General features: G+C 41.5%; 5 protein-coding genes across 9 annotated transcripts in view; 3 read left to right on the top strand and 2 right to left on the bottom strand.

Moving 5' to 3' along the window:
* The window catches only part of prox3 (prospero homeobox 3), a 12,230-nt gene extending 2,732 nt beyond the window's left edge, over positions 1–9,498 (top strand). Inside the window, exons 1-7 of one of the 3 annotated variants that reach the window (XM_020610181.1) lie at positions 1–154; positions 2,745–4,591; positions 4,690–4,803; positions 5,895–6,007; positions 6,902–7,007; positions 7,552–7,746; positions 9,167–9,498. The exon at positions 1–154 is cut by the window's left edge and continues 285 nt beyond it. In XM_020610181.1, coding sequence (XP_020465837.1) covers position 154; positions 2,745–4,591; positions 4,690–4,803; positions 5,895–6,007; positions 6,902–7,007; positions 7,552–7,725 — 2,355 coding nt within the window. In that variant the 5' untranslated portion in view covers positions 1–153 and the 3' untranslated portion in view covers positions 7,726–7,746; positions 9,167–9,498. Of the gene's footprint in view, positions 155–2,744; positions 4,592–4,689; positions 4,804–5,894; positions 6,008–6,901; positions 7,008–7,551 lie in introns of all 3 variants that reach the window. The other 2 variants (XM_020610183.1, XM_020610182.1) reach the window with 2 other exon arrangements.
* Positions 9,499–10,938: 1,440 nt separating this feature from the next.
* Positions 10,939–16,218, top strand: tmem179ba (transmembrane protein 179Ba). Its single transcript, XM_020610145.1, has 5 exons — positions 10,939–11,046; positions 12,080–12,276; positions 13,158–13,295; positions 13,997–14,075; positions 14,990–16,218. The coding sequence occupies exons 1-5, from the start codon at positions 10,954–10,956 to the stop codon at positions 15,176–15,178; spliced, it is 696 nt and encodes a 231-aa protein (XP_020465801.1). The 5' UTR covers positions 10,939–10,953; the 3' UTR covers positions 15,179–16,218.
* A 4,753-nt stretch (positions 16,219–20,971) lies between these two features.
* On the bottom strand, positions 20,972–24,759 carry brms1 (BRMS1 transcriptional repressor and anoikis regulator). 3 transcript variants are annotated; one of them, XM_020610126.1, is made up of 10 exons: positions 24,607–24,759; positions 23,038–23,262; positions 22,860–22,950; positions 22,606–22,733; positions 22,263–22,342; positions 22,055–22,151; positions 21,891–21,980; positions 21,633–21,697; positions 21,341–21,374; positions 20,972–21,248 (listed from the first exon to the last, which is right to left on the bottom strand). In XM_020610126.1, exons 2-10 carry the CDS (start codon positions 23,258–23,260, stop codon positions 21,241–21,243), a joined length of 816 nt encoding a protein of 271 aa, XP_020465782.1. In that variant the 5' UTR covers positions 23,261–23,262; positions 24,607–24,759; the 3' UTR covers positions 20,972–21,240. The 3 variants fall into 3 exon arrangements, with proteins under 3 accessions (XP_020465782.1, XP_020465780.1, XP_020465781.1); XM_020610124.1 differs by having other exon boundaries at positions 21,335–21,374; positions 24,607–24,757; XM_020610125.1 differs by lacking the exon at positions 24,607–24,759 and adding an exon at positions 24,499–24,582 and having other exon boundaries at positions 21,335–21,374.
* Positions 24,760–27,277: 2,518 nt separating this feature from the next.
* ppp1r14bb (protein phosphatase 1, regulatory (inhibitor) subunit 14Bb) lies at positions 27,278–44,183 on the bottom strand. Its single transcript, XM_020610171.1, has 4 exons — positions 43,530–44,183; positions 28,868–28,951; positions 28,732–28,764; positions 27,278–28,619 (listed from the first exon to the last, which is right to left on the bottom strand). The coding sequence occupies exons 1-4, from the start codon at positions 43,728–43,730 to the stop codon at positions 28,551–28,553; spliced, it is 387 nt and encodes a 128-aa protein (XP_020465827.1). The 5' UTR covers positions 43,731–44,183; the 3' UTR covers positions 27,278–28,550.
* Positions 44,184–50,530: 6,347 nt separating this feature from the next.
* The window catches only part of plcb3 (phospholipase C, beta 3 (phosphatidylinositol-specific)), a 43,777-nt gene continuing 23,488 nt past the window's right edge, over positions 50,531–70,819 (top strand). The window contains exons 1-2 of the mRNA XM_020610142.1: positions 50,531–51,268; positions 63,140–63,226. Of these exons, the coding sequence (XP_020465798.1) occupies positions 51,170–51,268; positions 63,140–63,226 (186 nt within the window). The 5' untranslated portion in view covers positions 50,531–51,169. The remainder of the gene's footprint in view (positions 51,269–63,139; positions 63,227–70,819) is intronic.

The following is a 70,819-nucleotide window of genomic DNA, read 5'->3' as shown; positions in this document are numbered from 1 at the left end:
ACGGGGAAACAGCCCGAAGCTGCTGACTGGGTCCCGTTTGCCCGCGCCGATGCCAGTTGAAGACAGTCTACCGAGGCAGAGCACACGGGGACGGCCACTGAAGTGAAAAGCTGCGTGGAACGAACACAGCTGGAGCTTTTGTCGGTGACTGAGAGTGAGTTCATTTTTTCAACTTCGAACACAAGATAATGTTTGAAATATCCCACGTTTAATAATCTGCGAGGGTCAGTGTCTGCTCTACTTGTCTGTTTATTTTTTCTTTCTTACTGCGACATTAGCCCATCGCTGGTGCCAATTAGTCACAGGACGCACCACGGGCGCGCGCTCACACATAAACTGACAGCTCGTGCGTAGGAACGACCAAAGCGGATTCATCTCGCGTGGCAGAACCGGGCAGATGTTGGCACGCGGAGGCTTCGAACATCAGCTTCAAACATTGTACAAATTATTCAAAGTCACGTAGTTACACCAGCGGCAATAGATAGATAGATAGATAGATAGATAGATAGATAGATAGATAGATAGATAGATTAATCCATTATATATACCTGTTGGCTGACAATATTTCTTCTTCTCTGGCCTATATTAGCGCATGCTGTCAACACAAAACCAGATTAGAATGTCCAAATATATTTTACTGACATAGCCTACCTTATTTAATACCAGTGAGTTGTGTGTGCTTTATTCGGTCAGTGTGTGTTCCCTCCTGTCAGTTTCCCCAGTGACAGCCACAGCATCTGATCTAGTGGTTAATAGCTTTAATTTTCATTGCTCAGTGTTGATACTTTGTACAGCTTACCTCTGGCTTTAAAAAGCAAATCTGTCCATGATATAAGCACATTGGCCAGCTTGCCATCTGGGCTGTATTATAGTAGAGAGGAGAGGGCATTTGAATAATTGATATTTATCTATTTATAGGAGGATTATTCTTTTCATGCAGCACCAGGGGACCTATGCACTGATCTATCTATCTATCTATCTATCTATCTATCTATCTATCTAATAATGTTTTATGGCATCCAGTGACAATCAAGTATCTTAAATGGCCTAAAATAATCTCTGTGTGTGTTCACAGTTTTGTACTTTTATCTACTGTACCTCTCTCAATCTGTCCTTACATCTGTCTATTTATCATCCATCTATCTTTCTGTTTGGTGAGCGGTAGTGTATCCATCTGAAGTGGATTAGGGGTGTTATCAAGGCTAAGTAGGACTACTGTTAACACACACAGTCTCACATATGCACACACACAAAGGCTCATACATACATGCTGTGCTCACTCTCTTTCATTCCCCAAGGACCATTGACTATTGTTAGCCCTCTCTCAAGCAACTTTTGCTTCTGTGTGAATGTGTATATGTGTGTGTGTGTGTGTGTATCCTTGTGTGTTTGATGGTAAACACTCTGATCAAACAGTGCTTAACAAGCTGCCTGAACTGATAACAGAGAGAGGAGAGGAAGAGAGGATGGGAAAGGAAGGAAAAGGGGGAAAGGGGTGTTGGGAGGGAGAGGAGGTTACAGACTGGGAAAAAATGTACGCTCTTGATTAAATAGTGAAAATACTGTTATTTGTAACCCAGTGTTCTCTAGTCTTCATTTTACAAGCATTTATTTTATGGAAGCCAAGTATAAGTGCCATTGAAAAGTTTAGACATTCCCTTTTATTCAATGGGTATTTTCTGCATTGTAGAGAAGACATCAAAACTATTACAAAATACACCTCTAGGCAATGTAAGGGCTATTTGACGAAGAAGGAGAATGATTGAGTTCTGCATCAGATGACCTGGCCTCCACAGTGACCCAACCTAAACCCAACTGAGATGCATGAGTTGGACTGCAGAGTGAAGGAAAAGCAGGGAACAAGTGCTCGGCATATATGGGAAACTCTTTCAAGACTGTTGCAAAACCGCTCTGGGTGACGTCCTCATGAAGCCAAGAGGGTGCAAACAAAAACGGACCTCCATTTTGTTGCTGCTGTTGCTTTCTTAGACAGCACACTGTTGAGAGAATCTGGAAATATAACATGAAGTGACAAAGATCATTAGCCAGATGTTAGACTACTATACCACAGCCTGACCCCCAGTCTGTTGGCCTGCATTGACAGCCTCTCGCTATTTCCTTCTATGACATGTTTGAAGACAATGGAGAAGTATATCAACATTTAAACTTACTCTAACATATGCCTAAACTCTTATGCTTATATTTTTGAGCTATTATTATTATTAAGGTGGGAGTAGCTGTGTTTTGCTGTCTAGGTAAAAACGCATGTGCCAGTCACATTCTGATGTCACTTTAATTTGTCAGCATCGTTTTGTCACAAATTTTTTCTCATAGTAACTTTTTAAAAAAACAGATTTTAAGATATCCATCATTGAGATTTTTGCCTTTTCTCTAATACAGGGGATGTAAATGAAAAGACATTGTCAATGACATTGCACAAAAAAAAAATAAATGCAGCATCACTGATTCCTTTTTTGTTGGATAATCCAGAGAATATCATATGTTTTCATAAGAACAGCAAATGACAGCAGAATGAAAGCTTTCTGCATGATTAGATGGACCTTGAGGTACAAACAGGTATACATCTCTTTTTGTAATTTGGGTGAATTTACCCTTGATGTGTACTTACATGTAGGAAGGAACCTTGAACAGAGGTGTACCAATAAAAATGTATTGTTACATGCAATCGGAAACACAAACTTCAGCAACAGTGGTCACTGTTCTCTCTCTCTCTTCCTTTCTAGTGATGGATTCACCCACAGATCTTTTCGATGACTCCTCTCCCCAGATACATGCCTTTGTTCCTCCTCTAAGTTCTACAGAGCTACCTGGAGTTCATTCTCAGCCCAGTGCAGGCCGCCCACTTCCTGCCTTTAGACCTCCTGGCTTCTCTCTAATCCACCACCTCCTCCAGCCAGGTGGAGCCCCCAGGAGGATTGGAGGACAACTCGACACAATCCTGGGCACACACAGGCACTTGGAAGACAGACATTTGGAAGAAGATGCAGGAGAGAGGGGTGGACAGGTGGAGCAAGGGATGGAAAGAGGAAAGGAGGGAGTCATGGAGGGAGAGGACAGTGTGCTGGGGGTTAAACAGAGACACAGTGACACCACCCTTGCAGCAGAATGGAGTCAGGATGTCTTGAAAATGAAGAGGATGAAGCTGGAGAGCCGACAGAGAGATAGAGAGGCCGATGGGAGAGGCAGAAGGTGCGAGGGAGGGAAGGAGGGTAGAAAACGTGAGAGGGAGGAGTTGAAAGAACAGCTGGAGGAGGCAAGAGAGAGACTGCAGGCCCTGCAGGAGAAGGTATGGAGGGCTTTTGGGGAAAAGCACATGGCAGAGGAGAAGGAAAAAAGTAGGTGCAGGAATAAAGACAGAGGAGCAGCAGATGGAGGAGAAGATGTGGGAATCACAGAAGAGGAGGACCTCACAGAAGAAATGTATGACGAAGAGGATAATGGAGATATGGAAAAGGAATCTTTTCCCCTTCTTTCTGCTTCCGCTTTTGATAACTTCCACAAGCGGAAGCAAAAAGAGAGAGAAGTGAGGATGGAGAGAGGAAGAGGAGGAGGAATGCACTTAGAGGGCATGATGGAGGGAGCAGACTTGTGGTTGGATTGTGGGGACCTGGTAAGAGGCAATTGGGATGGAGGGACAGAAGATGAGGGTGAAGAGGAAGGGCAAAAGTTTGCTCAGGCGCTGAAGCTTGAGCTGGGCAGTGCTGTGGCCCGAGTCATTGACCGAGTTCTCCACCTTTACACCGAAACAACAGATTTCACTCCTTCCTCTCCTCCTGCCGCTATTTCTTTTCTCCCATCTGATCTAGGAAGCGAGGGACGGAGGGAGAGAGGATTATGGATGGGACTGCTAACAAGAGGAAAAGGGGAGGAAAAGATGAGAGATAAGGAGGAAAAGATAGCAGTGCAGGATGGGGAAAGAGAGAAGCAGCTCCAAAAGAGCAACGGGAGCACTGGGCCTCCTGGACAGCCGCATCACACTGAACTATCAGATCTGACGCTGCCATTGGCTGTTCAAAGATCACCTGACACACGAAAGGTCCACCCACTCCTTGGCCCACCTCTTTCTACTCAGCTCACTCCCACTCACCCAAACCTCTCCCTGCATCACCCGTCTCTAACTCGCCCTCCCCCTCTTTCTCACCCTCTCTTACCTCCATCTTCACAACCCAAGGACTCCTCTGCCTCTTTCCAGCTGTCTTCATCCTCCTCCTCGTCTTCCTCGTCTTCCTTCCCTGCACCTCCTCCTCCTCCCCCTCCTCCCCCTCTCCCTCTCCCCCTGCTGCACTACTCTATGCAGCAGCTCTTCTCCCGTTCACTTCACCACCCCCAGCTCCCCCACCTCCCCCCGTCCCGCAAGGACTATTTGAATGCCGACCCTTTCCTGGACTTCTCCTCTCACCCCTCAACTCACCCCTCCTTCCCCTCACTCCCCTTGCTTGGTCACCTGGACCCTTCCCTTGCTCGCCATGTCCATGGAGGCAGAGAGAGGGAGAGAGGGATGCGGGGAGATGGAGGGATGAGAGGAGGGGGAGGGATGGATGGAGGAGAGTTGTACCTGACAGCTGGGGGAATATCCTTTTGTCAGCATGGTGGAAGGAGAGAGGGGGTGAGGTGTTTGTGTTTATGTACCTGTGTTAAAACGGCGTCTATCTCCTTAACTGGCCTCATGTATACACCCAGGAGGGCTTATCTCCCTGTCATCTGAAGAAAGCCAAGCTCATGTTCTTCTACACCCGTTATCCCAGCTCCAACACACTGAAGACCTACTTCCCTGATGTCAAGGTGTGTGTACCCTATCGCCATGCTGGATCAAGGCTTTGTCTGCAATCGAGCAGCATTTAATTCACAGCCAAGTTTTGTTCTTACTATTACAAAAAGCTAGTCATGCACAGTCAGACAGTGTTTTCTGAACAGTATATAATAAAAGATAACAGTAACTGCCAGACTGGAATGTTGTAAGTACATTTTTAAAAAGTTGCCAGAGACTCGCTAAATATCCTTCTAAACCAGTGTGAAGATATAATAGGAGAAAAAAGCAAAACATTGGTGCACAATATTTATTTTTGTGTCCACAACCAAAGAATGAATGAAGAAATGTTCCAACTCTGCAAGCTCATCCCCAGTTAATCACTTTTCAGTGTCTTTAATTAGGAAAGTCAGTAAACACTTATCCTGATGGAGTTGGGGAAGCTGCCAAATAAATAAAGTGGAGTAACAGCTACAGCATTTCTCTCTAAAATATTATGATTAATTTAACATAACATTTAAATATTCAAGGAAAGCAGTAAGTACCTTAGAATTATAATTTAGGTACAGTACTCACATAAGTTGACAGTTATTTTCTCTCACTGCAAGTGATAATCAGAGAAGTTGTGCTTTTGTTTGTCAGTGGTCATATGTGATCTACTGGTTATTTATACAATCCAGTCATCTGTGCATTTCTGATTGAGAAAACCTCAACAGTGGCCCATGTGGGAATTAAACCCACGATCTTGGCGTTATTAGTACCGCACTGTAACCAGTTGAGCTAACTGGCCACAGTTGATGGCAGATGTTTGTGGAATCATTTTGATGACTGGTTAACGATACAGATAGCCACCAATGTGGGAAATTGCTTGTTTCTAAAGACGTGTGAGCAAATGGACCATAATGTGTTTTGTGTAATATTTTATTCATGGCAGTGTACGCACCAAAATCATAGTGGCCCCATTGGGGATCAAATCTGTAATTTTGTGGTGCTATTAGCACCACACTCTAATCAGCTGAGCTAACTGGTCATGTTTTTCATGATGTCATCAGTAATAGGCACCCCTGTCTTCCTGTCCTCACCGGCTTACCTCTTCCCCTGGTTTTTTCCTCTGTGCACTGTCTAGTTTAACCGCTGTGTGACCTCCCAGATGATTAAATGGTTCAGTAACTTCAGGGAGTTCTTCTATATCCAGATGGAGCGCTTCGCACGACAGGCTGTCCGTGAGGCTCTCACCCGGTTGGTTTGGCTCATGTTATACTCATGTGATGCAAAACATCCAGTGTTTGACTGTGTTAATGAGGGCTAGCATGTTGGCACAGAAATTCTACATTAGTTGACATTCATGCTGATTTATGTATCTGACGTCAAGCATATAGAGCCCTGCATATTGTGTAATTTGCAGAATTGCAAAATGACAAATTTTTGTGGTATCATGCTCTAAACTTTGCTGTTTTATGCAACAGTGTGCAGCCTCATGGGTTCCTCCTGCACACTCATGCAGTTCTGCTGTAATCAAATAAGCAACTTGCAGCTCAACAGTTCATATTCTCCATTTTATCTGATGTAGTTTACAAATGGCCTAAAATTTGGAATAGTTGAGAATAATGTCACAAAATGATGAAAGATATTTTTTATATAAATTACATATTTCCCTGCAATTAGACCTGTTACTCATTTAAAATTTTTATTGTAATGTTTTGATTTTTCAAAATAATTCAATTTTTTAAACTTATTTTTCATCCTAAATAAAAAATATTTATTACTTAATTTTTAATTTAATACTACTATTATTGCGGATACTGCAATATTTATTACTTAATTTATTATTTAATACTACTATTATTGCGGATACTGCATTAGCTGTAAAACATGAATATGTATGTAAATGCCATTAATAATTCAACTCAAAGGTTCAGAAATAGTCTCAATGCATGAAACTGTGCAATCTCAAGACTGTTGACGTAACTATTCCTAAAGTTTTTAGTGGACATCTTGCAGGGCTCAAATAAATTCACCTAGATTGTCAACAAATATATATCACTTAATAAAAAAATACCACAAACAAATACTGTAAATGTGGCCTGTTGCAATAGTTGAATTGACGTTGATGTGTTTGTCTGTGTAACACAGTGATGGTGCATCTCGCCTGGGCAGAGAGAATCAGCTGAGAGTGGGACGTGACACAGAGCTTTATCGCATACTGAACATGCACTACAATAAAAGTAACATATACCAGGTAAGGAGTGTGTGTCAGTGTGCACCGTGTCTGTTTGGCACTCTAGCTATAGCTTTCAGTTTGCACATTGTATAGCTGTATGGAGGCTGTGGGTGCTTCAGTCCTTATAGAGCTATCAGTGCAGTGAAAGCATGATGTTTGGTACCTTGGCTTCAAGCTTTCTTTAACTGCAGCGTGCTCATCAGCACCTTTTAGTAAACACAATCGTACCCAAGGTTAGTGGTAGCTCTAGTGAACTGTGGTTGAACACGTCATGAGTTTTCAAGCTGTTTGTGCAGTGGCTCTTACAGAAGTATAGTGGCCCATATGGGATCATAACTTGGCATTATTAGCACCTCACTAAGCAAATGAGTTGATTGGCCACACACCCAATGGTAAATCATTATTTACTTGTTGGCAAAAAGTGTCTCGCTAATCAGCCTGACAAGTTTGTCTAAAGAGAAAATATGTGAAGCCCATTTCCAAGTGTAACCATCATTTTAAAGAGTGAATCCGGTAGGTCTACAAGTATTTTATCCTTTGACATTGGGATTTCTGTCTGCAGGTCCCAGAGAGATTCATTGAGGTGTCTGAGGTGGCTCTGAGGGAGTTTTACTCAGCCATTTGGACCGGAAGAGACAACGACCCCTGCTGGAAGAAAGGAATTTACAAAATTGTCTGTAAGCTTGACAGCCCTGTACCAGACGCCTTCAGACTGCCTGGCTGCCCTGTTGGCTGATGATTGAACCGCTTTCATCTGGTACATGTGCACAAATGCATGCACAAACACACACTTGCTGAAAGAAGGAAAATTAATAAAAGCATTCGCAAAATATTTCAAAACATGAGAAATGACATGAAGAATTCCATTCAGTATACATTTTAGTTCATTCATAATTCATTCACTTAAAAAAAAGATTATTTAAGGGTTTACTTACTTATTTACTTGACATGGTGTGCAGGAACGGACACATACACACATGAACGGACTGACACACTCAGTGCTGTGATAAGAGTCTTGTGACTCCACTTATCAAAGAATGTGACATACCATTGTATTACTAATGGAGAGGAGATCCCTCTGCAGACATTCGTCACTTAATCAGCTGACCTGTGAAATCACAGTGCTGCTACACACGTTAGATAAATCTTTAGCCACACAGCTGGAATGGACTGATTTAACAACGCTGCTGTGTGTGGTGCTACTGCTACTCCACGATTTCAGGTGTGTTGTTTAAATTAGAGAGCATCATGCGCTGGCCACACAACACTCCTTCACATGGAAATATAATATATAGACAATTCTAGGCCTCTATTCTGTAATCAAATGCGCTGCTGACAATGGCTTACTGAGCATGGGTACTAAATAAAAACACTTTTCAAGTACTTTGAGACAAAGAGTGTCACATTAGGTGATTGACCCTGTTTCTTCCATCATCACTTTCACTTTGAGCAGAGAGCAGTGTTCAGACTGAAAATTCTATGTTCATGTTAAGAAAAAGTAGAAATATTGCTGTGTAATCATTAACAACCTTGTATAAACAATCCCAACTAAATTGTCAGGGCTGCTCTCCGTCAGGGGTGTTCACAATTTTATTGGAGCCTTGTCAAAACATCAAGTGTGACTTTTGTTTTCTAGAATTGACCTCTTATTCTTGCCTTGTGTGTGGCTCCTCTGGAGATTCAGAACAGCCACTGGCATTCAGCATGCCCCACAGCGTCTACCTTTTACATATGTACATTTTTCCATGGCTGTGAGGAGGCTTTCTTTTTCTCCGACAACATGAGGCTGTCATGTTTGTATTCAAAATGGGTTTTGTATCCATTTTAGAAATTGGACATGAAAATCTTTGTAATTAATGTTGCATAATATAATGGTTAATTTGCTTAATTATAAGATTTTTTTAAGTTAACATTACCCGTGTTTCATAGAACTGTCAGATCAGTGAATTTCTTTTGCTTGTGTATTCATCTCTCTGTTTAATTGCTATAAAGATTTTGTACATGATGACACAATGTAATCAAACTGTAATTAAAATTCTGTCAAGAGGGACAATATATTGAATTTAAAATGGTAAAATTAATGTTTTGTTTTTCCTTGATGTCCTATTGTTGAAATGCTTACTTAGTATGTTTTTGTAAACCTTTACATTAACTATATCAGCATTTGTTTCCCAAAGGTATTGAGGAGACTTTCACTCTGTCTACTGTATGTCATGACTCTTTTATCCAGAAGAAACATGAAAACGTTGGTTCACTGCTGCAGATAAAGGTGTCCTCTGACTTCATCACAACTCCATGAGACTGAGCCCACATTTAAAGTATTTGTGACGTGTTTTCAAGTGCATTTTCCCTATATTTACATTTTGTATTGTAATCTCTTGTGTTTCTTTTATTGCTGTTAATGGTATCTCTTTTAAGACTGTACATATTGTATTCTTTACTGTAGATCTGTGCCTCATTCATACTTTGGTGAATTTTGATGTTTAAACCTATCAGTGAATTAAAGTGATACTAGGCTTGTGTTGTGGTGTCTGGATTCACACATACTGTACATACAGTACATAAATACACAAGCTCTCTGGCCTCCGGCTCCTAATGCCATCATACATTAAGCCTTTAATCTAACAACACTACCAGAGAAGCACACACACACACACATTCTCACTGACACTAATACTTGGATGATAGCATGGTAAGAGGCTCGGCCTGGGACTAAACCTAATCACCTGAGACAGCATGTGCACCCACACAGGGACTCTCTGGTATGCTAACAATGTATCCAAAACACGCGAGCTCCTGTTTTGTGGCTAACAGGCTAAAGAATGCGTCTTGTCACAGTAGAGATACATGTTTAGTGTATGCTCGCCATATTAGCTGCATTCCAGTTACACAAAAGTCCATTTCACACCCATGCATTTGATTAGCCTCTATACGTAGAACTGGAACTGCAGCTAATTTGAAGGCATTTTGAAACAAATATGGCCTAAATGTGAATTAACATTAATTCATGATCTGTTAAGTATGAACTAATTACTGAAAGCCACAATGACCTTAATATTTGTTAATGGTGAGTGATGTTAATTCATTATATATCTTGCAAAGAAAAATAATAAAATCATAATGAGTCACCTAGTTAAATATTCCCTAAGTAGCCTATATGTTTTGTAACCTTATTATAAAATTTCCCCAGAAATGACATCATCAGACTTAAATACTGATGAAAATATTGTAATGGCTATGTACAATATATAGTCATATGATATAAATTGCAAGGGGATAAAGGATCCTGTGAATGAAGTGCAGATTACAGTTATCAAACACACACACACATACACACACACACACAGCAAACCCCTCTATAGCTCAACTACTAGTCTACTTTAGTGCTGCTGCATAGGGGGCAACACGCACATACACGTTGTAGCCTATACTTTGAATGCTGTCATATGAATATTTGATAACTTATGAAGATAAAAAAATCTACACAGTCTAGTTCTGATGTGGAGATGCAGTGTTACATTGGAAGATTTTCATAACTATAAGCGGGAAGGAAGCTGACACACACCGCTTGTTTCGGGGCAGTTTGACTGACTGAGAACTGAATGAAGCTGGCAAAAATAACCAAACCATCACCGGAAATGAGATATTGTTCGCTTAAAAATGTAAACGTGCCACTGGACTGACTGCATCAAGGATAGATAGAAAATATGGCAAGGTGTAAGGGCGTTTTGTTTTCTATAATAAAAACATTTAGAAGATTTTGTACTGATTTATTCTGTTGCACACTGACTGACCTTGTTTTTGCTTCGGATGTTTCGTTATTTTGACCTTACAACAAATCACTCAATGTTGTGTGCAGTTCGTCTAGGATTTTATTGTGAAGCGCTTTACCGGAAGCGTCTTATCTCACTGTGTGTGTTTGTCCGCCGATCTCCTTCCAGACAGGGAGTGGAGCGCTTGGACGATGGCGGTACCGGGGCTGCTGCTGCACTTGGGTCTGTACATCAGCAGCTTCGTCTGTGGGATTGTTGCCGCCGCGTCTGTCACCATCGTCCAGGTGACTTTTTCACTGAACTAAATCACTTGCCAAAATCATATGCGTCTGTTGTTCCCATCTTCTTCCGGGTAGACTCTATTTAAGTGATGTCGATGCTAAAAGTTTTTCAAATGCACCTAAGGCGAAAATAAAACGACAAATAACCCTGGACGTTTGACTGTCCCACTTTTTGGAGGCTATACAACTGGATTTTCTTCTGTATTAGTTCGTTTGATAAAGTGAACGCTGTAGCGGCAACAACGTACCAAAACTAAGTTTTAAAGTTTCTTTGCACTTTCCTACATCCAAAACTGTTTGTATATAGCAGCATTTTTTTTTATTTTACCAGAAACTGTCAAAAACCAGAGCGTGGGGGCCATAAAGAGACGCTCTTTCACTTTTCACTGTTTTATCATAGTAGGGGAACTACGTTTTCCCTCTCGGTCGCACTGATAGCGACACGGTTGGCTGCTGTCACCGGACGCTCATCCCACTTTATTCAGTTAGCTGCGCTCATTTTACGGTACTAGGTAAAGACGCTGATAAGTAACAGCTATTTAACATGGCTTTCTTTTTACTAACTAAAATATGTGAGCGTGTCAAAATGCGCCAGTAGCAGAGTCGTATCCAGGTTCGGGCACTTTCCCCATCATGTGACCAGACGGTCCTCGTGCTCAGTTGTAGTCCCCGCCCCCTTGGGGGAGTCAGGTGGTACATTGGTGTGGACACATTTTAGTACAGTACAGTCGCTTTGAGGACATTTTGGCCTGTCGTCACCTTTCAGAAGCACTGTGAAGGGTTTAGACGTGGTTTTAGGGTTCAGGTTAGAATTAGGTTAAGGTTAGGATCATGATATGGGGCTACATGCATTATGTCAATGAGTGTTTTCACAACCAGACGTGTGTGTGTGTGCGTTTGTTCTTAGTAGGTTGTTAATAGTTTTGTGAAAATAATAATGTGACAAAAAAGTTATTGAAACAATATAATAATATTAAGACAAAACTAAATAAAAATAAGTTGGAATTCCAAATGTCTCTGCCCTCGTTTCTTTCAGGGTCACTTTGGAAGTCTGTGTATGCTGTATGGACACGTCAGCTACAATGCAACAGGAGGCCTTATTGGTGTCCAGTCGTCCAGCTCCCCGTCTATGTGTTATTTTGTGTCGGCCATATCAATCATTGTGGCAGTGGTGTGTTTCTCACAGACTGTGTCCTGGGTGTATGCTATGTGCTCTGACGGGGATGTCAAAAGGTGATGAACTGTTTTGACTTGATTTGTTTTTTATGGGAAATTGTTTCAGACATTATCTGTGTTCTTCAGTCTTCATTCTCCTTTCTCTGTCCTTGAAGTCCTGATTTCATTGCTCATTGTTTTAAATGGCTGTAAACTGAGTTTGGTGCATCACTAAAGCTGCAGCAACCACAGTTTACCCAGGGCTCTTCTCACTTTATATCTTTGCAAATTGCTTTGCAGCTTGTAGAATATTTTAAAGCTGGTACCAGTATCCTCCTCCTTCATCTTAGTCAGCATAGACATGCATGAATGCATCTGTGAAAAGGTTTTAGAAGCAAACATGTCAAACTTTTCACATGGCTCATGGTGCTTTTATTTATTTATACATTGAACAGTTGAATTACTTGAAATTATATTGTCCTGATAAAAATATCATAATCAGACAAAAGCAACGGTAAGATTGCTTGATTGGTAATAATATTGCATATTAAAACTGCTACGTTGCCCATCTTTACCGTAGACCAGTACTTTTGTTATTATGACAGTGAAACAACAACTAAACCCAGACTAGTACACTTCTTTTAGGCAAGTTAGCAGGATGTTTAATAAGGATTTTACTGCAGGTTTTACAGGCTGAATGACATCTCTGAAGCTAGTTCAACAGTCCAGGCTGCATAGCTGGTGAGAATAATAAAAACATGGAGTAGAAATGGAAAAAAGGATCAAAAAGAGGACATGGGTCATCCCACGATAACATAGTGGCATGTTACATACGGTAGTTTGATAGAGTTTCCTTGTTTGGTCAGAGGTTGAGATAACACTTTCTTCTTCCCCTTCACTTTTCCATCACTTCAAAATGTTCCCAGCTCTTCTCACGCTCTTTCTGTTTTTTTTTACAGGGAGCGTGTGTGGATGAACCTGATCACGGTTGTGTGCGGCATCTTCCTGTTCTTCCTGCTCGTCACGGGGTGCATTTTGAGGGTCGGACGCAACTCACTCTGCAGCTCGCTCAAACAAACTGTTCCCAACATTACCAGGTGACACACAAATCCCAAATGAAGCTAAACACGACATTTGAAGCCCAGTGAGCTTTTGCGTCTCTCTTACACAAAACTGTTTGTGTCCTCATGTCTCTTTCATGGCCTAGTTTGTCACTATTAAAACCACTCACTGGAGCGTTTCAGTCAGTAAAAGCTCCACTTTCCTTTCCCTTCACATATGAAAGCAGATACAGTACATGTTAGTCATTTTTGTGCCTGTAAACAAGTTACACAGGTCTCGTGGCTGTTGTAGAGTTGTTTCAAGAGCTCCCTTTGTTCAGCTGAAAGCACTGAAACACCCACAATGCTACAGATTTTTTTTATATGGCAACCTACACGTGCTCTGAAAAGAGAAGGAAATATCATTAAACTGCCCAACATTCCTTAGCTGGTAACCTCTTGTTGGAAGGACCTTTGAGTTATTTATGTTTATTGTGGCTTGTCATGGTTCCTCCTCTGAGCAGCTCCTTTGATAGTAAACTCAGTGGCTCTTGAACACCATTAAGTTTGAAACCAATCCATGGAAACCTGTGAATCTAAGTGGACATTTTCACTATTTTCTGATTATTTTGAAAGGACTTTGGCAGCTAAAATATTTCATATAAGATACATATTTAATGGGACAAGAAAACAGACTGAAACTTAATAATCTGTTTTCTTTCAGCTTTCTAACTTGCAATTTATTTTTGTCTCTCAAGCTGTGAGGATGCCCAGACTAGAAAATGGGTCGGTACGCTTAATGGAGAATCATTTTACAGCAGTCTACACAGAGCAGAGGTCAGTGTTTCCTTCACTACTTTTTTTTTTTTATGTCTGGAATAACACGGGTACAATAACCAGCTCTCTGCTTAAGTCGACAGAGGCACAAATTCAGTTCACATACCAGTAAAAACATTGGGTCTACTGTGATTACAAACATGGGAAAAATACAATATTTTGGATCAAGCTCAAGCAGAAAACTTCAAATATTCCTTTTATTCACAAATTTATCCTAGAGCAACTCAGTGCACAACACATTCACCAGCAAGTTTTAATAGACCATTATTACAGCTACAGTGTGCTACGCCACTGGGAACATTTTCCACACATTCACCGGAGTAAGAGGTCCAAAACAAAAGTGAATGGAGCTTTTCTTTTTTTTTATGAGGCTGATGTGAACGAATGTACAGTGTGGATTCTTTAATCAGTAGTGTTTTAGACAGTTTCTTTATATAGTGGCAGTTACTATAAATCATGTAGTCAGGAAAGACCACATATAAGAGCATATACTGTATGTAGTGTGGGTCTGTCACTAACTTCTCATATAAGCCCCCTTTCAGACATGCGCCCCCAGCCAGGAGTTTGCTGGCTACTTCACATCTAGGCATCATGTCTGAACAAAGCCCCGAGTCATGCAGCCAGCAAAGTGTTACTGGCCTGGTCAAATAGTTGGCTAGGGTCGAACTGGCTACATGTCTGAAGTGAAGTGGTCACGGTCACAGTGACAGCAGTTCTCCGTTTCACTGCTTTGTTCTTGCTAACACAGCTCCCCCTTTTTATTCACTATATATAGCTCACTTGTACAAAGCTTTGCCAGGAATTCGCACACAGCACTGCTACATGTAACCTGCAAATTCCCAGGTATCGTGTCTGAAAGGGGCTATAGATTCACAGATGTGTGATGTGTTGTCTCCTCCCTGACTCCCCCTCAGACGGCAGTGTGGGTCAACTTCTTCTTCTGGCTCATCATCGGGGTTCTGGTGATCGTTCAGAACTGTCGGAGTTCAGGGTCAAACATGATCACAGGAGGTGACAGAGGGCACGATGGGCCTTTCGGTGGTTCAGGGGCAACTCCTGAAGAGACGGAGCCATTTTTCAACCGTCCTTCAGGGCCACAGTGAGGATGCATATTACAGAAGCGCATATGTTAGCACAAAATGATAAGGTGGGCGTACATGTAGAAAAAGGATAAACGCATTTAGAGTGCACTGCCTTCAATCTCAAGCATTTTTGTCAATACCAACATGTTCGAGATACCATATGGAACTTAAAAAAGCAATTTGTGATTAATTGGCAGAAGCGTTATTGCTCGACAAGGATGGGATTCAAGACCACGTGTCCCTCGTCAGGTGCACATATGTTGTTAAAACAATCAACCGTGTCTGTCTGAAGCAGACTCACCACACACAACGAGATTAAATTGTTGATATTTGTGTTTGCCCAGTTCCCATATTTAACACATCTCAAATGTGTAACTACTGGCTCACACAGAGATGTGAATGTGTGCTTCTTTGTTTACACAGCTGAGAAATGGGAGACTGTTCATTGCAGGAATTTAAATTTCACTAGTATGATCAGACTTTGTACTTTTGATGCAGCTAGAAGATGTGTGTTATGTTAAACATATTAATTTTGCAAATTAACCACACTGGGTCTCGGTATCTCAAGGTCACGTTTTTTAATCCATCTGAAGTCTTTACTGAGTACATGGTCCTCCATGCCACCAGTTTTATTGTTTGTTGTCTTCATTCTTTGCTAGGCCTATTTCTCTTCTTTTCATTTTGTCTTCAAATTGTTGTTTTTGGATTGTTCATTGTCAGAGTGTGAACTAAACCACTGTTTGAAAGAGCACTCATTAGACACAATAGGAATAACATTATGCCATATTATGTTTCAGTGTTGCTGTTTGATGTGATGCTGCTTGACACATGATGTGCTACTTTTTTTAAACAATAAACCAGAGCGTTTAATCACAATGACCTTTTTTAAAATCTGTCGTCCTGTTTAAAGCTTCTATTTAACAGGCGGTTACTTAAGAGAATGACCACATGACAGTGGATATGTTGAGCTGTGTCGCCCTCTGCTGGTTGACAATAGGTAAAGACTCAGCTCCAACAGACCCACAACACAAATGCGAACCTGAGGAGAACAACAACAATTTGGCACATGTTGTATGTAAACCTACCTGTCCTGTTTGAAGGAAAACAAAAAGTGACTGATTAAAAAGTACTAATAAATTCTGCTAACTATCATATCTGTGGTGAAAACCTAGCAAATGTGCACAAGACTTGTGATTGCCGTACATAGAGATGGTTACTGTGTGAGTTGTTACCTGACAGATTAATCTTGACAGAATGATCTTACTGCTACCAGAACCACTGAATCTCTCTCTCCCTTAATGTGTAATCTTACTGGATTACCTGACCTTACTTGAGCCCTGAAGTAGAAGAAGATAATGTTCACTGACAAGAGAAAGAGGAAAGGAGACCAATGGGGAAAGAGACTGTAAAGAAACACAGGCATTTCTTCCTGTAAACTGTTCCAAGTATTCACCATTTCCACCTAAAGTCAAGGTCAAACCTGGAATGGAAGCGTGTGATTTAATTTTGTTGAGATATGCACAGGAAATTGTTAAAGGATGAGCAAGTAGGAAGAGTGCCGTGGAGAACAGCGAGGACCTTCTGAAACTTGAGTCCTGAAGAAGACCACAAAGCTCCTGATATATTTGACTCTGGAGTCAATGGTAAGGCTTTGTCACATCCTATCTGATTATCAATAATTAAAATAATAAGCTGTATGTGTATAAATACATATAACTGAGGAGTAAAGTGGTGAAAAAGCGTCAGACTTGTGGAAAGATGGGGATGAAAGGCAAACAAGAGCAGCAGACAGTGCAGACTGAGTAAAGCCATTATAAGCCCTTTTAAGCTACTTCACTCTACACAGATCAAATGTTCTGTTTTAAACCTTTTGGCCTGTGCTGGAGTTGTAGCTGTGAGCTATTGAGTCAATTTATCTGCTTTTTTGGCAGTGAGCCTCTAGTTTACTGCCAAAACTGCAGAGAACAGAGCAGAGTCCTTAAATCTCAATAATGAATCACACAGTCTGTCAACTGGAAATATATTTAAAATCAACGTTTTCAGGCATCTGTCTGCTTAAATGTCTACAAGCCAATCATTGTATCCCTTCCAGAACCTTCATGTCTGACCTACACTCGTCTCTGTCTGCCCAGAACATGTCACATGATCAGTGTGAGTTGGAGGCAGTGAGCGTGGAGTCCCTCCTGAGCGACGCCAAGAGGATGCAGAAGCAGTGTCGTGAATGCAGCCAGCAGCTCTCATTGGCTGCCATGCAGCTGAGGGTGGAGTCGGCCACCCTGAGGGAGCAGTGTGAGGTCACCCAGCTCGACATGGCCTGGATCCACCGGCAACTGGACGAGCTCATGAACACCAAATCTGCCTTTGAAGCCAGGGAGAGGCAGGCACGAAAACTCAGCAAGCAGCTATGAGGAAATGGTGAGGAGGCAAAATGGCAGCAGCAGTGGTCAACAGACAGCTCCCACAAGGAAGATGGAGAAGAAGGAGATAGTCTCTAGAAACTCTGAAAGGAGAAGTGGAAATGGGTGAGGGAGGATAACAAAGAGACCAAAAAAAAAAAAAAACAGGAAGGAAGAAGGGCAGATGTGTGAAGTGATAGGCAAGATTGTGAAGAAAGGAGCAAAAAACTAGATGCAATTAGAACCCAGCACCAACTAAAACTAATGTTAACTCGACAAGTTGGTGTCAACTTCCCACAATTAGGTCTGAAAAATACTTGTGATAGAAAAAGTACCTTGATATTTTGTTTCTCTGTAACAGAAAGTAATTCCATCCATCCATCCATCTTCCTCCCCTTATCCGGGACCGGGTCGCGGGGGCAGCAGTGATGCCCAGACTTCTCTCTCTCCAGACACTTCCTCCAGCTCCTCCGGGGGAATGCTGAGGCGTTCCCAGGCCAGACGAGAGACATAGTCCCTCCAGCGTGTCCTGGGTCTTCCCCGGGGCCTCTTCCCGGTGGGACATGCCCGGAACACCTCCCTAGGAAGGCGCCCAGGAGGCATCCGAAACAGATGCCCGAGCCACCTCAGCTGGCTCCTCTCGATGTGGAGGAGCAGCGGTTCTACTCTGAGCTCCTCCCGGGTCACCGAGCTCCTCACCCTATCTCTAAGGGTGCGCCCGGCCGCCCTGCGGAGAAAGCTCATTTCGGCCACCTGTATCCAGGATCTCCGGGAGAAAGTAATTCAAAGGCCTAATACTGAACAGACCTGTGTGTGTCAGGGAGTTCAGAGAAGACAGACAAACAGCAAGAAAAACAAGGATGTGACAAAGACAAAAACAGCACTTTATAAAAATACACAGTTCTTTCTCATTCTTCTTGGTTTCTGCTGGTGCAGTGTGAATAGGCACATGCATTTAATCTCTCCTCTGTTTCTCCTTTTGTGTATTTAATAAACAATTTCCATACACACTCTTGTCTCTTTTGCTATTCTCAAGCATCTGTCCACCTTCTCGTTTAGCTGGATTTCGTCACATATTTTTTATGTCATGAAAAATCACTATGTTTTTCATTATTCATATAAGTTTAGTCTGTAAAAGTTCCAAAGCAACAATTATAGCCTAGGCTATATGAAGGAATTTGATCTTGGGCTTGGCACACCCAAAATAAATAAAAAAGCATGTATTTTCCTACATTCAAGGTTTCCTCCTGTGGAAACAGTGAGCTAAATTAGACAAATAAGGAGTCTGCATCATGGGAAGTACATAATATTTTAAAAATAACTTCTTAAAACAAACAAGTACAGCACAGAGACCTCGCGTGTTTTTTAATGTATAGGCGCGACACTTCAGTCCAGTAGGTGGCAGTAATACATCATTCTGGTTTGCTGACTGCTAATAAAGAAAACGGAAGAAGAAGAAAACTGAAACGATGTACATGAAAAAACAGAATACATTCCATGTAACTAACAAAACAACGTAAAGTTTAACTATCAGATATTAGGAAGTTTTAGAAGAGACAAGGTAAGAACCTTTTTTAATTCCTTGGGCTCTATTGTTGTGTCACACTCCGGCCCAGTCGGTGGCGGTAATGTTCCTTAAGTTAGCTTGCAAACCCCCAACAAACATAGGAAGAAGAAGAAGAGACGAGGCAGGAAAGCGGTGGGGGCTGCTTTTCAATTGTCATTCATTCTTTTTCAGCAGCAAACGTAGCTATAACAAACAATCTACACTTCAGCTGAGGAAGCTTCAGTTTTATGCGCTCTGTCCTTATTTGACTTGTTTATCTTATTTAAAGAGCTATGAAAATTGGGCTATCAGCGAAAACATACTGTACTATCTTGCCCCAAGGCGGCGCGGTGGAGCCTGGGTAACCCTGCCGTACAGTCCCCCAGACCCTCGTTGGGGTAAGCGGTACAGATAATGGATAGATGGATCTTGTTCTGTTGGCCCTCTTTGAGCTTGGCCATGTAGCCGAAGTTTGAGGGGAACTAACGTTATGCCTTTTTACGTCTGTAGTGTTAGGACTCTGGAGTAGATTCTGGGGCTCATGAAGTTATGTCCCCATTGATATACACTGACAGGCCACTTTATTAGGTACACCTGTTCAAACGTGTGCAATTCAATGCAGCACTTCCGCCTTAACATTTGTGTTTATAAAGCTTAAAATGTTTCCGTTTTGGGGGGGACTGTCATACATGTGATGTGTGTTTATTATTGAGGTCATAGTTAAAGGTGTTGTAGTTTTGGGTGTTCCTAATATTCTGGCCCTCTCATGCATGTAGCTGGGGAGAACAAAAATATCTCCCACTAATATTTTCCCACAGCAGAGAAACCACACAGACGCGACGTCCGTGCCAAAACTACACACGCTCTGCAAACAGAGCACAAGTGTGAGTTCTGCTGGAAATGCTTCACTGAAGAAGAGAAACCACATCACTGTGAAAGACGGGGGGGAGGTGCTTCATCTGGTAGGAGATGCTGCAGGGCAGACACACCCCGGCACAGACTTATTTGAAAAAACCTGCTGCTGATCACTTGTGCCTGAAGAACTTTAGCCGGTAAGGAGATGTAAAGAGACGCAGGTGTTCTGCTCAAAGCACAGTTTAGGAACTGTACACCCACAGCTATTAGATCAGATGTGCCAAAATTGACTGTTTGCCAGAAAATGATTGCTGGATGTAGTATGTCTATATGCTAGAAAGGCTGTACTTACCACAGGTGGTCATACATTTGCCTGTGACAGAGGTCGATTTGTGTCTGCTGCCGTATATTACTCAAAAATAAACTACTTTGATTTAAGTGTGCCATTATCCAGCCAGTTTGAGAAAGTAAACATTCAGCCATGTTCAAAGTACATTTATTCATAAAAAGGTTACATATTCCAGATACCCTTTTATATTTGGAAACTAGACTCAAGCATGACTGATGTGGGCTATACATTTAAAATAAAGAAAATGATCCACTTTGCAATAATTTGACTGCGTATTTTTCTGTTGTAGACTATAAACCATATAGTGATTTCTACTAGTTTAACTACCTCTAAGGATCCAGTAAACCCAGAAAGTCACAGTATTCTCTTTGCCAAACAGTGATTCAAGCTAATACCTTTATAGTGAAAGTGTTTTTTTGTTTTTTACGTCAGGTTACCTTTATTTCCCTTTTGTGGGTTATATTTTAAAGGCCGTTAACCATCCAGTGCCTTTGTACCAGTTAAAATTTCTATAAAGGGCCAGTACAATCAGCCAAATGCCAAAATTTCCTTGCCAAAAATTGATCACTCATATTTTATTGATTAGATTCCATTCAGGCAGCTCTTCTACAGTTAGTTTCATGCACACACAATTCACAAGAAAGGACAAGGCACACGGACAAAGCTTGTGTCACAAAAGATTAAAATTTTAATCACCATTATAAATCATTCTATAAATACATGGTTGTCATATCATTAAGAATTTATTTAAATAGCAATAGATAACAAACAAGAAAGGGTGGTTGTCGCTGGGGTCAAAGGTGCCGAGAAAACAACACAACAGTCTGCTGGGCTTCAGCTGGGACAAAACCACAACTGTTAGTGGAAGTAGCTGGGAATGTGTGTGTGTGTGCGTGTTAAGCTTGTTTTTCTGCCGCTTGGTCTGCTCCTCCTATTTTCACCGCTCTGAAATACAAAATGAGAACAGGTTAGAGACAAAATCTTCTCAACATGGTATGTTTACATGCGTTTGCTAGTAGAGGTAAACTTACTTTCACCTTTCTTTTTGAGAGGCGACAGTACTGCTTTCGCCTGGAAACACACAAACTCAGTTACCAAAACATCTCTAACCATGAAAAATTTTAAATGGTTAAAAACTGAAATACTGTAATGATATTAAAAGCTCTTGGTGGAGATAATAACCCAGTAAAGTCTTCGAAGGTGTACTGTAGCATTCAGGAATGAACTCTTTTATTCAGTTAATGTAAACACACTGAAATATCATTTTAGTGTGTGCAACAGTTGAGAAATTTGGAGGTTTAAATGTAAATGTAGCTACTTATTTATTACCTTCTTGATAGCAGTCCAGTCTTCAAGGATGTCAATGTCTCTCAACATGTAGACGATAAAAGGTCCTGCAAGGCAGAAGGGGATTTTTAGTAATAACCTCGTGAAGCAGAATAAACAAAACAGAGAAACTACATATACAGAACAACAGCTGGGAAAGGAAAGTGCCGTGATGCGAGTGACACTAATAAAATGTGCAGAAAGGTAAAAGGATGGTGAGGTGGGCAGATGTTAAATGAAAAACAAAAGGTTAATGTTCACCTGAAACAAGAGCAACTTTCTTTTTTCTCTCCGACTGACCCAGGAGGTTTTTCTTTTTACACTTCTTGCTCTTCATCTCATCGCTCCACTCTGGGATCAGAAAATATAAATGATATGAGGTTTTGCTGCTGTTTGTGGGTTTATCTCTTCTGACAATGGCTTACCTGAGGTCAGATCTATATTCTGTCTGTCTTCCTCCAGTGTCCTTATCTTTTCAAGCAGCTCTGTCTTCATGGCGTCAAACAGCAGTGTCTGCTCACTCTGTAACATACACGACGTGCAGTTGTATCATTTTATTCGTGTCCCTCCCTATGTAGTATAAAGTTACTGTGTGTGCGTGTGTGTGTGTGTGTGTGTGTGTGTGCGCAATACCTCCAGGTGCTGCCTTGCTCCTTGTCTTTCACACTCATACTTGTGTTTGATCACCTGCAGACACAGCTCTCTGTACACTCCTGGAGATAAATACAAAGACAGGTGCCACTGTGGGTTTTTCGGGTTCTCAGTTACTTTCAGACACAGAGAGAAACCACTAGATATAAAAAATATTTGTACTCTACCCTACAATTTCACATTTTTAACTCAAAATTTGAACATCCACGGCTCCTGTAAAACCAAAACTCATTGTTTTTACACCCTGGTTTATGTAGAGAGTAAAGAAATTATGTTAAGTAATGAGCTAAAGAGGTGCTGGCAGGTGGGTTTTGTTTTTACATACCAGCCACTTGTGTTCGTATCTGCATGTTGTCTTGTAGTGCAGCCAGTGGTTCCCTGTATTCTCCGGCCTTCCCTGTCAACACTTCATCCAACTTCACTTTCACTTGGTTCAACCGCTCCCGAAACAGCCTGCAATCACATGGAAAAGTTTTTGTCTGCTTCTTTTTTCTTCCATCGCTCATATAGAACTGAGATTATTTCAAATCACACTAGAAGGAAAGAGTAGAGTGCGCCCATTGCCACAGTTCAACTTACTTCTCTTTCAGCTCCTGAAATTGTTTTTCCAGATCCAGCATCTCATCTAGACACTCTCCTCTCCTCCGCTCACAGTCTTCATCATCCATCTCTTCACAGAGGGCACAGACAGTGAACACTCTCCCTTCTTGCATATGTCAAAACAATCAGTCAGTTCAGTGTAGTGCTTGGCATTTACCTGAACTCTCCTCTTCTTCCTCCTCTTCTTCTTCCTCTTCACTCTCTTCTAAATCACTGTCCCTTTCCTCCATGCTCTCCTCCAAGGTCTCCTCTGCTCTTCCACCTCCCCTTCCTTCATGCTCTCTCGGCTCCTCCATCTCTCCATTGGCTTCAGGGAGCTGTGACTCTCCTTCTGCCTCCATCTCCTCCTCGGGCTCCCTCACAGGGGGTTGGGTGGGCATCGCTGGAAACAGAGACAAAAGAAGTGTCTGGGTAGGGTAAAAGTAAAGTAAAGTAAATATTGATATGGTTATGTAAAAATACTTTAATAAGATGATCTATTTTGCCAAATTCAGTGCACAGCTGCAAAGGTATTTCAGACAGCATCCTTAACTATTTCAGAACTAGACACAGACTTTATTATATGGTTTCTTAGGGGGCAGCGACCCTTACATTTAAAACTGTTTTGACACTTTACTATTTCTGGCCCTACTTCTGCTGCACTTAATGTGTCCTAATAAAATGGATTTACACTAATGGAATTATCTATATTGACACAGTTTTATTGGGGCTAACATTTCTCAGTATTGTCCTGGGTGATGCTGATGGATGTAGTTAAACTGAAGCAGGAGCCATATCGTTACTTGAGATGCTGGGCTGTAATAATGTTAAACCTTAAAAGGGGCTCAGAAGGCAGACACATGATAAAACACACCACTGTTTGTAAAGCAGAGGCCTGTCCGTCATTTAATGGCAAATTCTTGTTTTCCCCAAGAGATACAATACAATTACAGTAGCAAAGGGAAGACCGCGGGACTCCGAGCTACCGTATGCTTTCCGTATTTGTGCCAAGCCAGCTAGAGAAACGCCTGTACGCGACCGGAAATTATCAGATTTTGCTTGACGGAAAGTAAAACCTGATAAGATAAAGAGGACACATTCATATTGCAAACGAACATGCTAAGGAAAATAATTATAAATGTGATATAAATACTTCGTTCCCACCAAAATGTGGCTTCATGCATTATAAGGGCTTTTATTTTGTTTCTTAAACCGGATGTCTTGTTTCCACACGTCTCTACCTTGACCACTGTAGGCTCCGTGATGTCATAGTCTAAAATGGTCACTGTTACGGACTCGATGGCGGTTATTAGTATATAATAAAAAGCCAAGCAGGGTCTAAAGCCCGTTCAACTGTCAGGGCATGCACTTACAATACCCAATAAATGAATTAAAGAGTCCTCGCATTTAAATTTCAATTTAGCGGCAAATAAACCATTGTGAAGTCAAGTGCAACAGTAGCTAACAATTGAAACCACACACAGTAAGGGAATGACTTTACATCATACAGTTTTATTGTTAAAATGGTCTCTAAACCTATTTGGGCTTTAACAGTAAACAATATCATCTGCGTTTAAGGGGCACTAAACATGCTGAAGCACTACCAGAGATGCCTTCATATACACTAGACTCTTCCTACCGCATACAGAGTAATTTCGTTATCCGTCCCTGCAGGAAAGCGATGCTGTTTGTAAACAAAGAGCCTTCTCTTCACAGTGCTAGGGAGTAAACAGAAGAGCTTGCTCACCTTCTCCCTCTGTTAGGCAACAGAAATTAAAACTATGCTTTAATATATTTCCATTTGAAAAAGTACTTCCTCGTCTGTTCAGTCTTCAGTTCGACACTTTGCCGGACTCTACAACCCGTAAGCCCAGCCAATCAGCGCCGAGTCCTAGTGTTGGGCTGACCAAATAACAATGTTACCTGCCACATAAACACTACAGATGAAAGTATTATATTATAGTATTCTCTAGCAGTTAATATTTATTGTTTTACTATAGCCCCAGCCTACATATGTGATAGCACCTTTTATGCTATATACAATAACACTTTAAATTCAGTAATTTGCACTTATAGAAAGTTTACCTGATTTAGCAATTTACCACCCCTGTGATGTACAAAAATGTTCTTCAGTTATAATGTAGGCATAAAGTATCACAGTGTATATGGTCTCAAAAAGTCTATATTAATGTGTGAACCATTTAATGAAAATTTGAATTTGTAAAAGACACAGTGATTCAAAGTGTTATAATGCAGTAGTTTCCCTGATAATACCCCATACAGGAGAATAAGCAAATATTTGCAAACTCTGTGCTAATGCAGCCACCATAGTGGTGATTAGCATCATTCCTCCCTAACCGAACGGCTGTTCTGACATTAACCAAACGTGTGCTTAGAACAGAAATTAAAGTGCACTACAGTAGTTGTGATACTGAAGTTAACCACAAGATGGCACCAAAGTAACGTATAGGGAGCAGTGTAAATTATAATGGTGGGATTCATATCATTTTGACAATAGGCCTTTTTCATGGCAGACATTTTGGCACGTCATAGCAGAGAAAGCGCAAGTGGAATTAATAACATTAATTTATAATGTAGTGTTTGTCACTGATATGGCCTACAGGGCCATGTTATTGCCATTAACTGCACCTGTGTTTTGGCGTGAAGACAGTACCCTATAAAAAGGTCAGTAAATAAGGTCCGATTTCAAATGAATAAACTGAACACAAATAAGTATCACATTTAAAAGGGATGCATTGCTGGATAAATATAATCCCCTATAAAACCCTTCTGTAGCAGAGAACTGACAAAAAAAAGTCAAACATTATGTCCATTTTACATGTTTTTATTAAAGTTGCATAAAAGTGTAACAAAATTGGGCAGAAACAAGACCTGTTGTTGATATTGCTACATTTGTTTGTTGGTTTGATCTAATCATTGTCAAAAAAAAGACATTATTCATCCAGTCCACATGGTTTAGCTCTTGTATTTAGCCTCAATGATAATATTCAGTATATATATATTTTTTGCAATTTTCCCCAACAGTAAAAAAAAACTGACTTCTCAGTAACAGTCTAAGAAGGTATAATCCAAACCTGGATTTAGAAATGAAAATCCACTCAAATTTAGGTACTAATCGAGTTTGCCTGTTATAATCCAAACAACCAAATTGTCTTGAAAAAAATGCCGACCGTGTTTGATTTGGAAACACCGCTATAGGAAGGCAAAAGCAATCGTACCAAAATGTATCTGAATGGATTTCTGTTAAAAAAACACGTTAATCCAAGGCCTGGCAGCAAGAAATGTCATGATCACAATAAAAACAGACTAGTATTCAAATGGCAAGTGTAAAGTGGTTTTTTTTTTTTTCTAAACAAAATCGCTGTATCAAGGCTGAAGTATTAAACACTCATTTCTACAAACAAAACAAATCAAACTCCTTTTTGTTTTTAAAAAGAAAAGAACAGGAGCAACAGAAGATGCGAGTTTCTCCACATGCTGCAGTTCTTTTCAGTAACACACCTTTATAGCAGTATGTGTTACCTTTTTAAGAATGAATCTCTCCCGTTTATTTGGTTTGTGTCACATAAATAATACCTAAGGCAACATCTGTTTTTCAAAAAAAATGAAGAAAGGCTAGAAGGGGAGGTTTGACAGAAGTATGAAACTGGATGGAAGGAGGAGACAGGGGATGCCAGGGAGACATGACAGAGCGGCAAGAAGAAAATGGACCAGAGAGTGTGTGTGTGTGTTGGCTCTGAGAGAGAAAGAGACAGACAGTGGAGGTCTGCTGTCACTGCAGGTGTCCACAATTGGATTACCAGAATCACAGCAAATGTTAGTGCCTCTCCTATTGGCCAATGGGCTTCAGTCTCTGATCTGATTGGCTAAGGATCAGAAACAGATGGCTTATTCTCAGAGATGATTGGCAGCTGCACTGGGGTAAACACTCTTGCAACACTGCACCCTTGGTGTGTGTGTGTGTGTGTGTGTGTGCGAGCACATCTGTGTGAAAGGCAGCTGTGTTTGCTAACGTGTTTCCTTTCCTCTGCCCCAAGGTTGGCCTGTGCGCATGAGTGAGAGAAATGAAAAACAAAAAGAAGAAGGGTGAATGCATCTAAACAGCTTCAATGTGAAATAGTGGCCTCCCTCCCTCCATCCAGTCGAGACATCTCATTGGTGGCTCTGCTGATGTGACAGGCAGAGGACAGTACCCTCTCCACAACCCAACAGAGCTCCACAGACGTGTTCAGTTTCCATGTAGGTGTGACCCAAAACAACGTGGTGGACTAAGTATTTTTGTAAAAAGAAAAGGGGGTGGGGGAGAGACAATGGTAAAGAGACAGAGAGAGTAGGGATAATTAAACAAGGCAGCTTTAGTTTTCTGCTGGGGGAGGGTGTGTGTGGGTGTGTGTGTGTGTGTGTGTGTGTGTGTGTGTGTGTGTGTGAAAATGCATCCACAAAAGAATAAAATAAAATAAAACCCACAAGCAAACAGGAACCAGTCCTACACTAAAAATCTAATTTTCCATACAGAACAGCAGAATATACAGGCCATAAAACACTCCTATTATGAATGTTGCTGTACATTACGTAGCAATGCACATACACAGCATTTAGCAATACGCAGACATACATATGTATGTGCAGACCGGACAGCGGTGGCTCTAAACAGCCTCACTTATGACTGCCCTACATATCCGAGGAAAGAAAAACAACTCTGAACTCTAGTCAAGCACACCCGATATAGAAGAACCTACTCTACGTCAAAAGAAAATTTAGTCTGAAATTTGCTGGACCGCCCGACCACCACAGCCAGCCACTGACCTGTTTTTAGGCTCAACCACTATTCTAAGGGTCAACATTGCTGTACTAAAGATATACCAAACAATAGTTTGTGGTCAGAGATTCAGATTTTCTCCCCAGAACTGACAGACACACAGAAAAGCTTTTAGATGCACCACTGTAGCAAATGCCTCTGATTAAGGTTGAAAATCAGCAAAAACTGTAGCCCCTCAAAAGGTAATTAACAAAAAACTACAGTGAAGTGAATACCCCAATGCCCTCAAACTGTACCAGAGAGTAGCATAAGAATGATGGTTGGTAGCTGGATCATTTAAAAATTAAACCCTTTACAAATAACCAAACATGGAAGATCCTGCTTCAAACCCTCCTCCTTCACCCTTCCGCTCTTTTCTTGGCCGTTACCAACTCGTTCTCTTGTTCCTCTTCCCACTCTTGGCAGCTCCGCTCCCAGAAATGATGGGATTCATCTCATCTCAGCTCCCCTCCTCTTCCTCCTCAGACAGATGGAGGGGGATGCAGGGGAGGGTGGGAGGAAGAAGAGCCGGATAAGGAAGAGTAAAGCCAAACAAAAGGTGAAATAAGGGCAAGAGCAGACAAAAGAGGGAATGAGAATGCCTGGATTAAGACCGGCGAATTGCTTTTTATGAATTCTTTACTTTTTCTTCTTAGCTGACAGTTTTTAAGAATGAAGTCCAACAATCAACAAGATCCAGGCAACAAGAGAAGTGGAAGAGGTGGGACAAAACAAACATTGGGCCTAACAACGAGATGAAACAAGGTCCAGTTAGTGTATTTCATGGCGGTCTTTGATGGAGGAAAATTGGTGTTAAAATAAAAAGATGGGGAGTGGTACAAGAGTCGAGGGGAGGAGGAAGAAGGACTCCATCATTTCTTCTGAGGTGTGGCGAGCTTCTGCATCCCTCGGATCTTGTCGAGCAGCTCTGAGATGAAGTCCTGTGAGGAGACAGAAGAGACAAACATGGGAGAAAAAAAAATCCACAACGCCTAGATCTGGGTGTAAAGGATGGAACAAAGGGAGGGGGGGGAAGAAAGAGCCATTCCTTACCTCAGTAGGTTTAAAACAGTCAACCAGTAAGTCCTGGAAAAGAAATAAAAGCTGAAAGAAATCATACTTTATTTCTGCATGTGTATGTGTTCTCGCAGGCCCTAACACAAGTATGTACAGTAAATGTGTGCCCTACCTTGACCCTAGCTGCCCGTTCAACGTCACTGGGCATATCCAGCAGTTCATCCACATCAATCTCAAGCTCTGGGATGGCTTCTTCCTGTAGCACATACATCAAGAGAAGAAGAAGGTAAAGCTCACCGAGAGACACAAATGAAAATACACTCACAATCTGAAGAAAGCTCAGTGGTTTCATAAGTAGCAAAAGGTTCAGTGTACGTGTGTACACTTTCATAAGTAGCAAAAGGTTCAGTGTACACACACACACAGTAATGAACCTCTTTTCATAGGCACATGGAAGGAAATCCTCATCCTTTCTATTCTCGGCGCCTGTATTTATGTTACGTGGTTGTCTACAAATAGACCAGCACAGGCATTGCTGTCTCTTTGTATGACGTGATGCACTGACTGATGTATGTCCTCTTCTCAACACCAGAGGGCGGTGCTATTCCATCGCCTCACATTGTAATGGTGACAGAGAAAAGAGGAGCGAGAGAGGGAAACAGGCATGTAAGCAGTTATTTCTCTGAACATGGTGTCTTAATCAAGAACATATTGAAAACAACACAGCCAGCACATTATCTGATGTGATACCTCAGCTATTTTATTTTTTGCTCAAAATAAACCCTCACTTCAATTCTGATGCTGCAACACATTCCAAAAAAAGTTGGATGGCTGCATTTCAGAGCCAGTAATGAGTTAAAACAATGATAGGATAGGGATAGATAGGAAGGGATTTGGATATGTCACCCTCTAGGGTGCATAACATACTTAAAAGATTCAAGGTATCTGGAGGGATTTCAGTGCGTAAAGGGCCAGGGCGGGGGGAGTGATGCAGTCGTGTACAATACGGCCACGTTGTGACAAGTCAGCATGAGCGGCTTCATTCACATTTCCAGCCCAGGAGCTTCAGTTGTGGTTTGGTTAGCCATGCTGCTAACGTAGCCTGCTCTACCTTAGCACCAATTCTACCACAAGGGCGTTGGCATTGATACATAAAAGACACCGTTTAACACCCAGTATTAATGAGAATGCATGGCATGTTGTTATAGTGCGCTAACTGTGCCCAAATTCGACAGTGAATAGCAGTGAATGCTCATGCCAACATTGTAAACAAGAGTCTTCTTCCTGCACAGTAATTGATCACCTATTTCTGATAAGCTGACCCCTAACATAGTTTAAGCAGCTACTCGCCTTCAGGAAGTGACGTCACTGTGAGGTTGTCTTTGTGTCTTTATCTGATCAATTCTTAATTCTGATTGATCTGTCGCTGCACAGAAAGTGGTCTAATACTCTCTTTCTCCGTTTCTCCATCTGTCTCACTCACATACTAGCTGAGTGTGTGCTTTCAAAGCGGTGCACCCCTGGCAACAATAACACACACACATTAGTACAAACACTCATTTCCCCCTCTTGTGCAGCTCAGTCGCTACCCTATATTCATGTCATTCTCTAGGAATCTCTCTCTCGCTCTCATCCTCCCCCTTGGTTAGAGTCGCCCACACCAGCTGTCTCTGCACCTGCCCAACTGCCCCCTACCCCATCTCACAAACACAGAGAGACACACACAAGTCATGTAGTGTGCACAATTTGTGTGTCACATTGACAAAACCAAATGGTAGTTCTTTTTGTTTTTGAGACTCCTCAACATCACACACATCCCATGTGTTACACACACCAGTGGCTTACAGAATTGCAAAATGGGCATTAATAACTGTGTAGTTTGTGTGTGTGTGTAAAGAGCAGGATATAAGGACTTAATCTGGAGGAGGGCAGCCTGTGTGTGTGAGACAGACTGGAGGTGACAGACAGACTCACTGTCAGCAGAATAACACACTCACACATGCACCCTGTCATACGGACACACTGTATCAGCAACACAGAAAAAAGCATGAATAAGACTGACACAACAAAAAAGACATAAGCTGTTATTCTAACAGAATTTCTAGGTTAAAGCTCCAACAGACGGGCACAAAGTTATACAGTCAAACACAAATGCTTAGACTGCAGACATATTGAAGCTGTGTGTGATTTACACACAGGAACACACACACACACACAGAGAGGCTGGGAAATCTGACACAGAGTGATCTCCACAACATGTGCTCTCCATGTGCTACTATGAGTGAGAAGAAAGGCAGGAAAGAAAGGACAAGAAGGCAAAGTAAATAACTAGATATAAACATAAAGCTTGAAGAAATAGATCCATCCTTAGTCTATACAGTCTTTAACATTGTACTTTGGGAACTGTTGTGCTTCTGGAATATGCCGTACAAGATAAATGTAACCTACTGCTCATTGTACTGAAAAGTCTAAGTGGTACTTGTTGAGTACAGCCTCCTTGAAAATGATTTGAGAGCCATGTTAAATCTGCAAACGGGGGGAAGGGAGCGCCAAGAGGAAGGAAGGTAAGAGGTTAAGGAGTGTGTTGAGAAGAGGGAGCAGCTGGGAGAGAGGGGATGAGAAGAGGGATGTTGAAAAAGGCCGTAAGACAGGTTTCAGAGAGGAGACACAAAGAAAGCTGGGAATCACTAGGGAAGATTTCCAAAACAATCCCACAGACTGCCTTACTGAAGTAGTCTCAAGTCTGGAGGGGGTTTTACTGTTGGCTGCAGATGTGGTCCGGACTAGAAGATGGCTACAAGCTACTGGCACAGACTGAAGGCTTGTAAACAAAACAGTGTGGAGCGGTTAGCAGAAATCTGGGGGTGACGGGTTTGCTTAACTGGAAATCTTTCTGGTAGCCATCCAAAACACGTCTGCATCTCTGTTTAGGTGTTCGATATGTAATATTATAACTGACTTAGTGCAATTTACTAAAGTGCTGAACTTCCATACGTGTCAGTTTCATCTCATTCAGTACTCCACCCGTGGTTTTGTTGATGTTACATGTAATTAAGAACCATTTTCAAGTGATCATAGTCATATCTGTGTTAGTAAACCAAGAGTTAACGGAGCCAATAAGAAGCACTGTCATACTGGTTAGGTTCAGTGGAGCCACAACTAACTCATAGAAAGTTGAGCTTGCTTTAGGTTACAGGCCCCATGCAAGTGGCTGTGAAGGCCACAGCATTTGTTATATTTGTCCACCTAGTTGTTCTGGTTTTCCCAGTATTTTGTCAAACATCCATGGGTTACAAGTGCCATTTCTTTGTTAAACTGGAATTACAGCATATTAAACTACTTAGTCTGAGCAACCAGCGTCTCCTGAGAAACAAACCAATCCTGTAAATTGGCAAATAGCCGATTTTATTGTGGTCTTCAAATTTAATTACACTCTTCCTGATAAGCATGCGAATATGATTTGCACACTGACGTGCTATGAGAGTGCAAAAAACACTCAGGCACGCTGTCTGTCTGGAGGCAGACTACAGATCAGAGCAGAATGAGATGTGACAGTATGTGTGTGTGTGTGTGTGTGTGTTTGGGTCAGAGCACTGTTCCTCTAACAAGGGGCTGCGTAGTGGCTGAAGGCTTGGACAGATAACATGCCAGATACCGTTCCCTCCCTGGAAAAACTTAAGCTACGCACACACACACGTAGGTCGGTGCCCTCTATCATGGCTACTGTAAATATCTCTGGAAAGGGAACTGATGAGAAAGAGCAATGAATCGTAAGCGTAACATGATTTGAATGAGCAGCAAGAATTTTCCCTCACTCCCCCAAATGCGATTCTGTTCTTACAAATCCACGCCTGCGCACTCTCAAAGTCTGATTTGCAAACCAAAGAGCACTCACATCTTGTTTTGTGCACTTCCAAAACTTTTTCCGCCGGCAGGCTTTCACACAGGCCCCAGTGGAGAAACCTGACAGCCCAGACTCAGGCCGGGATCACGCTCTCCAATCTGATTCTGTTCTTACAAATATATGTGTCTGCGCCCTCTTTAATGCTGAGCTGAAAACTGAAGTAGTGTGTGGTTTTCTGTTTTGGCAGGCATTTACTTCCATACCAATTCCTTATCAGTGTGAAAAGCTTCATGTGTACTGTAAGTAGGTCATAGAGGCAGGCGTTACACAGCCTGAATCCCAGTGATAACATACTATACAACTGACTCCTGTGATAGGATCTAAGTAAACACTGTGTGTGAATGTGTGTAACCATGTGAGTGTAAGGAAGACGACCCTAGAGAGGCCGTGTAAAAGAAAGTAGTTCTGTAAAGAATCACAAAGAGCCTTACATTTATCAAATGCTTGGTGATGGATAATGAATAGCCAGTTTTTCCTTCTTAATGCCTCGGTAACAAACGTAGATAAAAAAAAAAAAAATTAGTCCAACTTCAGGCTGGCACATTACCTGTCCTGCTATAAAGGCTAAAGCAATGTTGTGGCTGGGTAGAGCGTGGGGAGGAAAGAGGGAAACGATGGCTATAGCAGACAGGATGGAGAAAGGAGGAAGAAGCAGGAAAAGCAGGCCACGTGGCACCGAACAATGTCGCCATTCACTTCAGTTTCCTTTGGTGTGTTGTTTTGACTCATCTGGCAAAGTGAGACGTTATGCATGAGAAGGCAACCACACTCCTTCTTCTCTACCTCCTCATCCTCATGTATACCTTCATTCCTGTATTCTTCAAGTCAAACCTAGTGGTGGAAAGAGGCTGAAACACACTTCTACAAAGATTTACATAATTATATTTGACTATGGATGCAGAGAACGGGGTTTTAAAGGTAACGACAGCTCATAAATGCTCCCTCATGAGATGAGAAGTGCGCCTTCAAAATCCCACGTCATGTACATGTGCAGGCCTGTGTATCAAACAAACACTGATCGATTGAGCAAGGAAGGATGTGCAAGAGAACTGGAGTTGAGCCAACAGCAGACATGGGACTAACACGTAGAAACTAAATTTAGACAAAAGTCTTTCCAGACCTCAAAATGTCCTTCCCATAACATTATGAACTGGTAAATTCCATTGATTTAAACAGAAGTTAGGATTATGTTTATTTGGCTTGTTTAGAAATGGAAGCAGGCTTCTTCCTGGTCAAAATAACAGAGAAAAAGTACAACAACTTTTTAAGCTGAAAGCTGAAAAGTCATCTGGCAGCAATTCATGACACCCTTGTGACTGTTCTGGTAATTTGAGCTACTGTCATCTAATTAACACAGACAAACAGAAAACACTGGGCTTGAACCTGCTTCCTGTCTCTTTGTCTCTTTACCTTTGATGTCCTTCCTCCCCGGTTGGCATTATTACTCTGTGCTGCTCTCTTATAAAACACCCTGCATTGCACTTATGAGAGAACGAGAGACAGAGAGAATATGAGGGACAGCGAGTCACAGAGCATGTTGGGATTTGGCATGCACTGTGTCAACACTGCTGCTTTCCATCTCCCTTATATCTCCCTCTGTCTCACACACACATATGCAGGAGTGCTGCTTATCAGGAATCTGCAGGTCTAACACTAACAAGCACTGTATCATCATCAGCTTCCCTCGTCAGGTCTTGCTCTCCACCACCAGTCTTGTGTACCAAAAACAGGTCTCTAAAATGTGGGACACCAAAAGATGCAGCTTTACAAAGGTCTCTTATCGTTGGCGTAAGGGGTTAAAACCCAGAGGACCCAGCTACTTCCTGTCTTGACACATGACCTCAGGAGATAAGGGGGGAAGGGAGTTTTAATGATATGTGTGGGAAGTGCCTGGCTCAGTAGAGTCAGATGAAACACTTTAAGCATTTATATAGTGGCATTAGCAATACTAGTGTGTGTGTGTGTGTGTGTTGATCTTCATCTGTATTTGCACAGCCTATCAGTTGGATGTACTTCCTCCCTCCCAGTATAAATATGACTTCCTGTTTTGAATCATATGAAAAACAGAGAGAGAAAGAACTAAAGGCAAACACTACTGACCCGAAGTAGCCCCTTTACAGCTTGTTTCCTGTCAGGTTGGGGGCCAGAGAGTGGAATTTATATTATATATTCCTTTCACTCTCACACTCTTGCACTGCAGTTGGTAGTAATGACTACATTTTCTTGTTTCTTCCCACTGATGAAGGAAAATGTCATAAACAGTACATAACATCAACTTGTTAATGCATCTGCATGCCCCTATTAGAAGTAGGAACATTCATTCATTTTCTACCGCTTAGTCCCTGAACAGGGTCACAGGGGGGGGCCGGAGCCAATCTCGGCCGGCAATCGGGCGAAGGCGGGGTACACCCTGGACAGGTCGCCAATCCATCGCAGGGCTAACCCATAGACGAACTATCACACACACGCACTCCTATGGGCAATTTAGAGACACCAATCAACCTAAGCTGCATGTCTTTGGACTGCGGCTGGAGTACCCGGAGAGAACCCACGCAAGCACGGGGAGAACATGCAAACTCCACACAGAAAGGTCCCAGGTGGGGCCCGAACCTGGAACCTTCTCGCTGTGAGGCTACGGCGCTAACCACTGTTCCACTGTGCTGCCCAAGTAGGAACATGTATTTCCTAAATGGTTTTGTTCCATTATAGAAAAAGAAAAAAAAAATTTAACCATCTCAAAACATGCACTCATTTAGTGCATCCTAACTGAGCCTCCATCTGTTTCGACTCTGCAGCCCTGTCAGCCTTGTTGCTATCTCACTGAAGATACAAGGCAAACAGCTCTGTCATGTAAAGCAAAAGAAAGTAGAGCCTCTAGAGTCTGCTGGTAGTGATGTGGGCATGCTACTGGGTCCCTGTGCTGTGTGGGTTGTTTCAGACTTATTGCAGGAGAAAGCCAAACCAAACGAGCTCCAAGTGCATGGAACATATCTTCATATGATGCCAGGAAACATTTTTCACTATAATTAGGACACAGGCACAGTAGTTTTGGTATTACATTACATTTATGCTATAATTAGGCAACAACAGCATATACTGTATGAGTAGAGCTGAAAAGATTTATAGTAATATAAAGTAAAGTGACAGCTTAATAAAGAAGGGACTAGCGGAGCTACTGGTGGACGTGGCTTTGTCTGACTGATCTGTTCTCTAAAAAAGCAGAAAGGAAACTTCAGATATCAGGCACCCTCTCTCACAAAGTTAAAAATCTATTCACAGAGTTAAACATAGAATGTCACCTGACCTTGACTCCCACCCTCCAAAAGGCTGCCCATAGTCATAGCTGCTCGCTGGATTGTTGAACAATTCACACATCGACTTGTTTGGCCTGACTGCACGGTTCAGTGGTTTCTGTGTGTTGATTAGACATGTCTGTGCTGCAGCCTTGGTGGGGAGACACCTCGCGGGTCCCTAGGGGTCACAGCCAGCCCCCGGGAAGACTCGCACTGGCAACAGCATAGTGCTGCCCAGGTCGGATGTAGTGAAGTTGAAGTATTAAGTAGCACAAAATTAAAATACCTGAGTAAAGTATGAATACCTTAAAAATGGTACTTATTTACTTTCAACCACTGGAATTATTCTTCTAGTCTAAAACTGTTCAGGCTGATGGCCTTATTTCTCCCTCTGTTATCCACCTGTTTCTATTTGTCTTTCAGTTTATTTCTTATTAGAAGTCACTTACTTATCACCATTAAAACCTGTTGTTAGCACTAGTGAATTTAAGCTGCCACTTTGCCTCTCATTACTTCTGTCAAGTCATCGCATGCACTAATTCTATAACTTAAGACTTTATTGTTGATTTTTTCATTCTTCGGTTTAACATCATGAGAATGTGTACGTGACTGACTCCCTTCCTGATGAACCAGCAAAATGTAATCATTCCCAACACATTGCCCGTTGCTCATATGGTCAGCTGTTCCTTTCTTGCTCAGAAACCAAATGTAACGATGACACATGTATCACATACAGTATGATAAATCAAGGATGCTATGTTTTACTACTGAACAACTAAATATTAAGCCTCTGCCCTCATTCATCAGTTTGCCTAGCATCTTTATGACCAGTCTATTTGTCTGTCTGCCAGCTGCCTGTCCATCTGTCCATGCCTCTTTTATCCAACAATTTCTTCCAACTGATATTTTATCCAGAGCAGTTTTCCTAACGGCATGACATATGTGATACCCCGAAAGCTTAAGTTAGCTTTCACACAGCAGTGACATCATGGAGGATATATAAAGTCAACGAGCTGCCCGAGCTCTAACCTGGCAAGCTCTTGTTCAGTGGATGTATCCCAGCACGTACCACTGATCATAATTCAAATACACCCGCTGAAGGATGCGGCAGTTTAATATTAAAAATCACATCCTAAGCCTAACATCATTTGTCAAATTCACTAAACATACAGTATTAACAGGGAAGACGCTGTGAACAGCTCCTCCTTCCCTGCAACAGCTCGACTGGTGTCTGCTCTAACGCACCTCCTGGGACTAAAATACGCTCCTGTGTTACCCGACTCAACCCGCAGGCAGTTGTCATGACTGACTTCATGATGATGTTTCCATGTCAGCTGCTGCTAATGCCTGTCTCGACTGTTAAATATTAGGGCAAGTGGCTTTCTTTGTTTGATGGTTTCAACATGGAAGAAAATAAACAAGCTTCACCAATACCTTATATTCATCTCTCATCTAAAAGCAATAGTATAACAATAACAACACTCCAGAGCCACATATACTAATAGCCCAGGTCTGTGTATCTAACTACACAACAGTTTATACCTCAAAAGGTGCTTTCACAAAACAGCTATAAAATACATTCATTTAAAAAGAGCAGTAATTAGCACTTTGTGCAGGACCAATAGGACTGTCCCTCTGAAACATTGTAGATCATGCAAAATGATAAGCAGAGAAGCAAAAAGGTAGTTTAATGCATCATTATGTTTATGGAAGCAAATACACAGGAACAGCTTGAGCCTGTTAATTGTGCGCTCAGCAGGACGGCGTGAACGGATAATTAGCTTTTATCTTTGCAAACTTTCTCCTTATATTTAGACAAGTTACTACCTGCTATGAGATTAGTTGCAAACAGGTTTGTAACCGAGCGCCAGACGTACCCTACTTGACCTGTCATCTTTAGGGTAAAGTGGTTTTGTTCAACTCTTTTGTTATTTAAACCCTTCTCTTGGCTGACAGCCTAGTGTGACACATTTTGAATGATGAGGTCATCAAGCTTAGCGAATACTGAAATATAACACTGAAGGGTTTACATGGAGGAAAGATGTGAGGCAATCATTTTGGTTGGCACGCGGCAGAGGAGAAGCCAAGAAATATGAGAGATGACAAATAAATTCATGGGCGGAGCCAGGGGTGGCAATGGCCACCCCCAGAATCTGATTGGCCATAGTCAAAATGTGATGCTTGTCAGTATTAATGAATGAAAAATGAAAAACAATGACAAACTGTTGCCTTAAATACAACTATCATTTTTCTGGTGCCTCATAATTGACATTGCTCAAATAATAAAAAGTGTCCATACATGTGAGTGCACATTTTTAGGAATCGGTAGTGTGGTTTTGGGGGAAAGTGGTACATTGTTGATTTTTCTATGGCTGGATGCGTTTGTTCCACGCTTTCCTTCTCACACACTTCCTGTGACAACATGCATAAACATTCCCCTGAATGACTCACGTCCCTCGTTCAGTCTCGCTACATCCCTGTCTTCCTTAATTCACCCCTGTGTCTCGCACCTTACTTCCTTCAGTTCTTACTCACACACTAACCAAAACACACCCTTAGTCTCCCTCACTCACGGTATTCTTGGCAGCTTTCCTCCTCTTTTACTTGGCTGACTTATTCACTTAATGCTCACATGGTCCGTCAGTAGGTCAGGCTACAGTACATGCTGACTCACCCTCAGTCAGACATGAAAAGAGCTGTGTTCACCATGTAGAATCACATGTAACTAATGAACACGATGGTCCGTGTCTGTGTATAAATGTGTGTGTGGGTGGGTGGGTTTACAAAGACACACTGGGGTCTTTCACTCCCGCTGTCTAACAACCACTCTTTGTAGTCCCCCCTCTTACGCACACTGAGCGAAACAGTGTAATACTGATTGGTATTCAGACCTTTAAATGTTCAGTTTAAGCAAAAGTGTGTGCTATGTGCACATGTGAAGTCAGTAAAGAAGGCCAACTTAGTCCATGACCAGCAAAGATATGAAATTACAGCTGTTCCCATTGTTTTACAGAGTGTAAGCATCACTTCTGTAACTGTTGTTTGAGACCACAACAGACTCGGCGCAAAAATAAGGCAACACGATTAAGGACTAAACAATGTACAGACTTCCTCATAGGAGTAATATAGTGACCGCCAGAAACTACCGTTCATAAATATGTTTGCATAGTAGTGCGTTTCCTGTTTTGCCAAATAACTAACAGGGCATTTAAGCAAGTCTTTTACTTTAAAAGGTAGAGACGAACACTTCCTGTGTTATCCTTCCTGCTGTTTCCGCATTTTAGGTGTTTTTAGGAGTAAATGTGTTTTAATGTAGAAAGTCTACAGACCTGTATGTTTCCCAGCGTGTAACAATCTGACATGACAGTCTGTCAGTCCAACTTCTCCTTTTGTGTCTTTGGCTGAGCGTGACTTTTTTTTTTTTTTACCTCTACCTTAAGTTGACTTTGGACACTTTCTGTGTAAAGACAGTGTTCTGTATTTTAACAGGAAGCAGATAAGTTGTTTTATTTTATGAAGCTTTTTTGTGTTGCTCTTCAGCTAGCATTATTTCCTCTTTCACTGTGGATGTATCCCTGGGAAGAGTCACATCTTCTTTCTGTTTATTTCAAGCGCTTTTGCCACTAAGTGCATGTGATGTTGAAACTAAGACGGGTGTAAAGAGAACATCATGACATTTTTGTCTTTTGGAACTAATGCTTTAGTTTCATGCATAAATCTGTTAATTACAGGAGACAGCACACAGTTACACCCTCTACATTTGTTTACACTTTTACAGGCACAGTCAGCATTTGCTCTAGCCGCTGTTGGGACACGATGGAAATCTCCCACAAACACCAAATAGATCCAACTGCTGACTAATTACAAGATAAGAACAAAATTGCAAAAGGGAATATTTCATCAGTGATTTGACAGAAGAGACTGAAACAGAACTTCAAACTTCATTTAATTTTATAATCATCTTTGGTGTTTAACTGATGCTTCACAGTAATTTGCATATAAGGAGGAAGCAGGTTGACAATCAGTGTCGTGCTTTCATTTTTATAGAACTAATGTGGTTAAAAACAGCTACTTTCTGACAAACCACAGCCAAATGTTGTTAAAGGTGACATATGCTTGTGATACATGTGGGAAATTCCTGAGTAATGAGTGTGACAGTTATAACCTACTGTAAAAGCTGAAATGAAGATCTGTCCTCTCTCATTTCTAACTATAATTTAAGGACGTTGACTAGTTTACTGCTTCACGCCACCTTCAACTCAAGGTGAGAAGAGTAATGCCGTTTGTTTATTCAGCTGTCCCTAGTCATTGAATTGCTGTCAGGGCCTGACTGAGCACTACAGCAATTGTAAAAGGGAACTTTTGTTACTAGCATTGTATCGTTGAAGTCACGTGTTACCAAAACACGTTCTGCCCCTCTGACATCCCTGCCAACTCCTACAACGTTTTCCTCCGTCCCGGCTCACCACCCCTGCCTCTGTTCTCACTCATATACCCATTTGTGCTTCTGTGTGTGTGTGTGTGTGTCTGTGTAGCCACGTAGGTCCCTGGACGTTGGGGACTGGTCCACCCACTCGCTCCGCTGTTAACTGTGTAGCTGCTGGTCAGTTCGAGTGCATTATGAGCAGAACACCAGCAAACTGAGAGGAAAATGCATTTTTACCGACAAATAAAATGTTTAACAGCCCAGTTACTATGGAAATAATAACACAACTGGAGTTAAATTTAATCATATTACAACAAGCTGTGTTGTCGAGTTGATAAGTCCAACCCACACTTTCCTTTTTCCCTAGAGTGAGCTCAAACTCACAGCCAGTGACAGAGAGGAGGATCAGGAACAATAGCTCGTGAACACCTAAAGAAACACTCCCTGATTTTGTTATGTGCCCCATAACGCTCCCATATCCTAACATTTCCTGCTAGTTTAGTTTCTATTTTTAAACTAACACAGTTTACAGTTGGCTTTAACACATTCATTGTGAAATGAGGAGAACGTGTGGGATACTGAGATCTACCGCAGCAGTTCCAGACATTTTTTACGAGCTATACCCCCCCACAGCTCTATGTACAGCACCAGGCGTGTTCCAAATGTGTTCCCCTAAAGTGCTTTTAAGTCATTTTTCATAGATTTGAAATCTTGGGTGTTTATGTCAGTTTGGTTCAGTCTGAAGTTGTACTGCTACTGAGAGAAGCTGGACGACTCAGCCATTTTATCTTTTTGTTGTTTCAACCATTTATCCTTAACTTGTAGTCAGTGGTTACCTGTTACTTTCAGCCATTGTATTTGTCCTGAACCTTTATCCAGCTATTTAATCGAACCATTCAACCATGCTTTAGAATTTCACAAAGCTTTCTTTAACTAAATGGACACAAGCCTTTTTTTCCACTGCATAGTTAACCAATATAAACATTTAACAAGCCTTGTTGCCATGGAATCACACCAAGGTTCGGCTCCACTTTATTACATAGCGACTCTGACTGATAGGCTGAGTAAGTGGCTGGATGAAAATCTGACAAGCTGCTGGCAGAAATGACTGAATGGCTGAATTCCCTGTTGAACAAAGGGAAGGGAGAGAAAAGGGGAGGTTGACAGGTAGCAAGCATTGAAGGGTAAAAATGAAAAGGTGGATTATAATATGGCTTAGAAATAGGAGAGAGACATGGCAGGAAAAAGAGGGAAAGATGAAGCGAGGGAAGTGAAATTTAAAAAAAGAGTCAAACCCAAGTCATATGCTCCTTTTCCTTTGTGAATGAACAGGCTTCTCCCAGTACCTGCTTTGCTCCCTGACCGGCTAAAGCTGCCTCCCCAGTTATACTGTTTAGCGACACGTGCTCCACTTTTCTCTATCTAAATGAGCCCGAAGCGTCTCCATCTGTGTTCCGACTGTAAATTAATCTCTTTGTTGTCTAGGCAGGGACAGGATCGGGACAATGAAAAGAGTGAATGAACAGAAAAAATAGACATCATCATTAGAGATGAATGAGAGACGTGAGCGGAAGCATGTGAAAGAAATCAGTAATATCCTATTTACATGATTATAATCTGATATACCCATTAGTGAATGACAGATGGATGCAAGATGGGTAAATGACTGAAATATCTGTCCTTGAAACTGAACAGTCTACTGTCAATGGCTGGGGTCCTGGGGCACACCGTGGATTATAAATCTAATTATTCATATTCATACTTTTTTTGACTCTGCAATCCATAATATATGAACCCATTATTGGCAGACCACCAAGGCACATTGATTTTAAAATCCTCTCTAGGCCATTTAATCACCTCCGCTGGCATGTGCGTCTCTGTCATTTCACTGCAGCTTTATTTTTATCCACATCTCCCAGGATATCCCAGGAACTGCCGAAATGAAAGTAGGATGCTAACTTAGTAACAAATGTGGGATGGACTACAATCCGATGTTCTTGGATCACAGGATAATATAAGTATCAGTTTAAGCTGTCCCTGAGAGCATTTACGCCCTTTGTTAACCGTGGCTTGGGTTCATACTGTATCTGATTACAAGTGGTTAACAGTTAGTCAGTGGACTGGGTTTTCTAACTGTGGACACACGGACTCCCTGAACAGTCTTTCTTTTTACTCTGAAATTACAATAAACCACAAAACTACAGAAAAGTCTGGAAAAGCATCTTCTACCCTGTGTATGACTATACTCATGCACTCTAGCCTTTCCTCTGTTAGCCTGCTAGGAATTCTCCAAATCTGTTAAGTCGCTGTATTCCTCGCAGTGGGAACAGAATGTGGGTCAGTGCCAGCTCAGGAGAGTTGACATGGGCTTACTTACCATCCACGCCACAGCTTTTACCAGACCACATTACAACGGCACAGCTCCACCTGTGTCATCACGACCACGTGTGATTACACAGAGGGACTGTAAAGTTAGCTACCACTGATCATCACTTCATCCACTACAAGGAATTCCCCTGGACCCCCCTACCCAGACACATCACTCTGGCAATGAACGTAGCTCCCTCCCTTTTTCTTTGGTTAAAAGTTTACAATAAGAAGAGAGAAGAGAGAGAGACACGCGTCTGTTTTTCACTTAATATCTATCCTGAATTATTCTTACTGATACTGCCAATGTATTTTCCCCAAACAAAGCAGCGTTCAAATAGCATGCATGTTATAAGTAAGAACGAACTGGTGATTTCCGGTCAGCTATTGGATTAGATTAATTCACAGGTGTGCTTTTAAACAGCGCCAGCCAATCAGAACGCAGAGCAGAGGCTGTCTATTTTAGATTAGGCTATAAAGCTCTACATTTAGCCTAGAAGACTGAAGTGTAACCACAATGGTAGGATCTAGTAACAGAAATATCTGATGTGACTTTATTACTTCTTTATGTTCATGTTGTTTCCTAATTATCCGTCTTCATTACCTCATTGCATATGGCCCAGATATTATAAGCCATAGACCGAGCGGAGCTAGGCCAAAAGCACCGACAAATGGCCTATTAATGTTTCTTTTTCAACAGTTTGCTTTAGGATTGACACGCTGACAAGCCCCACAGCTGATAAACTGACTTCTCAGACTATGCCATAGAGTCCTATTACTTAGCAGAGCTGCCTAATCAATACGTTCGATCGGTTTCGAGGCCGGTTATTGTTAGTGTCTTTACCTCACAGTCGTAGAGGTCCGTTAGCTGGTCGATAATCCACTCCTCCAGGTTCAGTCTCTTCCTCAGCTCCTTGCGGTCGTATTTGACGGTAACGCGTCCCTGCTTCCGAACGGGGGTCTCCGGCTCCTCCGTGGTTCCGGCCGGCGTCTGGAAATATACCCGGGGTTGAGGGCTCGTCTCCGGGCTTGTTACAGCAGCCATGGTCGCTCGGTTTGGGAAAAGAAAATCCGCCCCGGAGGTGTGCAAGTGTGAAAGGGGCGACGGAAAGGAGGCGAAAAGCGGTATGTGGACGTGCGGCGGTTCGCTTTTCCGCACTGAAAATCCCGACTGATGAATGTGTGACTTGAAATCCACCGAAGAAACAGCGCTGGACCTGGTGCTTTTGTTGTCCAAAATCGGTGAAAGGGGCGCAGGCAGTGGCCGGCCGCTTCCAGAGCACAAAGGGGAGCGAAGGGGACGCTGAAACGTGGAGTGAAACCGGCTTATTGGGCTATTTACAGCGTGCAAACTCTGCTTATATAAAAGGTGAAGGCAGCAGCGGGGCCGGTCTCAACTCTTCATTGAGTACAAAGAGAAATCACACGTCTCTCTCTCTCCTTCCCTTTCCCCACGAGAGGTGCGTGCGCGCTCTCTCACTGGACTCGAGCGCATCCGACGTAGCGCGACAGGAAAAAAGAAAAACAGTTGCTGTTTTTTCGCTCGACTCGTTTTCCGTGTTTATTCTTCAGATATCAACTTGTTTCACTCCACGACTCTGTTTCCCTTAACTATTGCATGTGACCTCCCTGTAGGCCAGCGTTTCAGTGTAGCTAACTACATTTGGCACCAGAAAAAGAGTCTTCGCCACCAAACATAAACATCCAAAACAGACATTTGATCTTTTCTGTGTACACATGCTCCACTTTAAAATACTTTGACATTACACAGTGACTCATTCAGACCTGGCCCCTAACCTTTGACGCACTTTTCTAATAGCCTTTTATTTACCATTGTGGCTAGAAACAAATTAGTGTATAATAGAGACCCACTAGGTTTGCAGTGCATTGTGTAACACGTCCTTGCAAAGTATTTACACAAATTGTGAGTTTGCCCAGGGGCATAACTGCTTCAAGCACTTGCTTCTGAATGCTCATCTGGCAATACAGAATAGTCTACAACTAAAATGTCTCCTCTGGATGGTGTGAAATGTATACAGGCTGAATGTCACACCTGGGTTTCACAGTTAAGTCTATATTTAACAACACAAGCAAGTGACTAGTATGCATTCAGTGTGGCAGAATTAGGTTTCTCCTCAACTACTGTAGGCAGAGTGGAGCTGGAGCAACTGGATATACTAGTTCAGTTGAGAATTGGTTTCAAAATGTAAATTCTATGCTCCATCTCTAGGCCATGGCAGAGATAAAACCCATGAAGGTGTCCCATGAAGGTGTTCCATCAACAGGAAACCAGTCCCATTTTCCACAGTCTGAGCATTGTGCTGTCACAGCAGGGAGCCTCGCACCCTGGCTGGGATACTTAATAACAAGAGTTTTAATAAGAATAGGAGTGAGAAGTGAAGGGGGATGTAAAGACAGGAGGAGCCTGTCTGTCCCTCCTCTGGAGTTTGTATGGGGGCTTTCACATCTGTCAACATGATCATATTGGTGTGTGTGTGCATTTTATATCAGTCCAAGCAACCGTTTCATGAACAACCATGGCAACAAGACATAAAAACCTGAATTATTCAGTGAGCGTGCCTGAAGCTTACAGCTGAGTAAGCACAGACAGACCGACACGCGCACGCACACACACTGTAACTTAAATATTCATATGTGCATGCATATAAAAATATGAATCATATAGTCACTATTACACAAAACAGCTTGGTACAAACCTCAAGCGGTGCCAGGTAATAAAATAAAATGCTTATGCAAACAAGCTTTGTGCATCTGCATCAGTACATTAGCTAAGTGGACTTGAATGACCTGTCAGTGATATCTGGGTCTTCTGACTTCATGTCTGACACAGATATCTGGAAAGAAGGTCAGTGTAAGGTCAGGACATAACATTAAATCTATGGAGGCCTTGTATGAATTTAATGAGCTCAGATAATCTCACTAAGAGCCTGACACTTGAATTAGCCACACAACTGAGCTTATTAGAATCTACAGTGAGAATGAGGGGCAGCCATTGTTGCTTGTGTGTGTGTCAGTGTGTTGCATTGTGCAAAAAGGTTCTGCTGTTGCAGGAGCAAGTAGACATGGTGGCACAGATCACTTCCTCTTTTTGCAAAAGTTTGTTAAGGAAGCTACAAAGTCGTGATGTTTGATAATTAACATGCTCAGTGGTGAAAAATATGTGCAGCTACTCAAGTCATGTTTTTAGGTACAATTATGAGGAATGTGTATTTCCATATTTTGCTATTTAATATGTCTGCTACAACATTACACTATTTACTCCACCACAGTTATTTGAGTGGTTTAGTTACTTTCCAGAATAAGATTTTAGATTAAAAACATGAGAAGTTTTTAAAATACCTAGCAGTGTTTGCTAGCTTTTTTGGTTTGTGACCCTTTACAACAACCTGACATGGGGCTGAGGCCTACCGAGGTAAAATAATCCAATATTTCCCCCCAAAATCAAACATTTGACAAATATTTATTAATTTTCCCAACCCTCTCCATTCCCAGAATGTGGGAAATTAGATAAAACTAGCTCTGTCTTCACAAACTAGAACAGTAATGCCACTTCTGTATTGATGCATCAGTATTAATAGCCTAATAATGTAATAACATCTATCACAAGGACCATTTTTACTATTGAAACTTCTGGATTTAAAGGATCTAAGTACTTCTTCCACCACTGGGCTTGCTGGATACTAGAGGCACATACACTCAGAGCAGAGGGGAAGAGACTCAGAATCTCAGCCTCTACTTCCCCCTCCAGCATTAACATGAACCACTCCCAGCTCTAACCTGATTCAATAGAAGTGGTTTTACCAGGCTATATATTTATTTGATTACATACATGGACTGATGGAGCCTGATTGGTAGAACTGCTCTCTCAGACCCCAAGGAGACAGTAGCTTCTCATCCACTAGGGGGAGCTGTTGATCTGTTTCTCCTGTGTGGTCAGTTTTATAGATGAGGTGCACTAGAAGAAACAATCTGGATGACAGGGTACAACTGTACTCACTTTGTGTGATCATAAATCAGTTTCTTGTCACAATTAGTTTAATAAGTAAGATATAGTTACTTGTATTTATCATCACTGAAACGTTCTTCTTCACACACAGATTGTCATAAGTTCGAGTTGAAATCCAGTCATGACCTCTGTCTGTATGATTGCTTTCCCTCAAAGCAACAAATCAAACTGTTCTTTAGAACGTACTGTTGTATACACAGCGGTTTTGCCCTGATTCATTTGTGCAGATACACTGCTGTGACTGACAGGTGTGCACATACACAGAGAGTCTACACCCTTGTATTCTCAACAGAGAACAACTGAAGCAGAGCTGTGATTTATATGCCCACATTCCTAACTGTTGCACAATCCGGTGGAGGGGAGGGTGGTGGCACCATACAGCCATTAGATGGCAGTGTAGGATTAGAATGCAGCCATGTAGAGGCAGTGAGTGTAAAACTAAAAGTCAACATGCTCGACCATGTGGAGCACTTTGGTTGTGCAGATAAACTCGTTTGGACAGAGTGGACTGTAATGGATGGCACTGTCATGAAAGGTAAATCAGAGGCCCTGGTCATGCCCACCTACATTATTTATGAATGCCTCTTCTGAGGAAAACTGAAATAAGCACTTTTCCTACACGCCCACATGAGAGCTTTTCTCCAAAACACAGACAATAACCCTGCAGTGTTATGGAGACAGATGGGTCTCGTCTCCAGTGAGCTGTCAGCAACGTCAGGCCCAAATTTGAGCAGCGCTGTGGAGAGAAATCTGACAGAGTTTTTATTGCTACTGTTGACTGAATCAGGTCGTTCCCATTAAAGCTAGTGGGTGTGCTGTACATGTGCATGTCTGTGTGCACGAAGAAAGGGGCAGTGACAGTGAATATGCCTGTGTGTCTATATACAATGTGGCTTTGTGAGTCCTTGGCTCTGCGTTGGAGAAAATGATCTGGCTGTTACTGGAGGGAGAGAGAAAGAGAAGAATGGCTGGGGGAATGGCCTCTCTCTTTCACTTTATTCCACTTTGAACCAGTTTTCCTCCTTTTGTCTCTTTTCTTAATCCAGATTTTGGCAGTGATATCAAAATATTTTGGGGCAGCTGTGGCTCAGGAGGTAGAGCGGTCGTCCCCTGACAGGAAAGTTGGTAGTTTGATTCCCGTTCTCCCCAGTACACATGTCCAAGTGTACTTGCGCAAGACGCACTGAACTCCAAGTTGCCCCTGATGGCCAGGCCAGCGCCACCTGCGGTGTGTGTGTGTGTGTGTGTGTGAGAGTTGGTGCCACAGATGGCTGCCCATTTCATAACAAGTAAAATCAAGTTCCTTCACATTAAACTGCCATTAGCAACAAGTAAGATGCAATGCTACGGTAGCAGCTCTGTGAGGTGCAGCTGTGCACGAAACTAATGGCATGCTAATACCAGCACTAAACACGATAATGTTGACCATGGTTTCCATGTTTACCATCTTGGTTTAGCATGTTAGCAGGCTAATATTTGCTAATTAGTGCTAAACATAATAACAGCTGAAACTGTGTTGTAGGTATCTATTCACACACAACCAGTAAATATGAAGTGAATTCTGAGTAGAGGAAAGAGAAAAAGAAAGGAAAGGTTGGCTCATCTACATTTACTGTTGCTGCTGAATACAAAATGTGTTGCTTCACTCCATGTTTATTCAGAGGAGCACAATATGTCATTGTGACCAAGAGGAGCAGAACACTAAAGGAAAACCACAGAGTGAGAGAGAGGGAGTGTGTTTAAATGTAACATTGAGAGGACAGAGAAACCTAAGGAGAAAAAGAATTTGTGAGAAGAGGGAGAGAGAAGAAGAAGAAGAAGAATTAGAAAGAGGGGTGAACAGAGGGAGGATGTGGTCTGCTGACACTACAGCTGTATGCACTTCAGATGCAGCCCAGCATTGTTTAGTTAAAAAGAAGTTCATTTGCGTACAAGAGAGGAGAGAGTGCGTACATCTCAATATGCGACAGAGAAACACAATATCCCTGCTTATGCATGTGTGCTGCTGTTGAAAGAATGAATATGCATGTGTCCCTCTTGTCTTTGTTTGTGTATTTGTGGGTGTACTTCTGTGGTGGTTGAAAATCAGATTAGTCGGTACCTGGACCAGCGACACACACACACACACACACACACCAGTCCAAATGCTAACTTGTTGAACAACGTGTCATCCTCCTCTGGGTGATGTGACACTTGCACCAGCACTGTCTAAACACAAATATATACTTGTTTGTTAATGATAGATTAATTCTGATTGATTCTTCTGGATTGTTTTATTGGACTTCCTCCAAACTCTCTGTTTTTAGCCAAGGAAAAACACACCAGCAGTCATTCACTCAGTCAGCAGGCTGCAGCATAGCAGACATTCCTGCAGGGTGCAGTTAGGGAGTTGGAGAATAGCAAAGGTTGCCAGAAAATCTGTTTCTCTCTAATGTTTGTTTTATTTTATTTTATTTTATTTTTGAGAACTTGCGATGTTGTTTGGAAAGACTAGATTTGGACAGGATTATACTGTTAACTGTGGCCCCTCCCTTTATTCTCATGCTTGTTAAAACGATATGAGGTCACTGATCCTCTAGACAAAGGGGAAAGTTACCTGATTACTTTCAGTGGCTTCAGTTACCTGACCTCCACATCCTCTAAACGATCCCTGTTTATATAATGCAGATTTAATATCATGATTTATGAAATAGATCTTTAATCTTACATTGACTGCCTGGCTATCCCCTGTTACTTTAAAATTGCCTCTAAGCTGATTACTGTGAATTTCCATTAACTGTGATATCTGCTACCATGTTGTTAATAACATTACTGCCTGTGCAAGTAATCTGTCACTGCCAATGCCAAGGAAAATACTTCAAGCAATTAAAGGCAAAGATAATCAGAAGAATTAAAATGGCCCTTTGATTATATTTTTGCATGGTGCAGTGAAATAGTAAATAGGAAGCTGCTGTAATAGGAATCACCCTGCACGTTATTTATGCCATAGTTCAGTGGCTCCCGGCCTTTCCTTTCTCATGCCTTTTATGATCTTTTGCCCCCTTAGACTAGCCTGTCACCTCCCGAGGCATCCTATCATAATATTTCTACATGGTTTTGTATTTTTATGGAGAACTGTGCAAACATTCATGACAGGTTTGTGGTAGCTGCACATCCACTTCTGTTTTGCACAAGGGCTTATTAAAGCACTCCATGGGTTTTACATAGTGTCAGTGTCAGCATAACAGGAAGTAATACACTGTCGGTGGAAACAGTTGTGTATTGTTGTTCTTGGCTCCATAAAGTTTGAACGAATTACCCTTACTGATGTCACTGGTCACCTTAGCTTGGCATTAGACTACGTTTTCCAAAGAAAGCTTGAATTAATGGAAATATATATTGGGTAGCTACAGAGTTGTATTATGGGAAGTGTAGGATCCAGTGTTTTTTTAGTGCTTGACTTCATACTACAGACCAAAAGTCGGACTGTCTCAGCCTCTGCTTTACTGATTTTGACCTTTAAAAAAAACCCCTGTATATTACAAGTCCCCCAGCTTTATGGAAGTACAACACTAAATCACTTGAGTGTACCTTTGGACTCCAGCAAACCCTTTGGCTGCATTGGTTAATATTAAGGGTAGTGATTAAGTAAATCAAAAAGTTGTAAACCAGTAGAATCATAACTTTTAGTAGGGTTGTCACCTGGCCTATAGGGACAAATTATCTTATTTCAGAACAATAAAGCAGACATAGTAGGCTGTCATGTTCGTGGTGCTTGTCATACGCATACGCCTACCGTAAATTTGAGAAGACAGAGGAGCTCAATTCTAACACAACCCTTTTACAAAAACTCTGACTCCCTCCCTCCACCTATTTCTCATTCACTCAGCGTTATCTGTAGCTGCCCTTCTCTCCCACAGTTCCCTCTCGGAAACGTCTCTCTTGTTTTTTCAACTAGAAAACATGCAGGGGGCAGAAGAGGAGGAGAAAAGAAGAAACGCGTCGGAGGCGACAAGAGAGGGAGGAAGCAGAGAAAGTTGGTAGAGGAGCGAGAGGAGGAGAGGTCGGCCAGATGGGAAGAAGGAAAGAAAGGATCTCTCCGTGGGCACAAGTGCGCAATTAAAGGATTCTGCACGAACAATCAGATTATATGAATTAAATTCTGTAATTAGAAGGGGAATTATAGGCGCGCCACCGCGTCGCGTGGACGTGGACAAGACAGCGCGCACTGAAACTGCCAAGTCCTTTCTCTCTGTGGATTTTACTCCTCATGTTCTTCAAACTCTCGGAGATGTTCGCTGGATTCAAAGTCGGTGTCTGAAAACCTCAGCTCCCCGGGTCCTTCAATTAACTTTCTCCCCGGAAAAGGAGCTCCGCGGTGGAAGTGGAGGAAGGAGGAGCGCGTTGTTCTTTCCGAGGAGTCCTGTTCGCCGTAGCCGGGGTTTAGGCGTTGGCACCCGGGAGGGGAGTACCTCGCCATGGCCGGGGCCAAGCCAGGAGTCCACGCGCTGCAGCTCAAACCCGTGTCCGTCCACCAAGCGCTCATGAGGGGGGGCAAATTCATCAAATGGGACGAGGTGAGAATGAAACCTGCCTTCAGCACACTTACTACGTTTTACAGTGAGCTGAATCAGGTTGTTGTTTCTTGATCAAGAAGTGCTCCGATCTGACTAAAGGACATGTCAGCCTGCCTGTGACCGTAGGCCCACTGTTAATTGGTGGAATACAGACATAGTGTGCAGGTGTATGGACACACTCGTCCTCCTGAACACAGAAACCTGCTGTATTTGCTCCTTTGTGTTAGTAAAAAAAAAATCCCCCGTGGTTGCCAGCAGGCAGTGTTTGGATGTGTGTGTTGTGGTGACTTCTTGTCAAACCGGTTTTCTTATGGTTCACTTCAGACGCCCTCTCACACCCCCTTTCCTCTGTCCTTCTGCGCTTGTCTTACTTTTCCATGCGGATTATATAGAGGAGCAAACACCTGAGTGAGAATCAGGAGCTTTGAGCCACAGACACACACTTGGTCTCACCTTGATTTATTTGTTTTTACTTAACTAACATGTCAGTTTGGGTGTTGTCTCTCTAAATCACGTCAACGCAAAGACTTTAATTATTTGTCCTGCTCTGCTTTTCTTCCGCTTGTCTGGCAACCCTGGCATTCACATGTCAGCGACCATAATAATTGGGTGTGTATATTTGTTGGGCGTTTGTGAGACAGAGTGCAGGGCCGTTCTGCAATGTTCTTTATAGAGAGAGCAGGTGTGTGTGTGTGTCCGTGTCTCTGAAAGGCCATCAATGATTAACAGAGTGGCTGACAGACTAACTCTAGGCCTCTGTCTTCCATTTGGAATCCCTGTCTTAGATTTATGATTGCAATTGCACACCAGATGTGTGTGTGTGAGCGTGTGTTTACATGTGTGAATCGTCAAAATATTGCAGGAAAAGGTCTGTAAGTTCCAATAAAACATGATAAATAAGTGTGCTGTGCAGGTATGAGGTCAGGTGTGCTATTGATATGCACACATACACATGCAAACTGCTGCTATAAGGGCCAAAAGAAAAATGGACAATATGAGTGTTTGAAAGGAAAACAACAACAGAGCCCCACACACATTGTAGTAATGATGTGATATGTCTGTGTGCATGTGTGTGTTTGGCCTCCAAAGAAGGGTCTTGTCACGCAAACAGTGAATACCATGTCCTTTTGATGTCTTTTTTCTCTCTCACACACACACTAACTCTGTCTGTCTCTCTCAAAGGGAATTCCCAGGAAATGGTTAGATGGCGATTAAGTGTGTGAACACTCAAAAACATGTGCATGCTTTTTCCTTGTCTATCTTTCATTTCCTTTTCCCATTTGCCATTTCTCTGTAGAATCAAAAAATTAAATATGGGTGGATAAGGGGGGAGAGAGATCAAAGTTTGTGGGAGGAGGGATATGGGAGAAACAAACAAATGCCTACTTGTAATGTAGCTACAGAGCTAATTAAATTAATTGTTAAAGTGTTTTCTTTTTATTAAAAGAAAGATTGTGCTGAGGATCAGATGCCAAAGACATCAGTATCACAAAATCAAATTCAACCTCCAAACAGCTGGTGCATATATTTCTCAAATTAAACCTAAAAAAGATGAATTGTGGTTAACTGACAAAGCCTGTCTAAGTTGGTAAGCTGCTGTCATCTGGACTCAGGGAGTGAGTATTTTCTCTGTACATCAAGGTAGTTCTGAAACATTTAATTTATGTGATTAGTAGTAAAACATGTCACCCCAGTCTCACCCCATGTTACTTTGGAGCCAGTTCCTTTTAAGGACCTTTAAGGAGTCCTGCTGAGATAGCCATCCTTCCAACCGATTTTTATCTCTGCAGAGGACTTATGAAGCTCTACTGGAGTGACTTTTGGGTTGTTGGTCGCCTCCTTGATCAAGGCCCTTCCCCATTACTCACTTTGGCCAGATGGTCAGTGGCTAGTGGTTCCAAACTTATTCCATTTCACAGTTATAGAGGTCACCATGCTCATGTGAGCACTCAAAGCTTTAGAAATGGTTTTATACCCTTGCCCTGCTCTATGCCTCATCACAGTTTTATCTTGGAAGATTAAAGAAAGTTCATTGGACTTCGTGACTTCGTTTATTGCCATGACATGCAGTGTGAATTCTATATAGCTGAGCTGAAGCAGTTCTGTTTAGAAGAATGGACCAAAATTCCTCCTGAATGTTGTGCAGGTCTAATCCACAGCTACAGGAAATGTTTGCCTGAGGTTACTGCTGCCAAAAGTGGTTCAACCAGTTATTAAAACACTCTTGCCATGATTTTTCCCACCATCACTTTTTATGTTAAATGAGTGTGTTCAATAAAGACATGAAAGATTATGACTGTTTATATTTTATCAGCTTAGAAATACTGTTTTAGTTGATATCTGTGACTTTATTGAAGATCACATCATATTTCATGACCAGTCTATGCAGAAAACCAGCAAATTGCAAACAGTGCCATTACTTTTTCTTGGGACTGTGTGTATACAGGTGTGTCTTTCTAAACTCTGTCAAATCAATTCAGTTTGCTACAGGTAGACTCAAATCAAGCTCTATAAGAATAATAATAATGATAAAAACATGTTTTCACTTTGTCATTATGCATCAATGAGTGTGGACTCATAGGAGTGACAAATACCTATTTTATTTTATTTTATTTTATTTTATTTATTCAAAGTTTGCCCTAGGAGAGGTTAAGGGGTCTGAAAAGTTGGTGCATTCCATACAGAACTTAGCAAAGTGAAAAAAGATTTAGGACATGCACAAACACCAGGAAGTGCCTCAGGCCAGTGCAGTTTGTTTACATGAAAACCCCTCTTTTGACCCTTTCCCCCATGTCTCTCTGTCCTCCCACCAAATGTTTCCTATCATCCCTTCATATTTAACATTCTTAGTCTTCATTCATTCACTCTTGTATCACTGAGCTCTCGCTGCCAAGTCCTATGGAAAATCTTTTGCTGTCACTGCAAAACTTCTGATTGTCATTGCCCCTGTGGTATTCTACTATAGGTCCATCAAGTGATGCCTGCAAATATATACACACACTTGTCTTTCTGTAGATGTGAAGACACACTGACATGATACATTTTCTAGCCCTCTAAACCTGTTTCAACCCTTAAGCCTAACAGTCTTAACCTTCATATAGCTGTTTGAAGTTGTGATGACTGGCACAAAATACCCTCACAACAATGACAGTGACCTAAAGTTTGTCCACACAAGAAAGACACACTGACTCATGTACGGGGGTGGAGGACGAATGGAATCCAAATTGACCCCCTTTCTTCTGTGTTTTGGCCTGTGTACACGTGTAGGCTCGTGTGTGTGTGTGTGTGTGAGGCTGTTTTGTTCTGGATGTGTGTTTCACATTGAATGACTTCCTGTTCAAGCTTGTTGTAAGGCTCCGAAGCCAAACCATTTTTTCTTTTGTGTCGCTCCATGCCTTTGCCTCTTGCTGCTGCTGCTCTGCCCTCTGCAGCCTGGCCACAATTCAGTTTAGACAAATTCCAAGTAGAATTCAGTTAATAAAATTCCTCCTAGACAACCAATTAAAAAAAAACAAAACACATCAGTTTCACCCTTTTTTGTCCTCTATGCTTTCTTCCCCTGCATCTCTGGCCTTGCTAAGCAGCTCATTTTCTTTTTTTTTTTTTCTGCCTTCCTTGGCTTTACTTGGTTCTTGGCAAACAGTCATTTGGAATTTTTTTTTATGATGCTGATAAAAAAAAAAGGTCAGTTTTTGCAGCTGTGTGCGATTAGTGCTCTCCTTAAATAAATAAGATGTGTTTTATCAGAGTGTACAAATTCTGCGCTGTTCATGTGTCAGCATTCACTGCTGTTACAGTAGTGCTACTTTGGATATATGTGTTGAAAGTCCTAACAGGAGGCAAGATGATGTCATAGAGCTTGGAACGCATTTTACATCTGCACTGTGGCAGCCAAGATATAAAGAAAATATTTCTCTTCTCAAAGACAGATCTCTTTTGTAACCAGAGGTACTATGCCATCACGAGCTTTCAGAAAAGCACAACGGATTCCGATTTCATGCTAATTGCTCATGTGAGCCAGTGTTTTCCGAAAGTGGATGTCTTGGTTAATCATCATATTGATGTACGGAAGCAACAAGCCACAAACTGTCATTATCAGAGTGAAGTGAAGGATGTTTAGGAGATGTGGGAAAACAAGAGGAGGAAACGTAAGCTTGTGTGAAAGTTTGACACCAGGCTGAGAAACACTGCTGACATCTCAACAGAGTGGTGAGAGACGAGGTAGATGGATAGACGGAAGGAGATGGAGAGGAGAGAGGTGGAAGGTCAACCACAGCCACATGTGAAGTGTGGGACTGACATCTGGACTGGTCCATCTGTACTCCTCCATGTAGCCTCATGATGTCTCTGTGTTTTGCATGGGATCTCTCCCCCATTCATTCTTTTGTCATCTTTCCATCACTCTCTCTTCCAATTTGTCCCTGCCTGCTTGTTGTCTTTTTTTTGTTTTGTTTTCTCCTCAACTTAGTTCTGCTTCCTCTCTGTCTTCTTCTTTGTCTCCTCCTTTCTATCTGGTCTTCAGTCTAGTCTGGTGACTAACACTGCTGAGGTTAAGGCTCTTCATTCCTGATGCATGTTCAAAGTGCCGCTTAAATGTCTTGTTATAAATTATCTATATTTAAGGCCTAAAAAGGTTTGATAGACTTGTCACTATGCATTCGCCTGCCTCTTGTTTCATTCCTGTGAAAATCAACAAATTTTGAGAAGAATAGCTTTGTTTTCAGCTACTGTAAAGCCAGACATGCACCCCAAGCCAATTATTTGCCGGCTTTTTCACAACCAGGTGTCATGTCTGAACAAAGCCCCAAGTCATGCAGCCTAGCCGGCAATGTATTACCGGCAATTTTACATGGTACGACCTGGTCAAATAGTTGTCTACATTCTTACTGGCTCCGTGTCTGAACTGCTGTGGTCAAATTGCTGGTAAAGGCACAGTCATGATGACAACAATCCAACATTTTGTCTGTTTCACTTCTTTGCTCTAGGCAACACTGCTCCCTCTCCTCATTCACTAGCTTGATCACCTCTCTCGCCCTCTCTCTCTCTCTCTCTTAGTAGCTATTTCCAGCAGGCAGTGAAATTTGGGCACAAATATTAAAAGAACCTAACCTCACTAGCTAGTACAAAGTTGACCAAGAAGATCCGGTTTAGCAGCGTGAACTAACTCAGAATGGCTGGAAATTGGGCCAACGTGGGAATCAGAGTACTGCTTATCTTCCATGTGGAGGAATAACGGTGTGTCTTCCTAGCACGATGTTGGATATCAGGTGTGAATGCTGTGGTTGTACCCAGCTAGGTCCTGCCATGTTTGAAACAAAGCATTGTTAGGAGTTTCGCACACAGTAGCTCTATGGCTGGTTGCTAAAAAAGCAACTAGTACATGGATACATGTAGCCCACAGACTCATCATGGGTACCATTCCTGACAGGGGCTTAGAGTAAAATCTTTTCTTTAGCCCAGCAGCAACTAATGTTTTGACAAAAAGCATGTCTTCATTAGAGTAAAACTGTTAGTTGTTCTTTGACATGGGATTGAGCTTAGTTAGCTGATGTGTGGGCATTCATTCATCCTTGTTTTGCGCTTTGTCACAGTGTATTTTTAGTTCATCAAAGTGTTTTAAAGGGTTTATTCAGATAAATGGACTGCACTTCTATAGCACTTTTTTACTATACCTGGACAAAGCACTTTCTAGAGTCCACTTGTTCACACACACACACACACACACACACACACACTCATACATCGATGCATGCAAGGCACTGGCCTGGCCATCAGGTGCAACCTGGGGTTCAGTGTTTTGCCCAAGGACACTTCAACATGTGGACTGGGGAGAACAGGGATTAAACCGCTAACCCTGCAATCAGAGGTCGACCTGCTGTACCCTTGAGCCACAGGCACCCCAGACAGAAAGATTAACAGCTACTTTTGGTCACTGGGAACGATTTTGCTCTCAGGCTTTCTTTGTTTCATTTCAAATTTACTTCTGTCCCTTTGTGTTTTGGCTTAAGTTGGAGTGCAGTCTTTGATACAGGTACAGATGTGAAAGTTAAATAATCTCTGCGGAGAAATTAAATGGTGCAACACCTGAGAGCAGGATAAGAATAGGACACACAGAATGTACTGAAGTTAAAACAAGTAAATTACACTAACCAAGATGTTAGACTCCCAGAGTGGCTTCAAATACTGGATATATTTGCATCTAATGTATGTAAAGCTATTTGAATATACAAATTTATCAAACGATACTCGTGTTTTTCGACCTGCTCGGCCACCTGTCTCCCTTCTCTGAAGTCCAAAGGTTACCTACTGTCATAAACTTTTACCTTTTACCTTGTTGCCAAAGCAGCAGCTCTAACACACTCATAGTAAATGCACAGTTGTTTCCTGCACCATTCCTGTAAGCTGAGACTGAACACAAACACACACCCACCCCCCCACACACACACACAGTATGGCTGCCCAAAGTTGCACTTGGAGCAGCCGTTTTTATGAGTGTGTCACTAATGGCTCTCCTCCCCACTGACATTATATACCACATACATATTGTTTGTGGTGAGGACAGTATGTTGTGGCAGTTGTCTTTCTGCATATGTATGTCCTCACAGATTGTGATTTTCAAGAGGGGTTCATTAGCTGGTGTTTATCCATGTAAGACCTCAGCTTCCGAGGGCGGTCCATCTACTGTGTGTGTGTGTGTGTGTATGACATTATAGTAATGATGGTGTTTGTCGGAGGGTCAGGGCATCTGGAGGAGGTCTGGAGAAAGAGATGTGGTATTTAATCAATTAGGGAGTGAGAAAGGAATCAAAGTGCTGGAAAGAGCGAACTGAAGCAATGATTGACAGAAAGAGACATGAAAGAAAGAAAAGAAAGGGAGGAAGAGGTGAGACTTCAGAAGGTTTCTAAATATGGTGGCTAATTAGGGAGTGTGATGAGGTCCAATTATAGATGTACCACCCACTCTTGCATAGAAAACACACCATAGGGTGCATGTTTATGATAAACAAGGTGTTTGTGTGTGTGTGTGTGTGTGTGTGTGTGTGTGATTTCCTGGTTTGGGATCTAACACTTATTTTCAGGTTGAGCCTTTGTGCTATGAAACACACCTTTTCAGAGTAGTTACTGATTTTGTCTAACCAACAACTGACAAGTCAAACTGACAGTGATTATAGAGCACGGAAAATCAGCCAGTCCTCTCACTTGAGATGCTGGAACCAGCAAGAATTTTTGCTTGGTCTAAATGACTAATCAATTATCAAAAATAACTGCGCAAAAGACAAAAAATGAGTTCTGAAACAGAAGGGAAAGCCAGACAGATTTGAGTATAGCAGACAGCTGTGTGTCACGGTTAAAGGCAGCTCTAGAAAGCAACTGGCAACTATGTAAAACTCAGCAGGCACAACATGCAAATATATCTGATGGCAATAGCGTGTGTGTGTGTGTGTGTGTGTGTGTGTGTGTGTGTGTGTGTGTCTTTGTATTATTTGCATCATGAGGACTGAAACCTGTTCACACGCTCACACTGTGGGGACTCGGCCATCCTTGCGGGGACCAGAAGCTAGTCCCCACAAGGACATCGCTGAATTTTAGGGTGGCAACATGGTTTTGGGTTAGGATGAGGTTAGGGTCAGGTTAAGACTAAGATTAAAATGTGATTAGGACCTAAATACTATGGTGACCATGCTGTTTATAACCCTGCAATATATACATTAACAAAGAGGTGTCTTGCTTTGTCACACTCAGACTGATAATGTATTCAGTATCCCAGTTAACAGAGTCCAAGGTCATATTTGTATTTCCTCGGATCGTGCCTGCTGAGCATGACCCCCTTCCCTTGATGTTCTTCTTTCCCTCATGCTATTTCTCTTTTTGACTATAGTGATTGCATGTAGCAATCGTGCTGTAGTTTTACACTGTGTGCGTGCATGTTACTCAGTTCTACTTAACAAATGACTATTGTTTGTGGTAAGAGAATATTTTAACGTTACTTAGCAAAGGTGATGGACAATGAACCAACTAAAAAATTCATGTGATGTGTCCATAAGGTTCCACTTCCAACCATCATATTTTTTTAATTAAAGGTAGTGAAGATTAATGGAAAATAGTTTGAAAAAACCTTAAATCTGTTTAACTTCTTTTTAAGTGAAGTTGCGCATGCTCTAAAATGAATTAAAGTCACATTTGCCCACGGAGCATGTGGCCCATGCTTTTTGTAGATGTTGATCATTTACAACAAAGATTACTTACAATTTTAAACAGATGGCTCATTTGTTTGCATCAACCAACACAGGCATTTTGATTTGCAAATATTTTGGTGTTTATGTATTTAATAGAAAACACAGCTGTCTCCGCTGAAAAGGATGGAAATGCTTTAGATTTTAGTGCTTTGGAAGTGGCAACATCTAGACTGTTTGCAGTTTGTGTTGTGTTCGATTGTGTTGTCTTGGAGAATCAAACCTAGCACACAAATGGTAAACAAGCTTTATGGCTACAAGTTTGCAAGGTCAGGCTTCACTGCAAGCTAAAGAACGGCTCAGCGCTGACATATGAAGCGCTGAATCATCAACTGTAAACATCTGACATCAGGTCAGAGCCTTAAAGGATAAGGTTGGTCATTTTATATGTTATTAATAAAAATTTCAACAATACTGGATACACACTAAAACCAACAGTGAACATCTCTGTGCTTTGTTTACGGGCCACTAGCTCCTCGTGCTTTCACGGAGGTCTCACACATGCGCTGTTAATTCTTGCTTACTTCAGATTCTGTAAAAATCAATGGCTGACTGACAGACATTAACCCCGAGTAAAGGCAATTCACTGCTTTAGTCTCTGAATGGGAGTGTTGAAAATACTGTTTATAGAAAAAGACTGGCCTTTTCTTTTATCAAGATGACAATCGCAGCATGAAATTGGAGTTTTCCAGTGTTTCCTGTGAGAAAACACAGGTTAGTGCACAGTCAGCTGCACATTTGATGGGTTTGAAAGTTTAGCAACAAGTCCTGGTAACTTTCTGTTTGGTGCTTCACGGGGACATGTCGTGCATCAAAGTAGTCTCTTTTTTAAGGTTTCGTGCTGTGGTTGGACACAAGGCTTTGATTTTATTCCTGGCCCTTTTAATTTCTTTTTCAACCTCTAAACCTTCTTCTAACCCCTCTCTTATCATTTCTGTAACTAACTCTCTTCCTTCTGTCCTTCTCCTAATCTGAACATCTACCTCCTCCTAGCCAACTTTGGAGCCTAAACTCAAGGTATGTTTAGCCTAAACCTCTGTAAAAAAATTACATTTCCCATTAAAATAGACATGTTTAAGCAAATGTTTAATATATTTTTTGCTTATTTGCCAGGAGCTAGCAAAATGAGAAACTTGGCATGAGATCTCTTTAGCTTAGCATTAAGCAGAGGGACGCAGCTAGTGTGGGTCTGTCCAGAGGTTAAAAAGCCACCTACCAGCACCTCTAAAGCTTACTAATAAACACATCATGTTTGTTTAAGCTGAACATAAACTGACGAGAAAAACAAAAACAACAAGTTGAGGTATGGCGTTGGTATCACAAGTTGAAGTTATAGGCCAGACTGTTTCTTGGCTTTTGTAGCTTTGACTTCCAAAACCACAAGTTGTTGTTTTTGTGTATAGATTAAACCAAGGACTCTAAATGTGTTAAGCGAGGTTTAGAGGTGCTGGTAAGTAAATTTTAACTGTGAGCAGAAGCAGGCTAACATTCCTCCCTGTTTTCAGTCTTTATGCTAAGCTTTGCTAGCTGTCTGCTAGCTGTACCTTTGTGTTTAACATAGACATAAATCTCTTCACTCTGATGCACTTAACGTCAAATAATAAATGAAATGTAATTTCATTAAACAAAAATCTGGCTAAGACTGAAATTTTAACTATGTTATAAAACTAAATACAAAGTATTCATTGTCTGTCTTAGACAAATTTTGATTAGCGTATCAGTAAAACAATTAGCTTTGTTTCCCCAAATGTATTTTTATTTTTAATTGGTTTTCTGTGCATGTTTTATAACAGTTTTAAATAACAATTTTATTAGAGCTGATTAACTGTCCCAAAATTTATGAGGCAATTATTCTGAGTATTATTAAATCACCCATTAAGGAGTCCTATAAAATTTCACTGAGGTCACTGTGAAATTTATTTGCTTCAGGTAATGTGTACTATGATTGTTTGTTATGCATAACTTCACTGTTGGATGGTTGTTCAACAAACTTTTCATACCATGCTTGTACATTATGTGGTAAACATGAAACTCTGACCATTTATACATTGACTTTGTTCAAATCATTTGGTAACCACTGTATTTCTTCTACCCTGCATTAAAAAATGCTTTATGTATGTGGTCAGTGGTGAGCGTTCTTGTAAACCTATTTCCTCTGATAGTATGTTGGCGGGAAGGTTTTCTTTGGGTCGATGCCAACAATGATGCTCATGACAACGTGTATATGAGTCATCTGTCACTAATAACCATGTGCTTCATCATTGCTGTTTCGCAGGATTTCTGCTGGACCCAAGTATGACTGCTCACCACTTTAATTACAGAGCCAGTAGCTGTGTGTGCACTCATGGAATCTTGCATATGACCCCATAATGATGCTGCTAGTGACACATTGATGCGGGTTCCCGTGTAATCGTTATGCTGCGCCTGAGTGAGATCTTCACAATGGCCAGAACTCTTTGGTTTCTAGCATCAAAACATCTGTTACACGACATCTACACAACAAGCATTATTCCTGTTTTTCTGTCTATAATCCCATTCATTCCAATACAACCCCAAATCAGAAAAAGTTGGAACAGTATGTAAAATCAAAACTGAAAATAGTGATTTGTAACTCACCTGTGTCCTGTATTATATTGAGAAAAATACAGCAGCACATTGATTTGATGATACCTCATCAATTTTATTCTCTGTTACAAGTAAAAGTCCTGCATTTAAATTATTACTTAAGTAAAAGTATGAAGATAAAGTACTTAAAGTGCAAATACTCATTGTGCAGAATGACATAGTTCACATTAATGTATAGCATATTATTGGTCTGTTATTCCTTGCATCACATTTAATGTTGCAGCTGGTAATGGTGGAGCTTACAGTATGTTAACTACCTTATAGGCTTACACTTTGAAGTACTTTACACATTGCTGGGTAGCTTGTGAATTTCCCACCGGGGATCAATAAAGTCTGATTATTCTAGTATATTCTTTGGTACAGAGGCTCTCAATGTGCTTTTGTAAGGTAACAAGAAGATACATTTACATGCATTCAAAAGAGCTTCTATTTACATATATAAACACTGTGGCAAATTATAATTTAAAATATGGATTTCTCTCTCACATTAGAGCAGTAGTCATGATTAGAAATGGAAGATGCCTGCACTTGGTATTCACCAAGTTCTTTGCTTCACAGTGGGGAACTGCAACAATGCTTAAAAAAAAAAAAAAAAAAAAAAGTAGTCAGACTGGTCAAGAACCATAAGCAGTCAGACAATCAGACAGGCTCATATTTGCAAGAGAACACAAAGGGAAAGGTGTGCTCACTCATGACTGTTACCAGACTATATCATTCATTGTCAGTTCCTTCCTTCATCTGTCCCTGCTGTAGCAGTGTTGTCGCGTTCCCAGGTCTTAGCAGTCACTTTGAGTAGAACAGTGTTTACATCAAACATGATGTAAATGATCACCAAAAATATGACCCATTTTGTTGCAACCTGATTATCCTTTTAAGTGCTCACTGGATATATATGTGTGTGTGTGTGTGTGTGTGTGTGTGTGTGTGCGAGAGAGAGAGAAAGAGAGAGAGTAAAAAAAAGAGATATTATCGTGTTTGTCCTTGTAACAGTCCTATTTGTGTTGTTGTCTAGGATCCCAACAGCGGGCCTCCCACCCTGGTAACCCTGAAAGTTGACCCAGGTGGATTCTTCCTCTACTGGACTGGAGGGTCCAACCTGGTAAGAGACACTCACACACATCCACACAGGTTGGTCTCAAAGTAGAGCAAATGAACTCACAAAAAAAACAGACTCTGTTGCCATCTAATGCTGAATATGTTTGAAAATAGAGTAAGTTTACATGTTTAGATATAATTTATGCATGTATTGAGATATACCTAGGCACATATAGGTGGTTCTGGTTGTATGTATTGTATGTGCTGATGCATTTTGTATGTATTTGGATTATGTAGTCTGCATAAATTGGAATATAGTAAGATGTTAAATGTGATAAGGGCAGACATAAAAAGCATTGGCCTGTACCTTTTTGGTCAATGCTTATTCTGAACTTAACACTGTGTGTAGTTACAGTATGCAAATATGTGGAAATATGGGTATTAGTTTACATAATATCTGCAAGGTAGTTCTTCCTTTCTTTGTGCCTTTTATTGTGGGTTTACCCAGTCCATTAGTTTGGCCAAAATGGGCTTCATCAGTTTGTCCTGTCCTGTTCCTCCTTCTCCCTGGAAAAAAAACACATGGACAAAGCAACCTCAGTGTATTGCTCATCCTCTGTCCCCTCGTAACGACTGCTGTTCATCTCTGGTTGTTGTCTTTCTGTTGTCCTTCCATTCACTTGTCTGTCAGCCGAATCTGGATATATCTGTGTGATTTTGGCCTGGACAGATCGACTGACATTACCGAACCCCTCAATTAACTCTCCACCTCTCCCATCCCTCCATTTGTATCTCCCTTGTGTTTCTGTCTCTCTCTCACACATGCACACACACACACACACACACACACACACACACACGCGCGCCATCTTCCTTTATTTCTGTCTGGCTATTTATCCAAAAGACATGTATGGAATGACCTGTTGATGACCAGTATTTTCACATGCGTTGTGTCTACTCTGTATGTTTTGGAGTGTGTTTGCATAATTTACAGTATCTGTAGGCCACAGCACACATCAGCCCGTCTGTTTGCACGTGTGTCAGCATGTATTCATGCATTCACAGAACAGACACTGGTTTAAATAGTCATTTTCCTGATGTTTTGCTTGTGTGTGTGTGTGTGTGTGTGTGTGTGTGTGTGTGTGTGGTGTTCATATAATAGGTCATGTGTTGCCTGAGGTGCAACTGTGACACCTTTTTTTGCAAAGAGTCAGCTCATCACTTATTAAATCTTTTCCCCATGATGGTGAAGCGCCATTCCACTCTTGGAAAAGCTTTATAAAGGTGCACATCTTGAAACAAGCCATAGAAAGAGTTTGGTAAAGACAAATAGAAAACATAGTCATTAGGGTGTAAAATATACTCAATGTTACACTCCTACAGCATTGTCGGGCTCACAGTGGTCAGTTGAAACCAGATATATTGTCTATTTTAATTGCATAGATTCTTTTTCCTTGGTAAAATCTGGCACCTGCATTCCCTACAATGCAGCTTGACCGTGACAGTTTAGTCAGAGGTTCGTGTGTGTTTGTTTCCACTAATGTAGCCTCGAGCTGCTAGCCTCAAGCAGAGATTAGCAGAGAGACATAAAAGACTTTTTTTTTAACAAATGCAGCAATACGCCCTGACCCATAAACAGACTTTTAGGCAGAAGATTGGTGGAGTTCCCTTTTAAATCAGCGTTCAAACCCTGCTTGGCCTGGTAGCAGGTTAATAAGAGCCACCCTTGTTTTAAAGATGTCTCTCTTGTAGCACAGCTGTATTCCCACTGGCAGGATCAGTTTCAGAAAATCAAATTCAATTCATAGCCCTATCCTGAACTTTACTGACGTTGTTCTGCTCATGAGCTGTGAAACAAGAGGTTGTTTAGATTACCTGTGATCTGAGTAAGAAGAAACAAAGAGAACAGGAGATGGAAGAAGAGACAGAAGGCAGATCAGCTCTTTCTGAACCCCTCTGAGCATGACTACAGAAATCTAAGTGAAACAGCTCTTTGACTGCCTGTTTGATATGTGGTGTTTTCTTACTTGGATGTGCAAATGACACATTTTCATACTACCGTGTCAAATTTTTATTTTAACACTACAACAGTTGCTAAGTCAAATGTCCAGCTCAGTAACTGGAGATGCTTGGAAAAACCAGTGCCTGTGCCACCTCATTTGCCTTACGTACCACAGTATTTGGGTGCTTTTCATCTTTGTTAACGTTGGCATGGCTGAGCTGGATTGTGAACACTGTTCATCAGTAGTAGTAGTGTGAATGCAGCTCGCTGTTGGTCACGGCCACAGAAAATGAAAACGGACCATCATTGTCAGTTACAGGAAGATATGGGACTAGACTTGAAGAAACCTGGCGAGAGACTAATAATAATTATGGCAGTTTGTTTGCTATTCAGATGTTCCAAAAAGTTGTATATTGCTGTTTAAACATTTTTCTTTAATAGATTGTTTTTGAATTGTTCCCAGAGATCACTTGTGGCCAGTGCCGTGACGTCTGTTTCTTCAGCTTTTCTGGGTGTTAAGTTTCTGCAGTGACGCAGGATAAATCTGGACAGTAGGCATGAAAAACGCGCCCTCTGCTCCTCCTGAAGCCTCCATTGTGCTAGTGAGACTTCTCTGCACTGTTCAAAGGTGAAAATAAGTGCACCCGAATAACTGTGGCTTTACAGAAGTCACTTATTTCAAAGAGGCTGTGTAGTGACTTCAGCAATCCCAGAGAGAAGCTTTAATTCAGCGTTATGGCTCCCCAGGAGATTTGGAACCAGAACTGCAAAGAAAGAGGACACGGCAACACAGATATCCAGCTATTATTAATGACACCAGTTAATACGCTTTTACACAGATGACAAGGGTATTCTGGATTGAACCTATTTCTCTGAATAGAGGTACCCAAAATATTTGATCTCCAGTGCAGTTTTTATTTTTGCTGCTCTGCTCTTCTTATTACTTTAGTCAACGAATGATAGAGTTTTCAACTAAATTGCCAATAGCTTTGATTTTCTTCCATTAGGACATGATCAAGATATATTGTATATGCTCTGTGATACTCAAAGTGCCCAGAGTCGACTGTGCTAAGTAAAGTCATTTTTAGAATCTCAGCAAAGACGTGCAAGGACATCCAGAAGTCTGCGGCCCAAAAATGTCAAAAGCAGGTTTGTAAGAGGGCTTAACTTAAGAGAGGAGGATAGAAGGTACCACTCACTGTATCAAGGTGACAAGGACGCAGTACTGACACTGGATTTTATTGAGAACACACACACACACACACACACACACACATGTGTGAAAGCTCAGGCCCTGCGAGTTTGAGTTTATAAGGATTCAGCACATGAAGGACTTTAGAAACACGTACTTTTTTCAGTGGTGGAAGATGTACTCATTTTTTTACTTAAATATATTATAATTATTGACACGTTATTGTTTTCATCACATTTAATGCTGCAGATGGTAAAGGTGGAGCTCATTTTACCTTATACGCTTGAAGTATTGCTGAGTATTATGTGAATTTCCCACCAGGGATCAATAAAGTCAGATCATTACATTGTAATTTGTGTAGTTAATCTGATTCTGAAAAGTAACTAGTAATTAAAATTAAATCTAAATAAAGATTAAAGCAGGATTTTGTTGGAAGTTCAAAAAAAGGCTGGTCCTCCTGTGTGCACGTTCATCTGTATGTGCACCAGCCTTTACTTTTGCCCCATCCATCATCCTATCAACCAGTCTCCAGCTTCTCACACTCATTTCATAACTGTTCCTTCTTTTAATCTGGTTTATCTCATTTCCTTTCTTTTCCCTTTTGTATATACTTCTGAATATGCTCTTTCACCTTTTCTTCAAGTATTTGTCTCCATCTCATCCTCTATTTTCTTTCTGTTCACTTACCTCCATCTGTTTCATGTCACCTTCTTCTTATGTTTAACATTTTCCTTTAAATATCGGTTTCATTTACTTTTTTCTGACACCTTTTCTTTAGAGCAGGTTTTGCCTACCTTCCCCTGAGAACAGTATTCTTCCTGATATTATTGTCCTTCCTTTGTCCATCCTTCCGTAATAAACACCCCATCTCTCTCCTCTCCAAACCCGCCACCCCACCTCCCATTTTCTCTGTTATCTCTCTCGCTCCGTCTTTGTGTAATGTACCCATAATTTCCCATAATGCTTTAGTCGGTGGCGATAACAACCAACTGTCGCTGACAGGCACAGACACACACTATACATGCACACAGTGGCTTGGCAGCGAAACGAGGGAGACACACCCCACCGTGCTCCAGTCTGTGCTGCTTTTCTTTCCCTTTCACTCACACACTGTCCTTTGCACTTTCTGTGTTTCCATTCCTGACTCTTTGTACTTTGAGATAGTTACTAACATGACCACATTTTTATCTAACTGAGGCGTGGCTACGCTCATGCGGCTTATATTAGTTGTTATTGGTGCTCTGCCGGCTAATAAGTGGACACCAGTGAACGTGGTTTACACAAGTTTCCCATGCACATCACATCACATAGGCTCGCACCCCCCTGTTAATCCAGCTGTGCGCGCCCTTTTTCTGTCCTTGGCCCAGAACCTCTTCCAGCTCATTTTTACATTTGCAGCCTAAATTAGATGTTTAAGGCAGTTAACAGATGAGATGAACGAATACCAGCAGGGTAGAGACAGAAAGAGCTTTTCTATAAAGGCTAAACTGAAACTCTAGCTGGTAGTCATATCACAGAAACAAGTGTGAAAAAGGAAAACAAATGCATATTGCTTCAGTTTTCATAATAAAACGTGAAATCAAATACACAAGAAAACCAAAACCAAGCGCTCTCTCTCTCTGCACAAATTTGGAGGTTTTCAATTTCTTACTGGTCAAATTTCCATTTTACGTTATTTCATTGGAAACCAGATATCTGGGATGCAAAGAACAGACACAGTACATTAGAAGTGATGTGTGACGTGATCATGGTTTTGAAGAACACCACCATGTGAAACCTGGCCTCCACTGCACAGCCAGGCTCTGCTAACCAGGCCAGGTATTATTCATGGCCCCTATTGCAGAAATGTTTAGGAACATTTTGTAATACTTCTCCAGGGTGTCATTGCCGGCACAGATGATTTGTCACTTAAATGGTCATTTCCCATAAACGAACGGGAGTGTTTGATGTAGAGCTGTCGAGCTGATCCTGTGGAGCACAGCCTCACCTGCCACGGGGAGATGAGTTAAAATGTACCTGGCACCATGGCTAATCCTCCCAGTTTTACTTTGTCTTTCTTTCCACACTTTAGCTGTTGGCTGTTGCCCTGTTTCTACATTGCTAATCCACCTTCAATTTGTCTTTCTCCCTTTCCTCCTCCATCTCGGGGCAGCTGGTAGCCATCTCAGAGATGAGCCAAAAGTTGGTCCTCTAATATAAACTGAAGGGTGACATTTCTGCCCTTTCTACTCTCCATCCTTTCTTGATCTTTGTCTTACACTTTTTCTCAGTCTCTTTCCATCCCTCTCATCTTCTTCTTCATCTCATCAGTGCTTTTTCTCACGTGGTCCCTTTTCTCTAGAGCCATTGCTCCTTAGTTTCTTACAACGGCACTTCTAATCTCTGTCTGTGTTGGCGTGGGAAAGTGGGCAGGAAGCTGCTCAGACGGGGAGATGGGGTTTCTGGGGAATTTCGTTGCCCCCTCTTTGCTCCTCCCTCTCCTCATCCATATTATCCCTTCCTCCTGAATTCTGCTCTCTCTTTCTGTCCTGTCTCCCTCCATCCCTTAAGGTGTACAGCTCATGTCAGTAGCTCTTGACATTAGCCCCCAGTGATGCAGTTGAGTTGGCACAGAACTTGAGTTTAGCCTTTAATGGGGCGGAAGTAATTTCACAAACACGCACACAAACCACAGAAACATTTACTCTAATGCATCAGCTGGTACCTGTGATGTGATTTTAACAAACACCCCAGGGTGCAACTGAAACAGCTGGAAGGGGGAAGCAGCTGCCCTGGTTTTGTCCAGAGTGAAAACATTTGCCTATGACAGTGGTATCAGTCTTCTTGTCTACAACTTAGCAAGTATATCTTCTAAAAGCTGAACTGTTCTTTTAATGGATAAACTGTCAGCTGATGTCTTCAAATTGCTTGTTTTGTCCATCCAATCAATGGACATTCAATATAAAATTATATATAAAATAGAGGAAAGCAGCAAGTCCTCATGTTTTAGATACAAAAAAATAAAAAATCAGCATGTTTGGCTTTTTCTTTTATTAACCGCCTTAAATGAGCCACTTTCTTTTTCTTTCTTTCATTTTGAATGGCTTCAGAAGCTACTTCACACATTGGAACCATATACTGTAACTGAACTGGTGATACTGGGGGTGTGTGTATCTTGTTTGTGTGTGGACATGCAGACCAAAACTGGAAATGTGTTTTTAATGGAGTAGCAGCTTCTTACTATTATTGTGTGTGTGTGTGTGTGTGTGTGTGCATGAGAAAGTGAATTGTTGAATGATCTAAAATGACTGTTGGCAGGTACAAGTAGAGATCTAATAGAGATTATTTTCCTGGCTCAAGTCAAACATCCACAAGGAATTACTTGCAACAAGGAGTTTACATAACACCCCCCACCACCACACACACACACACACACACACACACACACACTTATACTGGAGGTCATTCTTGCACACACACCCAGCAAACACGTTGGAAGGGAAGTTGAGTGTGTCAGATGATAATATGACAGCTTCCTCTCTTTTGGTTTCTTTACTACACTCAGTCAAACATTTTACTTTTTGTTGACAATATCTGTTGGTGCACATGGCAGAGCCTTGTTACTCTTAATCTTACTCTTTCACACACACAGAGTACAGAACAGAAATTCACTTCTTCCCTGTATGATGAACTGAGAAACTACATGGTATCAAAGCCACTGTTTTAGAAGATGCTTCCTCCAAAACGTGTTGGTGTCTGTGTGCGTGTGTGTACATTTCACAGTGTCCTACTTCTCTCTCTGCTTAGCTGATGAAGCTGTCACCCTCAGGGGGAGGGATGGAAATCAACATAACCTTAGAGGACAGATCCATGTTTTGATAAGTTAGGTTTTTTATAGTTTTAAGTCATTTTTATCAAAAACCGCAAACCTTGTAATTGCTGTGTTCTGGGAACATGTCATCATTGCTAAAAAGGTAATGATGAGGTAGGACAAATGTACAGTCATAGGAGAGAACTGGGATTAAAGGACTGTTTTACTTTGCCCCTGATTGTGTGAGGATGAATGTATCTTCTTTGACAGTATTTCTTTTGAGGACACTTACATAATCATATCATTCCCTGACCAATCTTAGAACTTTATAAAGTAATGCTAGCATCAAAAGCCCTAAGAAATCTTTTCAGTTTACATGGATGCATCTTTACTTCAGTTCCCACTGTCCTAATAAAATTTAGCCAGCTAATGTTGTGCCTTCCTGTGTCTTACCCAAGCAGCAACCTCTGAGGCTGAGAAATAAAGTCTTAAACCTGCAGTTCCTTGAATGTCCACTTGAGTCTGTCTCCAAATGGAAATCAGTCCCCATAGACTCCCATGTTAAAATGTCCAGGTTTACAGCATGACGACTGTTAGGCGGCATGAATTTTTATATAATTTCTCCATTTATATTGAGTCTAAAAGTTGTGCATAATTAAGGGAATAGCCGCTT

Source organism: Monopterus albus, unplaced genomic scaffold (genome assembly GCF_001952655.1).
Source record: "Monopterus albus unplaced genomic scaffold, M_albus_1.0 scaffold104.1, whole genome shotgun sequence".
In the NCBI taxonomy this organism is placed as follows: Eukaryota; Metazoa; Chordata; class Actinopteri; order Synbranchiformes; family Synbranchidae; genus Monopterus; species Monopterus albus.
Note: the sequence above shows the minus strand (reverse complement) of the source record. Positions and strands in the feature narration are given on the sequence as shown.

What these genes read in the sequence shown, in the direction of transcription:
- tmem179ba (XM_020610145.1), top strand. Translation starts at nt 10,954, where the DNA reads ATGGCGGTACCGGGGCTGCTGCTGCACTTGGGTCTGTACATCAGCAGC. An exon ending in CGTCTGTCACCATCGTCCAG is followed by an intron (nt 11,047 to 12,079) that starts GTGACTTTTTCA and finishes CGTTTCTTTCAG; the next exon opens with GGTCACTTTGGAAGTCTGTG. An exon ending in GCAGTCTACACAGAGCAGAG is followed by an intron (nt 14,076 to 14,989) that starts GTCAGTGTTTCC and finishes ACTCCCCCTCAG; the next exon opens with ACGGCAGTGTGGGTCAACTT.
- brms1 (XM_020610124.1), bottom strand. Translation starts at nt 23,260, where the DNA reads ATGCCCACCCAACCCCCTGTGAGGGAGCCCGAGGAGGAGATGGAGGCA. An exon ending in GATACGAACACAAGTGGCTG is followed by an intron (nt 22,343 to 22,605) that starts GTATGTAAAAAC and finishes ATTTATCTCCAG; the next exon opens with GAGTGTACAGAGAGCTGTGT. An exon ending in GAATATAGATCTGACCTCAG is followed by an intron (nt 21,981 to 22,054) that starts GTAAGCCATTGT and finishes TTCTGATCCCAG; the next exon opens with AGTGGAGCGATGAGATGAAG.
- ppp1r14bb (XM_020610171.1), bottom strand. Translation starts at nt 43,730, where the DNA reads ATGGCTGCTGTAACAAGCCCGGAGACGAGCCCTCAACCCCGGGTATAT. An exon ending in AACGGGCAGCTAGGGTCAAG is followed by an intron (nt 28,765 to 28,867) that starts GTAGGGCACACA and finishes TTTCTTTTCCAG; the next exon opens with GACTTACTGGTTGACTGTTT. An exon ending in ACTGTTTTAAACCTACTGAG is followed by an intron (nt 28,620 to 28,731) that starts GTAAGGAATGGC and finishes GTCTCCTCACAG; the next exon opens with GACTTCATCTCAGAGCTGCT.